At 41.4% G+C, this 52,046-nt stretch overlaps 1 protein-coding gene across 2 annotated transcripts; it reads left to right on the forward strand.

Annotated features, from left to right (window-relative positions):
- Nucleotides 1-452: 452 nt before the first annotated feature.
- On the forward strand, nt 453-27,646 carry TGS1 (trimethylguanosine synthase 1). Of its 2 annotated transcripts, none has more exons than XM_082752466.1 (13): nt 453-572; nt 1,306-1,370; nt 3,069-3,241; nt 4,893-5,760; nt 7,276-7,396; nt 8,366-8,452; nt 8,704-8,875; nt 10,378-10,729; nt 11,606-11,779; nt 12,816-12,959; nt 14,299-14,515; nt 15,545-15,623; nt 26,718-27,646. In XM_082752466.1, the coding sequence occupies exons 1-13, from the start codon at nt 472-474 to the stop codon at nt 26,832-26,834; spliced, it is 2,670 nt and encodes an 889-aa protein (XP_082608592.1). In that variant the 5' UTR covers nt 453-471; the 3' UTR covers nt 26,835-27,646. The 2 variants fall into 2 exon arrangements, with proteins under 2 accessions (XP_082608592.1, XP_082608593.1); XM_082752467.1 differs by lacking the exon at nt 453-572 and adding an exon at nt 741-843 and having other exon boundaries at nt 26,718-27,645.
- Nucleotides 27,647-52,046: the final 24,400 nt, after the last annotated feature.

Consider the following 52,046-nt stretch of genomic DNA (forward strand, 5'->3'; position numbering starts at 1 on the left):
AGTGTCTTGTTTCGAGATATACAGTCCATGTCTGGGGATTGTCCTTGCCTCCCCAATGCCTCCCCAATGCCTCCTTAATCAGTAATCGATAGGATTTGTTGTTGGACGGTGGTTGTCCTATTGCCACCTGTATGGTCAGTCCTGCATCCAGACATTGGAACAGGCTGCCCAGGGAAGTGGTGGAGTCACCATCCCTGGAAGTCTTTAAAAGACGTTTAGATGTAGAGCTTAGGGAAATGGTTTAGTGGGGACTGTTAGCATTAGGTCAGAGGTTGGACTCGATGATCTTGAGGTCTCTTCCAACCTAGAAATTCTGTGATTCTGTGTGATTCCCGCATTTCCTATCTGACACTTCTTAAAACTCCCAAGGCCATTTTGCGTTCCCATGAGGCCATACAGCCTGGTAACCCAGCATGCACTGATGCAAATGAAACAAGGCAGCACAGCAAACACCGGAGCAGATTGTGTTGAATGCAGCGAACATCAAAACCAAACACCTCGCAGGGGGGCTGCGAACAGGGCATGCATGTATACCGCTATAACTCTGCCACTGCCAGTAGACAGGCTACCAGGTAAGCCCACAAAACCACGATTTTATTATCTGGGAATTCATATTCCTGTAAGGAAGGGGGCGGCGGGCGCCCTCCCCCGGCTGCCGGGCCGGGCCCGGTGCTCGGGGCGGGCCGGCTGCTGGCGGCAGTTCCGGCGGAAGGCGGCGGCCGCGGGGCTGCGGCGTGGGCCGGGGATGGTGCAGGAGCCGCGGGGGGTGCTGGTGGCCGGGCTGCTGCTGCGGGCGGGGGCGGCGGGCGGCATCGTGTGCCTCTGCTCCCGAGCCTTCGTCGAGTGAGTGAGGGGTCGGGGTGTGTGTTTGGGGGGAGACCGAGCTGCTATAGCGGATATGGGGGGGGGGTAAAGGGAGGAGGGAGGGGAAAAAAGGGGGAGGGAGAGGAAAAAAAGGCGAGGAAAAAAGGAAAAAGGGAAAAGGAAGAAGGGAAGGGGGAGGAAAATAAAGGGGGGTGATGAATAAATAACAATTAAAAAGGAGAAAATAAAAAAAACAGCCGCGCGCGGCTGCGGGGAGCCCGCGCGGAGGCAGAGGGAGGGGACACGGGGAGGTGGCCGGGACCCACCGAAAATTACACTCTTCTGGCCCTAAAATGCCCTCAGGGGATTCTGCCTTCTAGCTGTGTTTTCTGAGCGTCTCTAGGCTCTGTTCGTCAGGCTTTAGGGAGGCCTTTTTCGTTTTTTTTCATCGCTTTATTTAATGGTGGCTAGCTGCATCAATGTTCCTCTTTATTTTTATAGGGATCGGAAGTTATATAAGCTGGGATTAAAGGGATTTTATGTCAAAGATGACAATGGCAGTACAGGTAAGGTAATACAATGCACAGCACGCTGTGTGCCCAGATATTATGTGAGTTCTGTGTGGCTATTTAGGGTACAGTAGGAGTGCGTAACCACTAGCCCATACTTTTGTGGCTATTTTTGGTATATTTTTCTGTACTTTTGTTACAAAGACAGTTGTGAGTACAAATGTGGCACATATGTAGCTTTCAAGTCACAACAGTCTTGATGTGGAACTTTTTGTCAAGCCAGACACGATGCTTATTTCTGCCTGCACAGATTTACCAGCGCACATAATCGCTGCCTGCTGCACAAAGTCCATTACCTCATGTGTCTGACTGCTCTCAATTCATAATTTCACCTTCCCCAACTAAAAATTAATTTTATAGCAGAATGTCTGTAGATCCTAGGTGGGCCAGCTGGCAGCAGTACAGTCCTCTGCCTCTTCCCTAGCCTAGGAGGTTAGCTGGTGCTGATGAATCTGTTGGGCCAGAATTAAGGGAAGAAGCAATGACCCTGATGTCTTGCCAGCCACACCATCAATATTTTTTGTAAATCTGATATGAAGGCAGTGATTCGATAGTTGATCAGATATTTTAGAGATCAATAGGTTCTGCAGTTCAACAGTACATCTTTCTAAAATCATATCATCTTTGTTGCTTCTGAAAGAACTGTAACAAAACTGGTGGTTTCTTGTATTTTAAGTTTGCTGTGATATATACCAAAACAACTACTGTAAAGAATTTTCTTTTTACAATACTGTAGTGGTGGGGTCTTTTGTGTTGCTTGCTGGGCATTGTTGCAGTTTGCTTCTCCAGTTAATGAAGTGGATGTGTGTGGTGGTTTGACCCTGCCTGATTTGCTTGCTTCCCTCCTGCTGCATGGGATAGGGGAGATAATATGAAGAGCACAGGCAAGAAAACTCATGGCTGGAAGTAAAAGTGGTTTAATAGGTATGGGAAACAGGTAAAAAGAAGGCAAGCTATGCAAAGGAAATTGCTTGTTACCTCTCATAAGCAAATGAGTGACCAGCCAGCCTCTGAGCAACAGCCACCTAGGTAGCCAAAACCCCTTCTTTCTTTTTCTACCCCAGGTTTTATTGCTGAGCATCACATTATAAGGTATGGATGATCCCTGTAGCCAGGCGGGTCAGCTGTCCCAGCTGTGTCCCCTACCAGTCTCTCTTGCTCACCCTCAGTCTAATGGATGGGGAGTGCAGAGTGGGGAAAAAGAGCCTTGATGCTGTGAAAGCACTGCTCAGCACTAGCCAAAACACTAGTGTGTTATCAACACTGTCTCAGCCACAATTCCAAAACACAGCACAGTCCAGGCTGCTGTGAAGGAGGTTAACTCCATCCCAGTCAGACACAGTTTTGGCTATTGAAGCTGGATTTTGGTTTCTACTGTTAGTCAAGCACTTCAGTTCTCCACTTGTTTTTGCTTCCTCTTTTTGCTAAAAAGTTTGGAATTCATGCAAGTGTTAATATCAGGTTAATGGGAAAAAAATGCTAATATATAAAACTTTACGTTTGTAGTAATATTACTGTTTTGATGAGCTAGAGCAAAAGATGAAAGATGCTGTATCTGTTAATAGCTTCTCATGTACTTAAGAGAAGAATTTTAAATGGCAGAGCTTAAGAGGTGATCCTGCTATTTTTTATAGGCCGTACTGATGCATGGAGGTGTCAATCAGATTATATTCACTTAATATAATTTGTTAATAGGGGAAGAACAAGCATCTGAGGAGGAAAACCGTTGTCCCAATGTGGCATTCAAGGTGGACAGTAATCATGCTCTGGACCTGGAAGAAATTGAACTAGACTCAGAGGCTGAGCTTATGAAGAGTATGGGATTGCCTCTTCACTTTGGCGGACAGTCAACTCACAGGGACTTTGTGGTAAATCTTTATGTGCTTTATTTGTTCTGTTTACTTTATCTTTCCAAATGTAGGGGCACATCTACTCTTCAATTATTTTTGAGACTGCGGTTCATGGAAATGTATCAGAGCTGGGGTTAAGCTGTTTTGCTCAGGTACCTCTAGCAACGTATACCATTGTGGTCTTGTAGTTTGTAAAACCCATTTGCCAGTTGGACTATATAGGGGTTGGCTGTGCTTTGTGCTTCTCTGTCTGTATTGCTTGCGCTGCTAGAGGGAGCTGTTTTAAAACAGCCATGGTAACACTGGTGCTCTGCTGCAGGACAGCATGTATATTCCAAACTGAACATGTGTGTTCACATTGTCTCCTTTAACCATTAAGCTTTAGATAGTAGTAGAAAAAGCTAGGTAAGTGCATTGCCCTAGTAGCTGATCAAGCCAGGCTGTTCCAAAGGACAGGAGTTAGGCTGGGGTACTCTGCTCCCTGTACAGAGCAGTTTGGCTCTAAAGGAAGGATAAAGTTTTGTGTGGGTGAGAATAAGGTAGTGGGATATTCACTGCAACTGCTTCATAGAAGACAGACCTCCCTGGAGTGAAAGCGCCTTTTTTGCAGAGCACTCTATTATTCTGACCTGATTAATTTGTTAATACACAAGTTTATTCTATTTACTATTTTAAATGGTGACATTTTAATAGACTGGCATCTGACTTCAAGCCCAAGGTATGCGTATGATTTGTGTTGCTATTTAGTAGTACTGCAAATAAGTCAAGTGAGAAAATAATACATGTTTTTACTAGATTACTACTAAGCATTGTGCTTTGCACCATGTGTATTAACATGACATTATGAGGGATGTGAACAAAATATTAATGCCAGTTCTCTGAACCTAACTCCTTTACGTTACACCTTATGCATGTGTCAGTGCAACAAAACCAGGGATGGCAACTGACAAGGCATTTGGGGTAATACCCATACGTTTGCAGGTTTTTGGCCATGTGAGTTGTATTGCTTCATCACCACCACCACCCTTGTACCTGCCAAGTTTAATTTGGCAGTTTATTCAGAAATTGGCAGCTTTATCTTGTAGAATGTTGTGTTGTTCATGGATTTTTTTATCTCGTGTGTAAGCACAGGAAGCCCCACTGAAGCAAGTGGAGTTGTATTTATTGAAACCTTAGTGTTTTCTTTCAGAAAAAGTTTTTTGTCTTGTGTTTCTATGCTCCCCCCCCCCCCCCCCCCCCCCAAGCAGTCCTTCATGTTACTGCGTTTTACTGTTGAGCTCAATCCAGTGACAACAGTTTTTGATTAACCTCCCTTCAGCATTTTATGGTGTTTCACATTGATGTATTTTTTTGTAAATCCCTGAGCAGCGAGTGACTTCTTTCCCAGCAATCCTGCTTCTGTCTGGAATTCTGACTTCTCTTGGTGCATCTTTTTACAGAAGCTCTCACTGCTGTTTGTCACAACTTTATCAGACGTGAGCTGGAGTTAAGCAGCTAGGTCCTATCAGACCCATATAATCCTAAGCCCATTTTATGGGGAAAAAGCTAACAGTGGGGTTGCAGTGAGAGGGAGGGTTACAACAGAAGCAGAAATGTACATGCAGGGAGGACAAGAAAAGACTGCCTAGATGTTTTGGACTTCTAAATAAGTTTATTCATTTTATTTTAGGCAACAGAAAAATACAGAAAGAGAAGTAACATGAAGATCATGAAAAAGAAAAAGAAGAAAAAGGAATTACAGCAAAAACAAAGGGATAAAATGGGGCAGGAATGCCAGGATCAAGCTAATGGGGATCATAAGCAGTCCATCTCTGATGACCCAGCCCCAGCTACAGAGCAAAGTGAGAAGAGCAAAACTGAAATTGTAAGTGAAGGGAACTGTGGAAGTTCAGAAACTCTTGTTAATGAAGCCTTACCCAATGAACTTAAAGAAAAATGGGAGAAATACTGGAGCGAGTACGGAGAGGGCCTTCTTTGGCACAGCTGGCTGGAGAAGCATGAAGAGGCCTCATCACTTGAGGTCTTAACAGCCTCTGAGCCTTGGAATAGTCCAGACACCAAGGAGGAGTGGGAGCAGCATTATAGTGAACTATACTGGTATTACTGGGAACAGTTTCAGTACTGGACAAGTCAAGGATGGACTACAGAGAGCTCACAAAATGACAGCATGGAAGTTCATGGGGTAGCGCAGGAGGCAGATCTGTCAGGAAAAAAGGACCTTGTTAGCCTGGAGGCTGAATGCAGCGAAGTGCTGAGCTTGGAGCTGTCTCCCTCTCACACCAGAGGTGAGGAAACACTCACTTCAAGTGCTGAGCCCCATAATGAGATAATCTCTGGGATCTGTAATTTAAATCTGAATTTGGAAGAAGTGGAGCAGAGCAGTGCACCTCCAGCAGTAACCCATGAAGACCCTGAAGAGCACGGTTCCTCTAACAGTGAAAGCCAGTGTCTTTGTGCTTCAAGCCAGAAAGAGCCTTGTGATGGAGGAACCAGGAAAAGGAGTGCATCTTGTGAAAATAAAAGTATTAACCAGTCAGGTAATACAAAATCTCCAACATTGATTCTACCAGTATATTTTTAAATGTTTATGTACAAAAATGTAAAAACCAAGGCCATGTCTTTATCAAGCTGTTTTAAAACATGGATTGAGTATATCATGGAAAGGTTGCACAATTCATTCCGTTTTATTTCCTCTGATTCTCTGGTACATCTCTCTCCTCTCTAGCCTGTGTATTGAATGCGTTCTTCATCCACAGTGATTTTAACACAACATATACTTCATAAATCTCCCAAATATACTACAGAAAGTGGTGAGAAAGCACTGTTGGTGCTTACTGATTTATTTATTTACTTTAGTATTGATGTTGAAGCAGTGTCATTCAGCTGATGTTTTTCTCACTGACAGTCTGAAAAAAATGAAATAAGCTCAGGTTGATGTTTTCATGAATCTGACAAATTTAAACACAGCTTGTATTTCCAAAAATGTGGTTTCACAGTTGTTTTTTTTGTGTGTGTTTTTTTTTTTTTGGTTTGGTTTGGTTTGTTTTGGTTTGTTTTTTTGGCAGGTTGTTGGTGGTGGTTTTTTTTTTGTAGCTTGTTTTCCCCTGCTGTCTAAAAATGCCATGCTTGAAAATAAACTCTTGTTCTGTGGTACAAGTGGACAGCCATCTGTTACTGTGGACCAGATGACTCCCAGAGGTCCTTTCCAGCATTAAGCTGTCAGTTAGGCAGTGAGCTGCAGTCATCGTTACAACCCCAAATTCATCTGTGCATAGCTAGTGCTGACAAGTGAAAGTGCCAGCTCATAGAGGGGTATAGTGAGAGGCAGTGTGTGTGCCTTATAATGCTGGAAGAGTTTCCATGAGGAATGTGCAAGATTGGGCTGCAGACTTTAGCCAACCAGTTCAGTGTGTAGAGAATGGAGATGGGCATCCTGTTTGCTGGCTTGATAAGCAGCAGTGTAACAGCTTTCCTGACTGATGTATGCTTTCCTCCACTGAAGAGAAGGGATGAAGTACGTGATCAGCATCTTGGGGCTTTAGTTTGATGGGGAAAACCTCTGAGTGTTGCTAGTGACCTTCTAAGGAAGGAAGAAGCAGGTCTGCTCCCATCTTCATCCTACAGTACAGTTGAATGGCAGAGATGAAAGAAAAATCTCCTTTCCAACAAGATGTGAGAGAAGGTGTTGGAATCCTCTCTTATTAAACCTGTGTGAATGTCTTCACACAGCTATTTAACTGTAAACTAAATTTAAGAGCAAGGAAGGAACTTTGTAATTTTTATCCTGGAATCCGTTTATTTTTCTTGGAGATTTGAGATATTTTGAAGTCGGTCCTGCTTAAGATTATTAACTCCGCAGTGTAACTAATACTGTAAGCTTGTGTTGGAAGGTGTCCCTCAAATGAAGATAGGTAAAGGTCTGGATGGTTTGGCATCTCTGCCTTATTTGTCACATTTGAATATGTAAAACAACTGTATCTGCAGATGTACTTTGGGGATGGGAAGATCTGGAATTGATTAGGCAAAAGGAAAATATGATCTCATCTGTTCAGGTTCACAGGGGTCGTGTAACTCGTGTAGTTCAAATGACAAAGAACAGTTGCTGCTTCCTGACAGAAATGAAGATGAAGAAGAAGAGCCTCCTGAAAACAGAGTTGCCAAAGTTAAGAGAAGGTAAGTCATGAAAATTAGACCATCTTTTTTTTTTTTTTTTTCAAATTGTGATTTATAGCGTCAATTTGTTTGATCGAGATGATGAGTTAAAATTTCAGTGCAAACCCACATAGTCTTCCATCACTGCCTACCACTTTACCTGGCAAGAAGCAGCAGATATTTCTTATTTTCCTTTGCTTTATGAAAAGAATATATGGCTTTGATGCTGACTTGTGTGCAGGGTGATAATACCTTGTGTCACTGAAGTATATAAGATTTTAAAATGGGATATGATGATTTATTTAGGTTTAGTTAGTGCAGAAGGTCTGAGGTTAAATATTTTGTATTGTTTAATTTAATTATGTGTTGCCAGTAAAGTGCTCAGTGCTGTGACAATCATAAAATAGCTAATCTCTGCCTTGTCACATTTTTTTTTCTTCCCTCTGTTGCAAATTTATAACCACAAAGATGATGGATGGCTCTTTCTTTCCTCTAGTAAGTTTACAAACTCAAAGATGAGGGGATGAATGGAATTATTATCTGCTAATGATGTTGCTTTTGTTATAACATTTTGCTGTTGCCATAAGATTAATAACGGATAATGTGATAGATAACATAATAAATCATGAAGGTAATTCGGAAATCAGCTGAACAAATGATTTGTGTTCTGCATAGGGCTTGGTATTAAACGTTTTGAGAAATTATTCAGAATAGCTGGAATATTATTACCCCTATAGAAGGACATAGTGTCCCTGGTTTGGATAAAAAGATCTTATGCATATAAATAGACTAGTATTATCTGCCCTTTTTGGTTTCAGCAGTGTGTGGGGAAAAATTACTGAAATTCACATTTAAATGGTCTCAGTATAGGAGTTCTAGTAGCATTTCTTTAAAATAATAGTGGGTTTAAAATAATTGTGGTGTGGTTTGTTTTTTGTTTTTTTTTTCCTACCAGAAATAAACTTTTGGGTCATCTGTGTTTTTTCCTAGCCATGAACTGGACGTGGATGAGAATCCAGTGGAAGATCCTGAGGAAACCTGTTCTATTTTGGGTTTCAAGTGTGGCACAGGACAAAAGTAATTGCTTATGAGGAGCTCGGGGTTTCTTCGCAGCAAGTCTACTCTGTTGAAATTATTTAATTAGACCATTCATCTCCATTCCAATTTTGTTAACCTTTTTGAAGATAAATGCAAAGTTAGTCTTTAGCGCTGTGAGCTTAAAACTGTAAGCTTTAGCAATAGAAATGCAAAGTTACAGAAATGAGTTAAAGAACAAGAAAAGCACTTTGAATTGGAAATATGCCAACTAAATCTTTTTCTTTTTTCAGATATGGTGGAATTCCAGATTTTACCCACCGAAGCGTGCAGTACTTGGAGAAAAAAGCAAAACTTAAGTCCAGATTTTTGGACATGCGTAAACCAAGGAAGAGTAAGAACACACACATCTTCTTTACAGAAGAACCTGAAACATCTTCCCAAAAAAATAAAACTCTGAAGAAGGTGAGCTGTTGCGTTATGGAAAAAAAAAATGCATAGAGTAGGTGACATTTTTTTAATTGCCAGTCTGATGCTCTTTCTTCTTTTTTTGTTCCCTCCTCTCCTCCTCATCTTGCTTCGGTGAAGAATAGTTAGGTTAGAGCAGATATGGAAAGGCATTAGTGGACTCTTGTCAGTCTGTTAAGAGGGATAGTGAAGTTACATGGAAGTCATTCTTAATGTCTGGGTGCATCATTCCTTCAGAGGAGTGCGTAGGTTTCTGTAGCTATTAAAAAGAAAAGGTATCTTTGGTCTTAAAGTGGATATGAGGGTATTTGTTGATGCTGTCATTTCAGTTATGAGAAAAAACAAAGACATTTGTATAATATGGATTTGCATAAAATACATTAATATATTAATATTAGTTGTTGCTTCTTTCATGTAAAAAGATCTACACAGGACTTAATGTGTTGATTGCCCAAACAAGGGGTTTGATGGAACATCAGAAACAGGATTGTTCATTTCATAGAATTTCAGCTACTGTTGGTTAGTCCTGACTCCTGCTCTCTTATGTTTTTTAGTGATACCAACATTCTTGCTTAGACATCTGTCTGCATATATTTCCACCTATGACTTCATGCCTTAAAGTAGTCAAGTCTCTTTGAAATGTTACCTCAGATTGTAAATGTTGCTTTGCATTCTTGTGGGATGCTTGGTGTTCCCTAATACCCTATTGTACAACGTTGTTTTCTGCTGGTGACAGTGTATATTGTCTTACACTCCAGTCCCATTGCTGTAATTGTGCATCAAAAGCTTTGTCACTGTGGTCTTGCACCTGAAGCCAGTACAGTTTGAGGAGCATTTTGATTACGTGAAGGTAAAAAACTAGAAATTTCCTCAGACTTTCTGGTAAAGAACTGCCCTACGCCTAGTGCCACCCAGAGCAAATAAGTTTAAAATTGAGCATCTGCATATCCTGTTGAAGAGTTTGAACTGACGTCTGTACGTCGGTCAGGATGTAATGCTGAGTTACCTACTGTGCAGTAGATCTGATGCATGCACCATCTGGTACATCTTGGAGGTGAGGCAACTGATGTGTGAAGGTCATTTTACATGTTTATGCTAACCTGAAAGGCAAAACACAGCTTCTTGGAATGCAGATCAGAGAAAAAAAAACAGTTAATTAAAATGTAGTAGTCTTGGTCACCTGTTTTCTGGGAAATCTGATTATTTCTATTTCAGATATTATTTGAGAATGATTTGCTGTTGATTTTGTGGAGTTTTTCTCTTTTACATCAATCTGGTGTCTGGCTCCCAAAGACAGCTTGTTGTGAAAAAGTTGTGCAAAGGGAGCAGAGCTAAAAACTTGAATGTTTTTGGTTTACTTGTTAGTAGATATTTTACTTTGTTTCAAAATGGCAGATTGTATCCATGGTAGGTGATTTTGAACTGTAATGCTTTTAAACTGCCCTATTTGCACCTGGTTACCAGCGCATCTCACAGTCTGTGGTATCTGACAATTCCAGGTGGAAGAGTTCCTGAAGCAGGTTAACACACCTGTTGAGCAAGCCGCGTCCCAGAAGGCCTCTCCTCAGGATAAAGTGGAAGGGTCGTCCACAAGCAGCGACTCGGAGGATCAGGACAGCGTTACCACCACACGGAGTGTGAGATTCAACATTCAAAACCCTGAACCCCTGCCTTCCAGCGTGGGTGGTGGTGAACCTGGCACAAGTAAGCCTGAAGAGGAAGCGAAGGTCACAACAGCAAACAGTGCAGATTGCCAGGGCACAAGGAAGACGGAGTGTGGCTCTGGAAGGGTGCTGGTCCCTCTGGACATACCAGATTATCTCCGGGAAGAAACAGAGGATGTGAGCCCAGGTATTCCTATTTCCTACAAACTGGACATGAATTGGCAATTTCTCTCCCAAATTACAGCATTGTGTGCTATTTATTTATGCTGTTTATTCAAAAAGACTTTCTCTCTCCAAGTGGTAATTTAGAGCTGTATCAGTGAAAGTAACTTGTTCCTGGAGCACTTAAATCCCATGTCTCACCTTTAATTTAGATAGTATTTCTTTATTTGAACACTTGTTGTTAATCTTACGTGTGGTCTAACAGGTCTCTTGCTCACACATCTTTTTCTCCTGTAAGGTAAGGGTGATTAATTTCAGGTAGAGGCATGGACTGTCCAAATTTGAGTTCGCAGATGCACATGGCTGAGCTTTAGGCAACATGCATTGCTGAAATATTTTTTCCTAGGAAAAATATCATTTATGGTGTGAACCTACTAATTTAACACTTGGAAAAAAATGAAATAGGATTATTCAGGTTTCTGCATAGAGTTTAATCCTTCCCACAGTTATGTTAGAGTTCTACTGCAAAGTTCTCATCTAGATTGGTTCTTATTCTTTTTTTTTTTTATATATGGACATTAAATTAATCTCTGATCCATTTGGTAGCTCACTATGTAGAGCTTCTTGCCATCAGTTGAAGATCATGTCTTCCCTGCTAAATTAAATAATGGGTGAAATCTTTTCATTTTAGGACTGTTACAGATACATTATAGATTACTTTATTCCTTTGTTATATAGGATGCCCTTTTTTGACTGAAACCACAAATCTGCATAATCCGGCAAACAGTAATAAAGGTCATTTAGTAGCGTTGAACATTCTATATCTTGACTCTTACCTATTTACCAGTTGCATTTCTAGCCTATGAGAACAGTAATTGTTAACTTTTGCAGTGTCTTCCAGTTGTAGATGAAAAAAATACTACAAAGAAGAAGGAGAAAAGAAGGAAGAGAAAGAATAAAATTGCGTTGGGATCTATACCTGCTGAGATTGCTGCAGATCCAGAGCTAGTCAAGTACTGGGCACAACGTTACAGGCTGTTCTCTCGGTTTGATGAGGGGATTAAACTAGACAGAGGTACGTTTAGTACAAAGTACACTGACTTGGTGGTATAAAATGTATCCAGACTGGTGACCTTCTCGCAGCTTATTACTAATTTTCTTGCTAAGTGGAGTATTACTGAGTGTGTGTTTGCAGCTCTGGACAAATTCCATCAGCTGCTGTGTGGACAAACAAAAAAACTGAAGGACTTCCTTAGAGCTTATAGTAGAGCTCCTAGCATGGGACACCCCTCTTTCTGATAGTCCTGATGCTTGCGGATGATCATACCCCAATAATACTTGATCAGGACTTTCTCAGAAACTGGATGACTTTATTTTGAGATGATCTTGGAGGTCGTTTCCAAGCTTAATGATTCTATCTATTGAATCTGTTCTATCGCTCTGTTCTGTATATTTTATGAAATAATTTTGTGAGAATTTGAAATGTGCTGATGAATGTAATTTTTTTCTGTTAAAATAAAAAGCTTTCAGCAGTTATTTTCAAGGTCACATTTTTCCATGTTTACATGGAAACCACTTCCAAATCATCAGTTCATAGGTAAATGAGGAATTAGGATTACTACTTTGTATGTTGTTTCTATAAGTCTTTAATTTCTAATGCTTTTCCATATAAACATGTAGATTATTTGGCAGACAAGACACTGCTGTAAAGAAAATAATAGTATGTAAGAGGATGTATTTCTGTTTTTACTTGTTGCAGAGCATAATTGTGAATATAATTGTGAATATATATATATGAATATATATAATATAATTATGAATATATAGTGTATAAAGTTTTTTGCAGCTGTGTTGGTGTACTTTTCTTTGACAGGCACCAAGTTCAACAGAGCATTCTCTGAGAATGAGGCATATCTATACACTCCAGTGAGACTTTGTTTGCTTAGCAGATCCCTGGGCTAACCAGAGTTTATCATCTTGAAAGCCTGTATTTCCTGGTTGAATGCATTAAGCTAGAATTGCTGGGATTAATGCTAAACCTTCAGCTGTTTGTTTTTAATTTAGGTGACCTTGAACTAAGTGGCAAAAATACACTTCTCTTCCCTTTGCAGAGGGCTGGTTTTCTGTCACTCCTGAGAAGATTGCTGAGCATATTGCAGTCCGTGTTGCTCAGGCGTTCAACTGTGATACAATAGTGGATGCATTCTGTGGGGTAGGAGGAAATGCTATCCAGTTTGCTTTGACCTCGAAAAGAGGTAAGTGTGTAGCACACTGTTTTGTTTCTTCAGTCGTTTTCCCTAAAAATCTGAGTATGGACTTTGTTCAATGATAAATTTTATTCAATGCTTCTGAAGCAACAGAATCTTTTTTGCTTCATCAGAATCATCATAAGAGCTTCCTAAGCTCTTCCTAAAAAGAACCTATAAAACCTATTTAATGCTTTAAGTCAAAGTTGGTTTTATTTTGTACTAGTCAAAGTTACCTTTACATGGCATAGGAACTAGTCTGTAGGATTTTCTGAAGACTGCTGATAAAGGTTAAGTACTGTTTGCAGTGCCAGCCTGCAGCAACACCGAATGGCTGCTGCTTTTCTCAACAGTTACATTAGGTCTATGTACTCAAAAAACATGCTACATGTGAACAGTATTTAAAATGCTGGAATGGGATCACCTGCAGGTTCAGCAGGACCAGATACAGAGAAGTGATGATAACTTGATACTGGTATTAGTTCCTGTTGCCAGGTAATGAAACTGCAGTGAATCATGAGAGCGCTTTCTGTAAAATATTGACTACTTAATCCTCCTCTACTCATCAAACACTTTGGTAAAATACCAGCTCAAATAACAGCTCTGACTAATTTCCGAGTGAGAAAAATGGTAGTTTGTACTGCATTAAATTTGCTAAGCTATGATGCATTCTATAAATATTTTCTAAATTTCACATAGTTCCTTGTATTTTTTAGCTAAATATGTATGATTTTCTACTGCCCTTTTATTATAACTTTTGTGCTTTATTGGATACTCAGTTTTCAGGGCAACACGATCAGCCACAAGATAAAAGTTTTATCTTTAACAGGAGAAAAATGAGTTTCCAATTGCCACTGTTTAAGCTGTTGGGCTTCTGCCAAGATGGAAGAGAGGAGGACTGCCTCCCGTAGGCAGACAGCTTTACCTGTCCTGTACTTGAGCTGAGGTGGGGGATTGTCATGGTAATAGATGTAAGACTCCCAAAACTAATGGCATGTAGTGGCTTCCCAGTTTTGAAACTGGGCTGAGCCTTAGCTGCGGTGTTTCTCTGCTTTGGTGCGAATGTGGCCATTCCTCCATTTGTGGAGCCTCTACAGCAAATAAGGATCTTCCTTTCCCTTTGAGATATTGAAGCTTCATGTCTATTACTGCCTACAAAATGAAGTTCTCTCTTAGCACACAAAACCAAATTACAGATGTGACTTGTATCTGGTGGCTGCATGTGAACATCTTCACTCTGAAGCTTCTACCTGGCAATTGGGTGGCATCCACATGGTGGTCAGATGGTTTGTGTGCTTCACAACTCATGTTACTTGTGTGTTTCCTTTCCTCTCTTGTTCATTTCCAGTGATCGCTATTGATATTGATCCAGAGAAACTCAGCCTTGCACGCAGCAATGCTGAGGTGTATGGTGTGGCCGAAAAGATTGAGTTTATGTGCGGAGACTTCATGGTGCTGGCTGCTGACCTGAAAGCTGATGTTGTGTTCCTCAGCCCTCCCTGGGGTGGGCCTGACTATGCCACCGCTGAAATCTTCGATATCCAAACAATGATCTGCCCAGATGGATATCCTTTCAAAGTTGTTTGTCCTCATGATTGTGATTTTCAGTCGTTTATGCTTTCTGTCTTTCTCCCCTTCCCTCTTTTGAGATGGGCTTTGCCATGTCCAATTTGCTGGTTGGAACTTATGTAAGCTTCAGTTAATGTCACAGGTATTTGTTTGTTTAATTCTCCTCCAGCCTCAGCTATATGAAATCAACTCCCTAAAATTAAATATTTTTATTATTCAAAAGAGTAATTCTCATATAGGGTTATTCTTAAAAGGAAGAAAAAGCTTTTAGAAAAATGTTCACATCTTCTAGCTTAAATATTCAACGTTTTTAATTTCTTTATAGGATTTTATTCCAAAAAATGGAGTTAATCAAGTAGGCAAGTGTAACATGTAGGCAGTAATTAGTCATATAAGTTATGATTGATCATGAATTCTTTTTTTGTAATGAAAACTGTCTTGTTTACAATGTAAACTAGCATCCAGTTGTGATATGGGAAAGCGCAGAGGAATACAAACAAAATATTAGCTCTTTTAATTAATGTATAAAATTTCATCAATGTATTCCTGTGGTAGGGAGCAATCATTCAGTTGGGAAGGCATTTGCGTAATAACTTCCTCAAATGTGATGTTTGTATTTTCCAAATAATCTCAGTTCTTTCTTCTTTTGCTAAATTATAGCCATACTTCTAAGGGTAAAGAGATCTTTGTTTGCATATGTGGGATGATTATGTAAAATGGATTAGAAAGTGGGTATCAAACAAAATGTACTGGCTCTAAACCACATTTCAATTTCTCAAATACTTATCTGCAGTCCAGCTAAATTTTCTAGGGAAATTAGTAAGTTTTTAGCTTTCTAGTGAAATAATGGTGAAACAGTTTCTGCATTTAGACAGTAGTAATTTCTGCATTTCAGAACAGTATTTAACCTACGCAGCCATTCCATTACTGCATAATAATGTAATTTGGGACATGTTTTCAGGGTGAATGAATATATAACAATTTATCCATCCCCATTCTTCTTTTTTTCCTTTACTGGCTTCTACATTTGAAATTTTCAGGCTCTCCAAGAAGATCACCAACAACATTGTATATTTTCTACCCCGCAATGCTGACATTAACCAGGTAGGTTACTGGATGATGGCTTGAAAAATACAAAAAGCTCATCTGGCTTAAATCCTAAATATTATAAGCAGAAATTTAAGATTTTTAAACCTGTTCAGGTGAATGTGTTGGTTTTTTTTTTAAGCTTTAACATTATATTAAGTGATTTATGTGTTTCCTGTACTTTTGGCGTATTTAGAAATTGAAGTAGTAGATTATTTCCATGTTTTTGAAACCGTTCCTTCATAGAGCAGCAGACTGGAAATACAGACAGTCCAAAGCCATTATATATGAGTGCCAAACAGATTCATATAAAAGAAAAAAAAAAAATAACCAGCTCTTACCATCTGATAAATTGCATGGCTTTTGGTTTATGTCGGAGTTGCAGGAAATCACTGTACAGCCTGATACCACTAGTGTCACTGTTGTCATTTTGGTTAGTATGTCAATGCATTCTCAAGCAAGAGACATATGAAGTGGGCCCATGTGAACCTAATGATGTTCAATAAGTCCAAGTGCAAGGTGCTGCACCTGGGTTGGGGCAATCCCAGACATGAGCACAGACTGGGAGAAGAACTCACTGAGAGCAGCCCTGCAGAGAAGGACTTGTGGGTTCTGGTGGATGAAAAGCTCGACACGAGCCAGCAGTGTGTGCCTGCAGCCCAGAAGGGACAACTGCGTCCTGGGCTGCACTTTCAGAGGAGTAGCCAGCAGGGAGAGGGAGGTGATTGTGCCCCTCTGCCCTGTCCTCGTGAGGCTCCACCTGGAGTGCTACATCCAGGTTTGGTGTCCCCAGCACCAGAAGGATGTGAGGCTATTAGAGGAAGGTCCAGAGGAAGGCCATGAAGGTGATCAAGGGCTGGAGCACCACTCTATGAAGAAAGGCTGAGAGAGCTGGGGGTGTTCAGCCTTGGAGAAGAGGAAGGCTCTAGGTAAACTTCATTGCAGCTTTTCAGTACTTAAAGGGGTCTTATAAAAAAAAAAAATAGAGAGGGACTTTTTTACTTGGGCAGATAGTGGTAGGACAGGGATGCCCATCCCTGGCGGTGTTCAAGGCCAGGATAGATGGGGCTTTGGGCAACCTGATTGGGTGGGTGGCATTCCTGCCAATGGCAGGAGGGTTGAAACTAGATTTTCTTTCAAGTCCCTTCCAACCCAAACCATTCAGTGATTCTGTGAATGTCAAACTCAGCCTCTTTACTGACTGATATTAAACATGCCAGTCAAATACTTTTTTTTTTTTTTTTTTTTTAAGTAATTAGATGACTGTAGCATTTCCCCTGGGTGTCTGATATAGTTTCCTCTGTATATTTTTTATGTTAATTATGTCGTGTAGATTTTAAGCTGAGAAGGGAGCAGTAAGATGTTCTTCTCATGTGCATCATAGCACAGAAATTCCCAGGATTACTTCCCGTTCTTTCAAAAGCAGTGTCTGACATAGAGCAGAAAAGATCTGCAGAGTACTCTAACAGACTAAAATTTACGTGGCCTAAGTATTAGCATGCTCTTTACCTGTGCTGTGTGCAGCACCATTTGTACAGTGGGTGATGATTTAATTGAATTTTATACTTCAGCCTGGTAAAATGTTGGTAGCTTATGAGTCTTTAAATGAGAACTTTAATTTTAAGGGGAGTTTCTCTCATTTCAAATTCTAACCATGGTGTTTTATCAAGTGGTTCTTCATTGTGGGAATGAAACACCTCACCAGGTTTCTACTCTACTCATGAGCACTTGTACTATATTTACAAGTGAGCAAAGACACCTACAACTCGTGACCTCACAAAAACATCAAAGAGTGCTATCCACAGCCCTGTGTCTGTTCTTGCTGAGCAGTTCAGCACCCGTATGTGGTTAGGTTAGGTGTTTTGTTGCCTCTACATCTTGGTACAGTTGGTTCTGAATGTTTTTGGCATACTCAGAATATTCCTTGACATACATCCAGGGGTTCAGCTTTTCACAAAGTGCTGAAGTGTAACTGCTGTCACTTGGAGTCATGGCTTTGTGGTCACAGCTTAGTTGTTAAAAGCAGGCTGAAGGCCTGGATTCAGCTCAGTTGTCCGGGCAATAGGGTATTCTCTGGTCCACAGCAGACTGCATGTAAAGGCCATGGGTTTGGCTGCCATCATCTCTGGCTGTATTTAAGAGTGATGCCACTAAAAATCTAGGACTGTGAATCTCTAAAGGAAGATTTATCATTGAAGTTCTTAGTAGTTAGTACAGACAGTTTTCTTCTCAGTTCACTTGTGATTTTGCCCACAGTACAGATCCATCTTTCTTTTCTCATGGATCAGATAGGGTGGCTTCTGCCCCAACAGCTACCTTGGCAAGGGTCTGTGAACACCCCTGCTAGTGTGCAGGGATGTAGCCTTGTGAATATGGTCCACGAACACTGGAGACCTGTAAAAGAATTAAGTAAATATTGAACATTTTTTTTGCAGGAGACTAACACCTGAAATCAGAATAACTTAGATAAAGCAATATTTGCTGAATAGATTACCCAATGCCTTAAATTTGAAACTTGTAAGGTTTAAGGTTCATTTCCGATTGCATTCCTCAGGCATGTCAGATTTGCCTCTTCTGTGTCCTTTAAAGTTCTCTCTTTGCATATACAGGCTCATACCTCAGACTTTCAGGTATCCCATGGCTCCCAGAACAGGCAGTCTGGTAGGCTTAGCATGGAAAGTGGCAGCTGTTAAAACTTCAGGACCTTCCTCTTGTCTCTCACTGACTGACCTGAATCTACAAGCAAGGTGTGCTTTACCCATTTAACTTGATTTAGAAGCTGATTTAATTGCCATTACAAACCTTCATGCAGATATTTATACTGTCTGTAATCCACGGTGTCAGTGCGTAGTGGCTTGTCTGACAGCAGCTCAAATGGAAATGGATGCCCATCAACTGCAATCAACCTTAGAGCAAAAATAGTTGAAACGTTAATTATCGTGGTGCAAATTTAGTGGAGAACACATGCTTCTTTTTAGAGTTAGATAGCTGACGTAGGACAGTGGTCTTGCTGTGAGCAAAACTGAGCTGTTTCTGAGGGCTCTGCGTTCATCGCCTTCGTGGTACACAACAACCATGTTCCGTATGGTTTTATTCAAAAATCATTGCTCACTCTGCCTGCAGGCACGGCCTTGTCTATGTCAAGATGATCTTGAGGAAAGAGATTTTTTCTTAGGCTGAATTCCCTTACAAGATTTGCTGAGTGTAGGTGGCAGAGGAAGAGCAAACTTCTGCACTTCTGCCTCAAGAGGGAGCAGCGAACCAGCGGGATGCACTTGGTGTGCTTACAAGAAATGTGAAGGATTTCCCTTAGTTGCATCAAATCTCCCGGTTCATAAACATGTACTTGCTACAAAAATCATAAAGCATAGATCCATTCTTCAGTTGAATCAATCTTTCAAAAACATTCTTTCTAGTTAGGGGAGTATTCAGGAGCCATGATGTGTGTGTGTGTGTGTAGATAAAAATAAGTTTGACCTACTAAGAATTCCTTCAAAGTAGGGAAGAATTAGAAATCACCTTTTCAAATAGGCTTGCCTATTTAAATCAAAATTATGCCATAGCAAAGTTAAGTGAAAATGTTTGATAAATACTTGGGCAGTTGAAAGCCATTTCTGCCTTCTGTGAGAAAAATTAATGGTACTGATTTAAGCTGATATTAATTGAAAATAAATAAAAAATAGAAAATATGCATACATTGGCAAAATTCTGATGAAAATAAATTTTCTGCCCTTGTTCTGCTGTTGATTAACATCAGAGAACCTGAAGTCAGGAAACATTCAGGCTTCCCAGCCATCCTTGTCCTCCTCAGCTGGTTCATTTCCACCAGATCAAGGGAAAGAAACGAGACACCTGCAGGAGATCATATATTTGGATCTTAAACCTTCAGCCAAATTTAATGAAGACTTCTATGAGTGATTTGAGAAGCAAGCTGGTTGAGACTGATTAAATACTGTCTATGAAGTGTTTATTAAGCTGTGCTCAGCCTAATTGTACAGTGTACTCACTTCAGGGACTAAGGCTTATCCCAAGTATCCTAATTTTTAGCACAGACTGTGTTTTGTACTGGTTAACACATGTGTGTCTTGATATTTGCAGTGAAGAAAGAGGAATCTGGGATTTGTTGTTGTGGGAGTTCCTTTGTAATGGTAGGATAGTTTCATTTCAGCTCATTGCAGAAAGCGTTCCTGTTATGTAGGACACCAAAACATGTTCTCCTGGGTGTTCACATACTAGTGCGGCGATTGTGTGGCCTGTTCTTCTAAGTGATGTGGGTGCTACTGTTGAGGTGTTTGTCCTTATATTGGTTGTCAGAATGGAGTGTGGCAGTACGATGGCTTCACCCAAAAAGTGGGTGAGATGCGTATGCTGATGATGTGTGAGACACTTTACCACATCAGCATCTCTATCAGCCTACACAAGCTTGAGAGATGGAGTACTGGTGAACTGCGGGTTCATTACTTACCCTGACCATGAATAGTTATCCACCCAGTTATTAATTGTTATGAACCTTGTAGCAGAGCAAGCAAATCAATTAGAATAATGTTGGCCTACTCTTAAGACAGAACACAAGTGATTTTGCTAAATGGAGGTGATTCTGAGAATGAAATTTCTAATTATTACTCAACTTGAGAGCTACCTTTTTGGGTCAGAAAAAATGTTTTTGTCTATCCAAGATCCAGTCTGCGGCAGAAGAAAGACACTGCAATTTGAGAAAGATTTGCCAATGTTCAGAAGCGTTTATTAATTATTTATTATTTATTTATCTATTATTTTTTTTTATCTATTATTATTTATTATGGGCAGATCAGATGAAGCTGCAATGTATACACATTGTCTCTAGGAGGGATCCGGCTCTGCTCAGCAGGTTACAGCCACAACACTGGGAAGCCGCATCGTGGACCTTATTAACATGCTATGCAGTTTTTGTACTGTCAGGATTCGTGCTGGTATGGAGTAGGAAAAAAAAAAAAAAAAAATAAAAAGCAAGGAAGTGTCAAGAATTTTTCAGAAGTGGGATAACTTAAAAAAACAGCCGCTCTTCAAAATTCGAGTCTATTTCACAATCAAATTTTAATACAGTTCCAGTTTCATAAACAGGAACTTACATTACTGAAAATAATGCATTTGCCTGTTAGACTTGCTGTTGAAGTCCTGCAATATTTCCCCATTTTCAGCCAGCAATTTTTTGACCTTAAAGTAGCGTAGCTTGACAGAGGAAGAGGAGGAGCAATGCTGCCTTTTTGGTAATATGTTTCGAAGGATAATCTTTCTTTTATTCACTTTTAAATATTATTTCTTCATCAAACCACATGCAAAGTTTTACACTTCATACAGTACTGGATTAAGTTCTTAACATAAACTTTACCATGAGCACAACCGTTAATTGCTGATTGCTGGCCACATTCACCGTAATTCTGTAAATACGGCAGATCAGACAAGATACTTGTGTTTGAAGTTAGAACAGCGTAAGAGGCAAAACATTGCCAGGTGGGTATTTCTTTTTTCTAAGAAATCTGCAGACAACTCACTGTTCAATATCTGCAGGAGGAGGTTTTCCCTGTCCTTAGAACTAAAGCATACCTCAAAGTTTTCAGTTTGTGCAAGGGAAAATCATGTTCTGTCTTTCAACTTTGGATAAATACTTTTTTTTCCAAACATTAGTCAAGGCTGTGGCAGTTCAAGCAGTGTTCTCCATGACCACATCACTCTGATGGATGTCTCTGCTCTCTGAACCTTGCTAAAAGGAGGGGACGATGCACGTTTAAGGACCATGGATCCACCGGAGAGGCATGGGACATACTTACGGCAGTCTCCCACATAATTCAGCTAGTTAACAGAAACTGTGTAAACTTGCATCATAATGTGAATTAGCAATCTCTCTTACTTAAGCTAGCAGGTGAAATAATTCTTTCTAGCCAGTTGTAACTCAGTCATTTGTGAGCTGACCAGCCAGCAATCTGCTTGTTTTTTTTAATTGGTGTATGACACAGCCCCTGCTAAGAAGATCTTAAAGACTGCATTTATTTGCTCTTTATATCTTGTTTTTAAAAACATAGGCAGGGTAAGAGGCAAGCAAAAGTTTATGTTTGGCATTATGTAGAGGTACTAATACATTTTTTCCATTTTTTCCTTTTTAATAAGCAGGTCACTGTTCAGACTCTGTTCTGTTTCTGTGTTGAAAATTTAATGTGTATCTTTACACATTAAAGCAGTGTAAAATGTTAAAAATTAGGTAGATGCCTGGATTTGGGATGTTTTGGTTTGGGAAGGGCATTATCTGTTTGATTTTTATTTTATTTTATGTTTGTCTATAATAGCTATACCTAATTTAATGAAATCATTTCACTGTTGCTGGAGCTTTTTCTGTCCTAAATGTTGGACTTGCAGTTCTGGCTTATGTTTCAAATGTTGCCTTTGTTACTCATCTAGTGTTTACAGTGATTCCCTGATCCTAGAATCAAGCAAAGTGCTCATGACTCTAGTGGCCACAAGGAGAATACACATCATGCAGATGCCTTTTTTTTTCCTGCTTTTGCTCCCATAATATGTGCATAGGACAGTGTGGAAGCATCTAGAGTTAAAAACAAACAAACAAAAAACCTCTTGTTCTGTCTGCAATCTAGTGCCTAGATGGTAAGATGTTTGCTGTGCTTCAGGTTTTGAAAGACCAGTTGTTACAAATGACTAATCAATGAAGAGTGTGTACAGATGGGTAAACCTTTCTTCTTATTTATTTAATTAAATAAGCCTGTTTATTATTTATTTATGTAAATAAATAAATCTGTTGCCATTCCACATACAGAAAACCATGCCAGAGACATCAGTTTAACAACAGAATATATGGTAACACCTCTGAGTTAAGAATTCTGTGGGAAGCTGACTAGTAAAACTAGCATTTGCCCCTTTCAATTCAGCTATGATTTAAGATCCGATTGGTAACTGGAGACCTGGCCAAATGTGACCTGCCAAGCATTGTCACTTTTATGTAGGAACAAATACAAAGATGAGCTAAGAAGGAACCAAGAGGTCAGAAGGTGATCTTAAAATAATTTGATGCATTTTTAAGATGCTTGGATGTTAGAGTAGTTGACACTTAAAAGACTGAAGGTTGATGTATTTTGTAGACTGATCATTTTTTAAGCAAATGTAATTTCTTACAATTCAGGTGTAACTTCTTATTCTCAAATGGATTGGAATTTTTTTCCTCTAGCCTTTAGGTTGTTTTTTTTTTTTTTTTTTCTTCATTTTACTAGTTGTGTAAAATGAAATGATTTATATTTTAAATGTGTGACTGGCTATTGAGGCAAAATGTTTATTTCTCATACCCCTGAAAACTTTTTTGTGGGGAAAAAAAGTGTTAGAGTGTACTTACCCAAAGTAGCTTTAATTCATGGCTAAAACAGGTAGGAAATTACTAAAGGAATTTTGATAATAAAACTGCGGGGACATTGGGAAACCCTTTGTGTACAGAAATACAGCTGAGTGCTACAAAGCCGTTTTGCCCCTTCAGCAAGTCCATTTCCCTTTTCATATTTCTCTTCTGATATCCCCCATTCTAAACTTAGAGCAAGCCAGTTGGCTCCCTTTTTTAATGCTTTGTGACTGTCTCAGTAGCTGTGGACTAATTCCACTAAGAGTCATCTCCAGCTGCTCACCTTCCCCAGGCGTGGGGAGCGTGGTTAGCAAGCAGAGCCAGGGTGGTGGGGAGACATGGGCATGGCGTTTTGGGGAGGGTGACCTCTGCAGCCTGGCGTGTGTTGGGATAGGATTAGGAGTACCATCCCTGTAGGCTGGTATCTACAAATGATCATTGATTCAACCTTTTCTTTTTTTTTTTTAAGGAAGCCTTTTTACATGCATCGCTGTAATTTAATTCAAAATTGTGATAGAGATACAGAGACAGAGATACACGTGTATATATATAGATATTTCTAAAAATAGATGAGCACCTTTGTTTTTTTCAAAGCACTGTTCCGTAATGTGCTATTATTTTTAGAAGGTGGGTACTCCACCAGTTCAATACACCTGGAGGGCTGCGTTCAGCTTTGGGGCCCCCAGCGCAAGAAGGATGTGAACCTACTGGGGCGAGTCCAGAGGAGGGCCACAAAAAATGATCAGAGGGCTGGAGCACCTCTCCTATGAAGATAGGCTGAGGGTGCTGGGGTTGTTCAGCCTGTGGAAGAGAAGACTCTGGGGAGACCTTATAGCTGCCTTTCTGTTCTTAAAGGGAGCTTATAAGAAAGATGGAGAGACTTTTTACAAGGGCACGTAGTGATAGGGCAAGGGGGAGTAGTTTTAAACTAAAAGAAAGGAGATTGAGATCAGATGTTAAGTGGACTTTCTTCCCTCAGAGGGCGGTGAGGCACTGGCACAGGTTGCCCAGAGGGCTTGTGGATGCCCCATCCCTGGAGGTGTTCAAGGCCAGGTGGGTTGGAACCAGGTGATCCTTAAGGTCCCTTCCAACCCAAACCATTCAATGATTCTATGATGATATTTTTTAGAAGCTTTTTGTGCATCAGTTTCTCCTTATTAAGCTGTCAGGCTTGACTGAGCCCTTCTGAGGAAAGCTTGCAGGCTGGCAGCTTGTACAGAACTAAATTTGCAGCCTCCAGCAATTTGCAAACAAGCGTGGTGGTGGTGTATTTTTGTTTTTCTCCTCTGAATGCTGGCAGTTCCATCCGAGTGGGCAGTGCCTCCTTGCTGGGCTCCTTTTGCTGCCCTGGACCTTCCACCAACGTGAGAAGCTGAAACATTCACGGTGCACCCGTGAGTTTTGAGGAGTACAGCCATGGATTTCTGCAGTCCCGATGTTTGTGTTCTGACTTCCTCCCTGCAGCGTTAATGCTCACATGATTGTTAGATTTTGTCACCTTTGGATTTTCAGATGTTTTTTAGGAGTCGTTTGAAATTAGTTCTCCTGGATTTAATGCTTCGAGATTGAAAGCTAGACATTGCATGCGTGCTCTCAGGTGTCCTTCAGTAAATGCCACCCTTCAGCAGAGGAGTGACATTTACTTGTGTTACTGAAAAAGTATTTTGCTTTATTTGGTCTGCTAAAAGAAATATTTGGTAAAGATTTCTGTTTAATATGAATGTGCTAGCCATATATGGTTAGTTATACATATTGTGCCCTGAAATCAGGAGCGTGTAATCTCAAGAAAGTAATTTCAGTATTGTTATCCTAAATTGACTAATCCAGTCAGTATTTTAGAGGATTTAAGCAGCTATAGCTACAAAAGGCAAAGTCACTAATGCTTCTTGAGAGAGTCATCCCATCTTTTGTTTGTAATAAAAATAAGAGGACAAAATTAACGTCTTCATAGGAAAAAAAAAAAAAAAAAAAGGATTGTCCTGCAATGTTAACTGCTTTTAGACTTTTAAGTAAGTAAAGATAAGTCATAAAATTAACATTCCTGATCACTTGCCAATTTCAGATTCTTGTGCTATTTTTAAACCAGCCTGCTTCTGCTTTTTTACTTAAGTGGCAGGTTCCTCTTTGACAAGAACGTGGAAATTTTTTTTTTCCTATCACCGTTAAATTGAAGGATGAAGAAACTTCTCACACTGTTGTTTTTATTTGCAGATACAAAAAAAAAAAAAAAGGAAAAAAGAAAAGTAAATGCCTGTTTTAGATAAGTGTGGTGATTTTCTGGGCAAGTCAATAAAGGTTCAAGGTATAATTTAGATTAATCTGTTATTTCCTCCTGATAGCAGGCTGTTTTTTTACTTGCAGTAAAATAGAGGAAGTTCGGCATGTTTATATTTAAACCCGTGCTACAGAGTGAAGTCTCAGAGGAGTTTAGAAGTGTTAATAACGCAAACCAAACTTCAAGTTTTAGCTGGCAGTGCCACGGGCTTCTTGGTTTAAAGATCAGTTAAAATCTACTGCAGGCATGCAGACCTTTTCTTTTATTATTATTATTTTGTTGTTGGCATAGAAAGTTTTCCAGAACAGGGAACTATAGGGATGGTTTTCCTGTAGCAGGCAGGAAAAGGGCTGCAGGGAGCCGAACCTGCGGCAGCTCCAGTCCTGGGGGGACACGCCGCAGCAGCCATGGGCTGGCCTGATGAAGGAGGAGAAGAAAAAAAGAAGAGAAAAACAAGCCAAAGCTGAGTTGTGGTGTTCTCCTTCTGTCTGTGTCTGTGCAGCCTGCGGTGAGGAGGAATCCGTTGTCTGCAGGGCTGCCATCTGCCAAAGTGGTGCTGCTGGGCGCTGTGGATGCGAACGGAGGAGGACGGAGCATTGCCTGCTCCAGTCCAAAATACGAAGTCTGCTGCAATGTTTCCTTTGCAGTTACCTTCTGTAATCATTAAGCATTAGGGGCACCCACCAGGCTCAGGCAGCAGAGCGTGAACGTGACGTTCTCGCCTGGGTGACTGTAAACAGGAGCGGAGCGCTGCGCTGCCTGCCCTGGGACTGCTTTTCCCCAGGGCTCTACCTCTACCTGCAGCATTCCTCAGCTGTTATTCAGCTGCCTTACCAGCAGCACTGTCTGGGACTCTCATGCATGCAGCATTAGCGGTTTTTAGGTTGTAACAGGAACAGGAAAAAAAAAAAAAAGTAACTGTTTTTTGCAGCCTCCTCAGCTTGTTTTTTCTTGGGGTGGAAGGGGTTAATTTTGTTGTGATGCGTTTTATTCCCCCACTCTTATACCCACTCTTCAGTGCAACCTTAGTGCTTCCTAATTTCAGCTTTTGTTTTTACTCTGCCCCCAAAACTTGCGATTTTGACAACTTCAAGGCACAGTTTGCAGCTTGCTTTTGCCCCCACTGTTACATGCAAGCAGCAGGGCTGCTCCAGTGCAAGGTACCCTGCGAAAAAGGGTGCAATATCTCTTATCCCAGCACAGTATGTGAAACAATGATTACTTATCAGTAGTTCTCCTATTTTCATGGCTTGGGGGTAGAGGGGAATTTTGGCTCACGAGAAAGCCGCACTCACTTCTGTGAAGAAAAGGAGACAGAAAGCGGACCAGAGGCATGAGTCAAGGAATATTGTTGCCCGTGTTGCCAGAGCAAAGATGTTTTATGGGATGTGAATAAAAGTTTGGGGGTTCTGCCACTTTTCCTGTGCATCGATTGATCTGCTTTTTGCTCTTTGTTTTTCAGATTGCTTCTTTGGCGGGGCCAGGAGGGAAAGTTGAAATAGAACAAAATTTTCTCAATAACAAACTGAAGACGATAACAGCTTATTTTGGTGATCTAATAAGGCGTGACCTCACCTGAATTCAGCGTGGATTCTACCAAACCCAACCTCCTCGTTTACTTCTTTGCATAAGCTTTTGTACAGCTGACTTGTTCAAAATGACTTGAGCCATTTTCTGCTTTAATTTCTATTCACAAAAAAATGTTTTGTTTAATGCTACTGTCAATAAATGTTTTATAACAATTTGACAAATTTCTAAGAATAGAGTAGCTGTGGATGTAGAAAAAATCTTTATAAATGCATTCTTTATAAATAAGTCCAAACAGCTGAAGAGGAGTTGACGACTGCTTTACAACTCTGGTGTGTGCCTCCTTCAGTGTTTGCTCTGTTTTGGGCACTCAAATAGTTTGAAAGACATGGTGTGTCAAGAAATAATATCTGTGCTTAAGAAACAAAAGCATCTGTACATAACGTGGAACCAGGTGGTCAGATAAACCACCTTGTACAGCTCTGAGCTGACTTCTCTGGCTCCCTGTGCACTTGGAAACCCTTTCAGGTTTCCTTTGTGGCACGCGGCTCCACATGTTTGCTATAGCGAGTACTGCAGTATGTTGCAGCGTGGGGAGAGAACGGGGTGTGTTTGTGGCTGGCAGCAGGGCTGTACCCTCCTCTTTGCTATTTGTTCCTTTTTTCCCCTTTGTTACGGATATTTAGGAGAAGCATTCTGACTGGAGGTTTGTCCCAGTAGCTTAGCTAAGGACCACACAGGTTTGTATCCCCCCCCCCCTTTTGAGACCTTTTGGATACCTGGTCCTTGTGCCAAAGTCAGGGAGTGGCAGGGGGAGCCCAGCCTTCCGACTCTAGGTTTGGGTGGAGAGCAGTTACTTTTTTACCAAGCAGAAGAGGAGTCAGGAAAGAAGAGGTGTCTGTAGGGCATGGCCATAGTATTCTCACTGAAATATGCTTACAGTAAGTAAGAGATTAATTCTGATAACTGCTTTTGGGGTAGGAGTGTAGGAACACAGCTTTGAAGATATTAAGTGCTGATTCTCCTCTACCTGGAGTGCAGCAGATCATTATGTTGGAGGCAGCAAAGACTAAGCATTAAACCATGGATTTGCATTGATGAACAAAGCTCTGTAGAGTAACTGCATAGAATAATCAACTGAGAGGAATTTTTTTTCTTCCTCCCTTGTAAGGAAGGAAATCTATCTTTTTGAATCAGGAGCCTAACGTGTTAGTATCTATGGGTTGTTAAAAAATACACATGCAACCTGACTCTGCATGTTTCAACTGCAGTAAAACAGCACCTAGGACATCACTCTTCCTAGCTTTACTGTCCATGCAATGCTAGACAGTTGCTAAATGTTAGGTGTTTCATCCATGCTTCACATGAGGTATATATGATCTTTTGATTTTTTTGTTGTTTGCATCACTGCATTTTGCCTCTGTGCTGTAGAAAGGAAGTGCTGCAATAGTGCTGGCCTCTGTGTCAGTATTTAAAGGGAGATGGAAAGGAGAAAAGTTGTCTCTGCAATAAATCTTACAGAATGGCAAGGAGTGCGGCAGGGGCAAATAAATGTAAAGATGTTATTAAACATCCACTACAAGCTAAATAAAAAAATAATCACGAGGCCAAACAAAAAATAACTTATACTGTTACAGTTTTCTGTACACTAAAATTTGACTATATTGGGCTTACAGCTGCTTACAGAAAAGCTGTCATCTTATTCTTTGATTATCTTTCCCTGCCTAAGTTAAGGAGTAGCTTTTGAAGCATTTGGGGATCTCACAAATGCCATTCACTTTGCCTTCGAAGAAATGGTCCAATTTCGTTCAGTGTCCAGTCTTCAAAATGAGGAAGCTGAAACATGACATAAGGCTTACACCATTTACTGTTCTAATGTTTGCTTCCAATATGAACTTCGTGGTGAACAGGAAAGTTCTATCAAAGGTTTCTGCTGAGCTTTGCAAGCACGTTAAAAATCGAAAATGGAAGAATATCCAAAATGGAAGAATATCCTTATTTATGCATGTTTCTATGTAACCAACAAGTGCAAAAGAGCTTTTCTTCTTTTTTTCTTCTTTTGTAAATATAAATTGAAGTCAGAACGAACACTGCTTGGTTTTAGTAAATGGTTGGTGTCAGCATCACACTCAGACAGAGCAGGTGAAGTTTACCAGGGCTGTGAATCAGTCGGTTAAACCTAATTGACTGAACCTAATTAAAACTTAAACCTAAAATACATCTAAAATAGTTTTTACTACAGTATTGTCAGTAATTTCAACCAACAAACTCCATGGAAGACAGCTTTGGTCATCATGTGAGTTTCTGTAAAACGTGGTTCTGTTTTATGTGCTGGAAAAAGGTTAATGTGGCTGAGACACAGTTAAATTTCCAGGCATCTCCACCCCAGAGTTTTAATACCCTGTTCAGAGTCCTGTAATATTTTGCATAGAATATGCAAGAAATTAGTGTTAGGCTACCAGGAAGCTATGTTGCCACTGTGAAATAAGTACTCCTAGAAGCTTGGTCTTTTGCTGATTTTAATCTGTAGAATAAGCTACAAGAAAAAATGCAAAATTTCTTTTGGAAGTCAACAGCTATTCATACTAAATACCACGGATGCATACTTACACTTTCTGCCATACTCCTGAGCTCCTGATCTTTTAGGTTTATCTTAATTAAATCAAATACTAAGCCCAGCCCATCAGTTTATTTGTTTCTGTTGGCGTGGAGAGATGGAAAATGCAGCCACGGCAAGAACGCTGCAAGGTGCAGTGCAATTGCAAATTTAGTAGGATCAGAGCAGGGTAAGGGTGAGGCTGAACAACCGTCCCTTCATGGTGGGAAACTCAGCATCGCTGCCCTTCTCTGAAGGCCGCCTTGTTAATGTTATGGTAAAAAGTCACTGTGCCATGAAGTTTTAACATACAGGTTTTAGAAAACCTTCCCCAAGTCTAGTTTCTGAAATAACACCTGGCTCTGTATGTGCAGCTCGGGGCTTACACAAACAAATTCGTGCTACACCACAGCGACCGTGGTAACATCTAGAAGAGGGAAACCTCATAAATAGCGCAGGGAAAAAATTACTTGCAGTACCTCATTGAGCAAGGCGGTAGAAAATTGTCTCATTTTCACTTGGTTTGTTCTCTGCTTCCGTGTGCTTCATGCTCACCATTTTCTTTAACTCTGCTTCCCCCCAAAACCCAAATCTCCCCACCCCATCTACCAAGGAGGGCAGTTGTGACCCATCATGTGAATGAATTGACCGTTCCTTTTTAGCACAGGTATCTAAGTATTCCAGTCCCTGGAATGTCTTGGTGGGGTTCAGGTTGCTTTAAAATTGATTTTCAGTAGTAAGGAAGTTTCAGTTTGCTGTACAAAACCAGAACAAATCTATTTGGGCAAGTGTATTCAAGTGAGGAAAGCCTTCAGTGTGTTGTTTCACCAGTTTTGTGACTAAAATGTTGGGGGAGGGTTGCAGCAGAGGAATAAATGCTGCAAAACCAGGCTTGAAAACAATGCAGACACTTTCCTCTTCCAGCTGTCCAAAGGGGAAGCTGCCAAGTGCCCCAGCCCACTGGGTCAGGGAGGGGTGTTACTGATTTGCATTGTAACTTGGGGGCCTGCTGAAGGGCTCACTGGCTGAGAAGAGGTTAAAGGAAGGGCTGAAAACAGGTGGGCAGGTTGAGCGTGGCGAGGCTGGAGATGTGCACAGGCTGCGAACGTCCTCGCTGCAACCATGCGGGGAGAAGACGGGAGGAAAGGCTGAGCCTGCAAACAAGGCCTGTCCAACGCAGGGCCTGGTTTCCATCCCTAGTCAGTGTAGTCTTTATGCTTAAAGCAAGGTGTTCAGCTCCATTGTGTCCCTTGAAGGTGCTGGTGGCATCTCTTGTGCCTGGGTGATGTGAGCAGGGCTGGTGCCCAAGACAGAGGCGTTGCAGCAGCTGGGCTCTGTGTGAGGGTTTCCCTGCGCAGGGGACTTCCCCAGCCAGGTGCAGTGCAATGCACCCCCACAACCACCAGAAGGGTATTGCCATTTACTCATCCTTTTCCCTACATGTCTCCACAGAAAGAGTCAAAGATCAGTGCCTTTTCAGCAAGCGTCCCACTAGGAATGCCTCTGGGTGTCCAGGAGCCTGGGGTTGCCACCAGCTGCTCATGCGCCCTCCTTCAAGCCTCATGCAAATAAATGCCTTTTCTGAGATCTTCCTTTCGGCACGTCTCTGAGGCCTTGGTCTATCACCCTCCTTGTTCCAAAACCAGGCAGAGTTTCGAAGCACTTCCCAGCAGCGCAGGCTTCATCGAAAACCTGCTGAAGCCAAGCCTCGCTCCGGGTTTTGTGGTTCACAGCCTGCCGAGGAGAAAAAGTGCTGTTGGAGGCAGTCTGGGTCTGATGACAGCACAGTCCTTCCTGTCTCTGTATGGCTCAAGTCGTTCTCTTCCTTCTCAAAACTGCTCTGCGACCTTCTTGTGAAACTGCTGTGGTTTGTTAGAGCAGCGTGATGGCTTGGCCAGAGCCTGCACACGGCGTGAATGTGAGAAAGGAGGCGCACAGGGTGCTTCGGTCGTACCGGGAATAACAAAACGCCTTTCGCTGGTCTTTTATCCTAAAAATGTGCCTGAAGAATGTGTTCACAGAGAGGATATTTCTCTGCACGGTTACTGCAAATTGATGCAGTTTGAATAAATACATTTATCATATCACAGCACCACTATCGGGAGCTCAGGGGGCTCTTCACAGTGTCATACACAGCGATGGTAACAGTGGCAGGAGCCTTTGTGAAAGGCGGTATTGTGATCTGACAGCAAAACAGGTCCTAAGGTACTCATTAAATTGTTCCAGGCACGGGGACAGCCTATGATTATGTCAAACGGGAGCAGATTGTACGCTCTGCTCTGCTGGTGTACATGAACTTAGTCTGAAAGCCAGCCTAGGGAAGGTAAGCACCCACAGCCTTGCCCTACAGCCCTGCAGGCCCAGCCAGTGGTCCCAGAGGGATGCTCAGGGGGGACCAGAGGTGACACTCAGGTGCTGGTGCCCTCCAGGAGATGCAGGTTGCACATGAGTTTATCTTTTTTTTCTTTTTTTCTTTTTTTTTTTTTTTTTTTTTAATGTTTGGGTGCTCCCAGCAGACAAAAACTCAGATCCGTGCTTCTAGAAACCAGCTGTCCCCAGGTGGAAGATGGAGTTCCTCAGGAAGAGGCCGTGTGGCCAAACTGGGGCTCCAGTTGTGGGTGAGACCTCGCTGGGGGAAGTGTTTTATTGATGGGTTTTGACACCGAGAACCCCCATCTCTCAACAACAGTGAATCTCGTGGAGCTTTTTCACCCAGTAGAGAAATTACTTTTCAGTCTTTATTAACACTTTCAAAAATTGCTCCATGCAAGTGTTCCTGGTGGCTCAGGAGCAAGCTGAGAGCAAACAGTGCAGAAAGCAGGGCGAAATGCAGGTCCGCAGGAGCTGTGCTCAGGCTGCAGAGCTGAATGCCACAGTTCCTGGATTGTAGTTGCTGCAAGAGAAACTCTTTGTGTCCAGTTTTGCTTCTTGCTGCCAAGTTTTGCGACTTTACTGGCAGTCTTTTGGTTTTTGCTGCAGCTTGTAAAGAGCTTTGTCTGGGAAAAAAAAAAAAAAAAAGTTTTCATTTAAAAATAGATCTGTAACCCTTGCAGGTGAAAAAAAAAAAAAGAAAGGACAGAAAAACCAAGACCTGGATGCATTATAATAGTTCAGAAAGCAGATAAAAATGTCTAAAATATAACTATTTTGCTGCTTGTCTCTGCTGCCACTTGGATTTATCAGCTTTATTTAAAGAGCTTTGGGCATGTATTACAACTAAATTAAAGAAAGAAACAGTCTGACCTCTTGTACATTTATTTTCTCTGTTAATAAGAACAATCATCTAATCCAAAATTAGTTTGTATAAAAATTCAAAGAGGAGAAATCATTTAATCTATTTGTAAGTAGAAATCCAGTTCACAAATGGTGCAGTGGCTACAGCATCAAGGTCTGCCAAGAAGAAATCCAATTTGGCTGATTTGACAACATCAACACTGTCCAGTTAGCTAAAAAAAAAAAAAAATTAAAAAAAAAAAAAAAGAGCTATGCCAGCACAGGAGGTTTAGGGCTCAGAAAACCCTAGAAGATTCATGATCTCAACTGAGCCCAGCTTAGGAACCAGTGACAAGCAGCTGTTTGATAGCTATGAACCATAACAGAAATGAACCTGATTTTTTGGTTCATTTCAGCAGACTGTGTGGACAGATATGGTTGGTGGTGGGGATTAGGGACAGGGGAAAAATGCCTGGAAAGGAAATTCCAAGGAGTGACAGACTGCAGCTTGGCAGCGAGAAAGGACCCAGCTTGCACGAGGAACAAGAAGAGCCATCATCCATAGATCACGAGTATTAGGTATCTGGCCTTGCAGAAAGTCTAAAGAGATAAGCGAAAAGCAGAAAGTCATGCCCAGCCTCATGCTGGTGTTTGATGGGGTGACAGGTAGTAGCCTTGGAGGACTTCATGGATCTGCTGATAGTAAAGGAACTGCAGCCTTGCACAGCAAGACCGTGGTAGGCAAAGCTGAGGTGATGTCCGTGGCAACTCAGAATAATTTAGATAAAGCAATATTAAGAATTCCTGCTACAGTCCAGGTTGCATCAAGCCAATGCTGTCAGTTCCTTTCTGCTCTTCTTCTACAGTATGAGCTTTATAATGCCTTTTGGTCAACACAGGGAAGGTTATTTTCATTTACAGCAGAAGAGCAACCAGATGACCTTGGTGTCAAGTCATGTTTGTGACTCCATGCCAAGCGGTGAAGTTAGGATCATGACCAGCAGTATCATTTTCCACAACTTCTCAGAGGTCATGAGTACAATAGCTGATCTATGCTGGCCACAGCAGGACTCTGAAGCACAGCAGTGCAACAGAAAAACAGCATTTTAGAGAAAAATACCACAGATGCTTCAGATGGTCAGCCCGGGAGCCAGCTATTGTGAGATGGGGGTAAAGAATAGCTGGGCAATGTGACCTGAATGGGCAGGGTGGTGATGCCAGGTACCCTCTTCACAGCATCTGTAATGCTTCAAGTGCCAAATGGGTCTCTGAAAAAAGATGGGACAAAGAGGCTGTGCAACTGGCAGTTGGCTCCCATCTATCCAGGCTAGCACCTGCACTCCCCTTTCCTGGTTAGTTTTTCATTAAAAACAGATCAAAATGTGTCAGTGGCCTGAAGTGGTGACATGTAGCTGCTGAGGTATGGTAACTGTTAGTTTTCTGGTCATAAGAGAAAATAGGAATGCTGCAATTTGTTGTTTGTACTATAAATTGTGTTTGCTATAAACTATCATGGGTTAACACAAAAAGCTGTGAGTAAACAATTTATGTAGGAGCAGACAGTAAAAGTTTTGAAGTTTTTGGTTATAAGTCATGACTTCTTGCTGATCCCTCATTATTCAAGTTAAATATTTAGTTGGTACCATGGATGGAGAGAGTCCCAGATCCCTTCCTTGGAGCCAAGGAGAAATTCCTAATTTTCTTTCTGTCATGTAGCTTTCCAACCAGGGCGACCCAGACTCCAGTCCCAAAATCAGCATCCAGCCCTGCAGGGGAGGTTACTGCAGCTATATCTACATCGGCAAGCCATTCAGCACCATAGGAAGGGAGATACAGAAGTAAACAGTCGGTGCTCCCATGCAGCACATGTTGCTGGGATTTTGTCTCAGCCTAGCTCTGATCTGGTCCCGTGGGCTGAGTGCACATCAGTGGTTGAAAGGACGTCTGGTTAGGGTTCACCTGGCAGGAGTCCAGCTTGCACACTCAAAGACTATGCTGCAATGTGAGTCACAATAAGAGCTGAACCATTAAATTAATTTATTTTTTTTAAAAAAAAAAGGTGTTCTTGATCCAAATTGAGCCACTGATTTAGAGATACCCAGGGAGAACAGGTACACAAGGGATCGAACCCTAGCTCAGCACCCTGATACTCTCCAGCTGGAAGAACAGAAGGACCAACCTGAGCCAGAAAAAAAAAAAAAAAAAAAAAGAAGAAGAAGAAAAAAAAAAAAAGAAAAAAAATAGAAAAAGGAAAAAAAAAAGCACTGCTAGACGTCTGTGATTCCTCCTATCATTATTATTTCTACACGTGTCTGTCTCTACAGACAGCAACTGAACACTCCTACTTTGCATGCCAGCAGAAGCTCGTTTTGCTTTCACTTAAAATTCATTTCAGTTTGCGTTGAGTGATGTCAGGCTGGCTGGCAGCCTGCAGTATTTCAGCCTCTGGGGAGCAGCAGTCCCAGGTGGGGAACCGCTTTCACAGGACCCACCACCACCTGCAGGCGAGATCTCTGTGGATCAGGCACACGGGGCTGTTCCTGCACTGAGCCTTTAGGGCTGGTAATTGCCATTCTTTCCCTTCCATTGCATTGTCTATGGAATAAAACTATATGTCACCTCAATATGTGAGAGCCACAGACATGCATTGTCCTTACAGGTGCTAGATGATAGATTAATTTAATAATAAATATTATTCTGTTAATTATATATTTACTGTGGGCTTTCTTAAAATATCATCTGCTGCCATGTAAACACAAGAGCTATCTATATAGGTTATCTTACACCTCACCTCCACCTCCTTCCCATCTGTCCAGACCTTGTGAGCCACCAGCTCCATGGCTGCTGGCCACCCTCATGCCTGTGGGTGCTCGGGACAACACATCTCCGGAGCTGTGATACTGAAACAGAGCTGCTGGGTGTAACTCAGAAAAGAAATTATGCAACTCAGCCAAAGAAATTAATGAAGTGGTAGCAAGTAGGGCAAGATTGTTTTGAAACAGGAATGAATTATGATAGTATATTAAGCTGATTATGCATCCGGGTTGAGATGTACAGAATGGGTGGGCTATGCTATAGCTGGGAGAAGCCAGGCGCACAGCCAGCCATGCACAATGTGTGTGTTTGTGTGGCTGGTGGCAATGAAACCCGTCGCCCTCTGCGGAGAGTACTGTAAATGTGAGCAGGGCCTGCCAGATGGCAGACATCCGGAGAGACACAAGGAGAGAGCAAAGCGTAACCGCATTGTGCATGGAAGTGAGCGGGCTGAGCCTGTCCACAGATGGGAATCTGCAAATCTCAGTCCTAGTGCAAGCTCACGGGAAAACGCTGACAAAGTCAGAACCAAATTCCCAAGCCTCCTCTGTGTAGCTGAAAAAGCAGGACGAGGGTTCAGACTGGTCTCATCTACGGTTGCACAAATCTAGAGGAAACTGCAAGCCTAGGTGTGGCTGAGCTGCTGGTGGTGTAGGGCATACAGAAGGGATGTAGGAAGATGAAACTGAGTTCACCCTGGTCCTGATGCTCATTAGCTCTGGAGCTAATTAGACACTGGATCACCCTGTACATGATATTGGATTGAAAGCCCAAAATTGTAAAGTGTGAGGAGTGCAAATATGCTCCTACTTCTCTCTTCCTTTGGTTGCCACTTTCCATGGGCAGCCATAGGGACAAGGTGTCCTAGAGCTGCTGAATGCCAACGTGGGCTGGGGAGAGAGCATTTCTGTGTAGCTCTTTTCTTAGCTACATTATGCTAGTGTAAACAAAAATTATTCTAGGATTGAATTCCATGAAGTAAAGAAAGATTTTTTTTTCCTTCCTGCATCCAGTCTGTATTTCACTCTTTCTTGTTTCTTTGCAAAACTTTTTGTCTTTCAAGGCAGGCTGAAGAAACAGACAGCAACACGAGACTCATACCCATGTCCGTCTCCCTTGCCTCATCTGCTTTGATTCAGGACTCAGGTGGGCAAGGATGAGCTGCTGCTCTCTGGGGAGCAGGTGCTCACCGAACCCTTGTGGCTCAAAGGTCCCTGTGTAACATACATGGGACACATGTAATACACGGGGCTGAGCTTCTCATTTCTGGTGTTTTCAAGTTTTATTCTCACCCAATATGAGCACAAATAAGAGAAGTTTGAGATCCCTGGATGATCATTTCCAGGATACATTAAGGGAGAGGCTGGCAATAGGGTATTGCCACCTGACACAGCTGGAGCACACCAGCCCATACCCCTTGGAAATGAGGCAGAAAAAAAGCCTCTTCCTCTTACCTGTTGACTCCCCTCCTCCTCCTCAGCTCCTAGTGAAAAAAAGGAAGCTCAGAACAGCTGATTTGATTTATACCCAAAGACAAAGCTGTTTGGACAAACGGGTGTGTGTTTTGGAAGCCAGCTACTGATACAGCTTTTGAGTTTCACCTTACCCCAGTAATAAGAAGACCTCAGAAAAGCACCGTGATTTGGGTGTTGGTCTGTGGCAGATGTTAAGATCTGTGCAGGAGCTCCTTAGACCTTATCTGGTGTGTGTGTTTGTCAGGGGTCTGGACTGGGAAAAGGGCACTCTGTAAGGATATGAGCTCCTCCACTCTGCTGTGGTACAAGGGGTTGTTAGTGACTTGTCAGTTCATGTTTTCAATTACTGTTATTACTATTATTTTAAAACTGTGGGTGTTTCTAAAATTGCTTTATATCAGATAATAAGTATGCTCATTCTTTAGTTACAGTAATTAGCATTCAGAGTTTGATTCTGCCACCTCAATTGCTCCAAGAGCTGGGGCTGGTTACCACATACACAAAGCTCTTAGCTCTTTTCTATAAATAGATTATATTATATATCCTAGTTTTAACTCCTGATGTCCCAGAGACTATCCTTCCTACCCCTCTCTTTTCTGTGACTCATTCCTGTCATTCCTTCACAGTTTCTCTCCCACCAAATGATATGTCTTGGGAAGGAATGCCTTTTTTTTCTTTCTTTCTTTTTTTTTTTTTTAATAACTGAAATAAAAATGTGATTCCTAAGCAATTCCCATGTCCTCTCATGTTGCTGTGGAGCACATTTTCTCTCACTGGCTCTGATGAACAGCCTCCGTATCAGCCTCTCATGGGCCACCGTGGCATTTCCTACCACTTGCGCATGCCTTCTGTTGCCCCAGGAGGGGACATTGCAGATAATTGCCAGGCTACCACGTGGAGCGGCCTGAAAATGCAGCGAGTGACCATCTAGCTGAAAACAAGCTGGTAGGATGTGGTTAGAGCAGATAAAAAAAATCTTGCATTTAAAAACTGCCTTAAGAAATATCTGAGTCTGTACTAAAAAGAAGCGATGCATGAGAGCAAGTCAATACCAACAAAGAGAGGGGAGGATTCAATAGCGTGGCACTGCGGGATGTAACTGCAGCTTAAGGTATGCTATTAAAGGAGAAAAAAAAAATGTTTTTCCTGAAAAGCTTAGGGTATTTCACTGGAGAAAGCTGAAAACAGACATTCTGAAGGAAAAACAAACCAAAGAATTAAAAAAAAAAAAATCCCAAACCAGCAGATACCCTGAAAGATGGTCCACAAGGACATACATTAAAGAGAGGAAAAGAGACAGGGTTGTCTAACAGGAGTGAATGAAGTAATTTTTTAAAGCCTTGTTAGGAGAGTGCTTAGGTATTTTATGGTCCATCTCCTGGATGGGAAACAATTTTCGCATACTGAATCAAAATCTGATTTTTTAATGACGGGGAGATACATACAGTCCAGAAAGCATGCTACAGTCAGCTTTAGTTAGTTAGGTCAACTCACTGGGCTACACGTGCACATCGTTCAGAAGCTAAAGCCTGTTCACCTTGCTGCCCAGTGTTTTGCTGCTCTTCTGTTGATAGATCCCAGCTGGGTTTCTTGCTGTACAAAAGCAACAGGATTGCTGGCAGATATTCATCACGACAAGTCATCTGGCTTGTAGCTCACTTCACACCTTGGGTTTGCCATCACCCGACTCACTTAAACTTGCAGGCACATTATAAAGCTCGTATTTTTCTCACAGCTGGTATGGCATTGTCTATCCATGCAATAGCTCCAATTGCTCGATAGCAAACACATTCTCCATCTAACAGCTAGTTTGGGGAGAGATGAAATGGCTGTATTGGAGCATTTGCACACAGGGCATCTTGCTGTGAAGAGGTACACGGTTCTACTACAGGTACAGAAAGGGCCAAACTGACTTTTTGTTAAACATGCCAAGGTTAGAAACACACTGGTCTTATTTTTAAGGAAAAAAATATACACGTGCTCCCATGTCTAGAACGTATATTTGATTTCTAGCAGGTCTATGTGTAGCGAGTGCCTCCACTGACAATGAGGGATGTCTCACAGATCTAAATTACCTCTGTCTACCTACTGCACCCAGCCAGCACACCGTCTGTCCTGTGGCAGCCAGCGGTACTGGCAGAGCACACAGCCAAGCAATAAAGGCAGCAGCTCAAATCTCTGCTCCTGGCTTGGCTGCTGCCAGGGCCTGCCTGGTAGTCGTGCCAAACTTGGACACATCCTCTTGTATTTTACATACTCAGGACACCTGTCTCAGTGTGCCAGAAATGCCGCAGATGCCATCTCAGTCTTCCAAGGATGGCTTCATCCTAGATAAATCCCTCACCTTCAGGAGAATGGTGCCAGCCCACTATATACTGTTGAGGGAGATTGCAGCTCATTAAGATGCAATGAGTAACGTGTTTGAAAAGGTAATTAAAATGTTTTTCAACCATTCTTGTACACTCTTTTAAAGCAGTATAAAGCTTGATCACGTCTGTGATTATACTTTGACCTGATGAAAGCTGTGAATGGAAACATGTACAGTAGGTAATATTTACCCTGGCAGTGAACCAGTAGGCAGTGTCTACTGCTTTCATTGCTCTGTGGAATAAAAGTTTTGAATTTTGCACTGTACTGAACCATTTATTGTCTTGAAATTGGCAGCAGTAACACCCAGCTGGATGCCTGTGTGTTTTGTGTTTGTGGACAGGCTGATCCATGGGAAACAATCTAACAGACAAATCAACTTCTTTATGAATTAAACAAAATCTTTATTTGGGTATGAGGCATTTGAGCCTGAGGGAGCTATTATTTTGGAAAAGGCCCATAAAAGGGCTTTTTAAAACATGGGCCTTGTGAGTTTTACGTAGGATATTCTCATACAGCCATTAGTTATGCCTTACTCTGCAGAACCCAGTGGATTTCTGTCTAAATGGCGTTGGGGTCCAAAGCACTGAGCTAAAAGGCAAATCAGAGCTGGGTGTCTGGCCAAGCTATTGAGCTGTTCAAGTTGTTCTTCTGCCTCCCACCTTCTTGCAGCCTTTTCCCTAGGACAGGAATGACCATTTCCTATCTGTTTCCCAATTGTATAACACTTAAGAATTCCGTATAACCAAAGCAGAGGAGGAAAAAATTTACCCAGAAACAGCTGAACACTCAGTACCAAAAATAAGCATTAGCATGTCAAGATAATTCTGTGTGCTTAGAGTCAGCCCTATCAAATCTCACAATCTCATGAATGTCATGGGATCTGATGTTTTCTTAATTCTCCAGCTGATGATAATCAAGGAACCACATAATAATCTTGACTTCCTTAACAAACTTAAAAAAAAAAAATAAAAATCTCTTATAAATTTCTAGCTTTGTGGTTGCTGAGAAAACATGATGCAAGAAAGTCCTAAGTCCTGAAGGTAAATAAAATCATCCCACAGTCATTCCAACCCTTTATTCACTCCTCCTAAGTTAATATGCCTAATGGTTCTTTCTCTTATACATGACCAGACAAAAAATTGTTTCATGGTGAAATATTCTGTAACAGTCTCTGCTCTCATCCTCGGTCAGCCACCTTCCTGTTTTGTTTTTTTTTTTTTGTTCATTTGCAGGTCCAAAGGTGTGTGCTGATAATTGGCCTACAGCAAAGTGCATTGGATATTCTCACAATTTACACATGCCTTGTTCTCTCTGTGCCTTCAATAATAGTCTCCTGTGTTCTTTTTCTTCTTTAAACTCCGAGTGATCAGGCTGTTACACCGGTACTAAATGGAAACAGGCCCCATGCTCACAGACCTCCTGCAGGATTTTGGGGAGGTCAATGTAGTAGTTCCTCATCCATTTCTGTATGAAATTAAAGTAATCATATTTACTTTTCTGGCCTGTTTGGGACTGCGGACTATTTTGGACAGAGTTTGCTTCTTAGCACAGTACATACATGGCCCTACACAGCCAATCTTTATTACTGCTCTCTGTTTACTTTTTATGGCCCTGAGAGCAGGAACTGGGGTTCAGTTTTTCCCCTCTCCCTGGCTACTATGGGCTTCCCCTCTCCCATGGTCCAGAAGAGAAGTGGCAAAAGGAGAAAGCAGGTGTGAAGTGTCCCTACATCTGTGCATGGGCCACACGCTAGTGATCTGCAACCTGGCTACTGCGAGGTGGGAGCTTGCAGGGGCTCCCATACAGTGCAGGCCGGGCAACACTTTGCAATAGTTAACACCAGTGTGATAATGCTGGCATTCACTATTGTGAATTGTGGGTGGCATGACTAATCATTTATGGACAGTTCTTTATTAAAAAATAAAATAAAAAATATATATCAGGATAATAAATTGAGTTTATAATCCACATCAAAGAATACAATCTGGGCAGGATTTTTCCCAGTGATCTGGATGATGCAGTTTGCTGCCTTTTAATACAGCTTTCTGAGGTAGACAGACCTTTTTTTTTTTTTTCACATGATATTTTTCTGGATAAGCATTCAAAGCACAGCCAGATGCCTTACTCTTTCTGTGTATCCGTATGGCTTTAAGATGTCTGCCATTAACCACGTTTCAGAGTTTGAATGCTTGATATTTTCAGGAAGAAATGTGAAAAAGAAAGAAAAACATAATAGTTTCCGATCATCAAATATTTTGGGTGAGTCATTCGCCTGCATAGCTAGATAAATGCAACAGGACATCCTGTAACCGTTGTGCAGTTTCTTTAACTTCTGTGTAGTGCTTTTTTTTTTTTTTTTTTTTTTTTTTTTTTTTTCCTACGACATAAATAGAGAAGTAGGGAAGAAAATGGCAGTGGAGTCCTCTCCAGGCAGTTATACTCTCCTCTGCACTTGGATCCTCTCCCACATCTGATGGGGAACTCCTGGGGCAACTACCCACCTAGGTACTGAGGTACAAATTTGGGTTGTGTTCTCCTCCTGGCAAGGAACAGGGAATTCAAGGGCAAAGCCTCCTGAGGGAGGTTAGAGAAGCTGATGTTATTTCTCTGAGCCTTTTGTCTCCTGAAGAAGCTTCAGGAATTACCAACATCAGAGGGATGAGCTTTCACTGGAACTTTCCAGGAAATGAACTGAAGGGTCTGTGCCAGCAGCAGTTCTCTCTCTCACCTGCTGTTCAGAGACTAACCTCCCCCCAGCCATTTGTTTAGCTCTTGCATGGCAGTAGAAGAATTTCTAGGAGATTTCTGGTCTTTCTTTTAGATACTGATAACAGGATGCAGCTGACCAGAATACCAGTAAGAATGGAATAACTGAAGTCAAATTCTGCTCCCAGCAAAAGAAAACAATAAGTCATAAAACATAATAATTCTGGTTATGCAGTCAGTATATTTAAGAGTAACAGAGAAAGAAGGAAAAGCTAAAACATTGGCAGGAAAAAAAAAATATTTTCCCCATTCCATTCTATCTGCAAGTACAAACAGAGCTTTGAACTTCAATCTATCAAATGTCAATCTGTTCATACCCAGAGGCCTTGGAAAATATATCTGATACCAAGTAGATAAACATCTAGTCAGTAATCTTGGAGTGAGCCTGAGACAGTTTGTGTTTATGTGTTTGTATATATATATGCAATCACCAGAAACTAAACAAAACTAAACAGATAGCTTTATGACTACAAATCAAGTGTAAGGGAATTAGTGGAGAGATCACAAATGAATAAAGCCTAACTTTCAGTAATAATTCCTGCGAGAATTTTGGAGGAATGACTTCACACCTGAAATAACTGGGATCTTCTGAAATTCATCTTCCTCCTTGAAATCCTCTTCCAAGACTTAGCCCTCCTGTGACATTTATCAGCTTATTACTTTTTACTTTATTAGCTGATGAATCTGAAATGGTCGTGTATAGAGGATTGTATTGCCACTTATTATATATTGTCTTTATTTAGTATCAGGAAATGCCTTTCCGTGTTCACGGAGTACGTGGCACAGTGATATCTAGTTGTGACCAAGATAAGCCCTGCAAGTAATGACCAGGAATCAACTCTGTCAATAAGTCTTGCATCTCATGATCTGATGGTGAGATGATAGAAAGTCAGCATCTAACTAATACTAATACTCAACATCTAACTGATTTAATATATATTAAATTCTGGCACTCTTCTTCCTCTGTCTCCCATACATACACAACCTAAGAAGGCAGAACAAGATGTGACTTTTTCTTTGTTTTCATTTTCTGTTTACATCAACATTTTCTCCAGGGTGAGGAGTTCCCTTTGGTTTACATACCTCGCACATGGACTTCTTCCACTCCCTCATTCTTTGAGCCTGTTCCTGATCTGGTCACAGGTACATTGGCAGCAGGCATTTTGTTCTTTATATTGGCAAACTTTTTTTTTTCCACTTTTCAATCGCTGGTTCTCCTTTCCTCTCACAGTGCCATCTATTTCACAACCATTTTTTGTCAACAAAATACCTCCCACTCACTATTTGCTTTCCACCTCTGGATTCTTGCCCTGAGTGTAGACTGAGAAGTCAATAGAGTTGGCACTGTCTTTGGATTTACATGTGTATATGTTTATTTATCCGCAAAAAGCCCCAGCTCCAAACCTCAAAGCCTTATTACAGTAAGTCGTGCTGATGTGGGTGAAAAAGCTTTAACCTTTTAATTCCAGGAACTACTTGAAATGCTATTTTCTAGTCTCGACTAAAAGGTAAAGGTTAGTTAGTATACATTTCTTCATGGCCCTCAGCAGTCCTTGAGCTCTCCTTTCATCTGGCTCTGGGTTCTGCAGCCCCCATTGTTCTACAGTACTATTGTAGAGCCTTTTCTTTTTATCTCCTTTAATTGGGATAGCTTTCCTGAATAACTTGTTTTTCCCTGCTTTTCTTCAAACATTACCTGAAGCTTACCTTCCTCTCCTAATTGTTCTTACACAATTGTTCTCTAAAACCTTTGATTTAGTTGGCTTAGTAAAATATGCTATGAAAAATGTCACAGGAAAGAAAGTGTTGCTTTGTTCCAGATGGTATTTTTATTTCTGTAATGGCTGGGAACTCTCTTCAGTTTACTTACTAAGCTGCTTTCAAGGCTTGTTGTTGGTGATGGCGGTATCATTTTTCTGTCGTGTTCTCATCACTTAGTCTGGTGTAGTCACTGCAATCCTTTACTTCTCTGTGGTCATCACAGTGTATTTAATAAACCAGTTTAGGGTTTTACTTGTTTTCTTTATCTTTGAGGACTGAAGCAGTTAAGACAGTTTGCAAAAAAAAAAAAAAAAAAAAAAAAATCGATGCCTTTCCTGTATAAATAAACAAATAGTGAAGCTGGAGGGGGAAGAGTTTGTGTTATGCTGCTGCTAGTTTTTACCTCTACCATACTTTTTTTTTCTGTAAAGCCTGTTTCATTGGAACCCACATACTGGCTAATATCAGGAAGCATAATACTCACAAAGAATATGCAGAAGCACACACAGAATTGCATTCAGAAGTTGCATGCTGTTTTTGTACGAAAGTGCATAATTCTAAGCCAGCATACCCATATTTAACCTATTCCAGTCTAGCAGAAAAGCACCACCACCAGAGAATTGGTATGCCATTCATCACAGTCCCCTTCCTTAAACTCACTATATCCTCCTGGTTCTCATCGCTGTTCACAGGCTAAGCAGGAGAACAACAAAGAAACTAAGGAAGCTGCCCTTTCATGGATAGGCTTCGTCCTGGTGTCCCGGGGATGGACAGCCTCAGTGAGGCAGGCCAGAGCTATGGTGCCCACAGAGGTGATGTGGTGTCACCTCCCAGCAGCAGCGGCCTGTGCCTGCCCCGGCTTGTGGTTGTGGGCTCTGTATATGCTGCGGGACTCCTCAGCACAGCAGTTTGATCCTGGCTGATGCGTTCAGCCTCAGAAACCTCCAGACAGCTGCTGGCAGGAGGAGGTGAACATTGTGGCCGTCCTGTGCAGGTGCTTCCTGGCTGCCTTGGAGCTGAAGCCAGGTCCAACATCCCTCTCATATAAACAGCCTGCTCTGCGTAGTCTTCCGTTCAGCAGCACAGCCAGCTGATTGGCAGCCATCAGACTGTCCAAGAGACATTTCTGTGCCTCATGAACATCTGCCTGTGCCTTTTGTTTTCTTCATGTCCTGCCGAAGTACAGTGTCATAGGTACACTCTCTCTCACGAGTGCGAGATTCAGGAAAGAGGTCCTGGGAACCTGGCTAAAGCTATCTGTATCAGAAACTTTCCCCCTAGTAGGGCTACAGTTTTGCCCCCAGATCTCATGACATTCACATGCTGCCCATCTGAGGATCCACAAATTCTTGGGAAGCCAGCAGGCTCCTGGAGCATACCATCAAAGTGGTCTTGCAGCAGGGCCTGGAAGTGGCTGCTCAGCAGAGAAGTCCTCTACACCACTGAGAGCATCTTTCCTCTGGCTGTCTCATTCAGCCTGACAGTTTATTTGGGCAGTAGGGACACGTTCATGGAGATTTTTGGTGCTTCTCTTCTCAAAGAAGTAGCCCCCATTGTTTCCTGTTTACCGTCATTCATATTCTCCACTGCATAGATGAGGAGGACAAAAGTAAATGGGCTACGTAGTCGTTGAAGATTTTACCTGCCAACAACATTTCTAAGTGCTATCATTTAATATTTTGATCATTTTAACTAGTATTTATTCTGAGCTAACTCATTCAGGAAGCACCAGATTGCTAAGTCTCACATTCTTACAATTACATTCTTCTGCATTCTTACAATTAGCACATAGCCTTAGCTTTGCCTTGTGTGCCATAATAGCAAGTTAATAACATTGTTGGCAGTCCAAGCCAGACTCTTGCCAAAACTGCTATCTATAACTCACTTTTTAAGAAACAATCTAATACTGAACACATCTACCATGCAGTCATCAACTATTTGCTACTTTGAGGTTTAAATGACATTCAGCCTTTAAATGGAGCACAGAAATTTTGCTGTAGCAGGAAATGTTAAACCTATGCCATTAAAAGTTTTTTTTTTTTTTTTTTTTTTTTTTTTTTTTTTTTTTGTACACTTTCCCATAGTGGCATAATTGAATGAGAACAAATTTGTCTTAACAACTTTGTTACATTTTTTTTTTTCAATCTGGATTTCGATTTTCATGTTATGATACTAAAATGGACATCAAGAACTGTGTTTCTAAATCCAGCTTTTAAATATTAAGCATTGAAATAACTGCACATTGTGCTGTCCTGCGCAAACACTGGATACTGCATCTGGATGCAGTCTGGATGGGTGGGCTTAACCTTGTACACAGCAAGCTGGCTGTGACTGTCTCAGCAGTTTTCTTATTGTTCAATAGGTTTCTTCCAACTGCTACCTGCTCTGCAGGTAATGCTGTATGAGAGCTAAAGGAACTTCTTCCTGTTTAAAGGCAACTGAGTACTGGGAGAGCAGGTTGAAAAATTGTGAGGAGGGAAGAGTGCACGTGAATCAAAAGTATGGTCTCACTTTGGGGCAAGTGTAACTGAAGGAAGCCCAGGTAGGGCAGGAGGGTGGGTGAGTTAAAGTTATTTGAGAAAGCCTTAAGAAAACAGAGATTAGTAGACCAAAAGGAATTGGACAGAAACATACAATAATTTGTATTAGACTCCAACTCAAATCAGGGCTAACTAAGATCAAGTTGCTGCGGGCCCTGTCTAGTTGTTTTGAGTTTTTACAAGGACAGAGATACTACAGTCTCTCTGCACTTGTTCTGGCTTTAACCACTCTCAAGATGAAAGTATTTTTCCCCAGATTCAGCTGGAATTTTTATTGCCGTAATTTGGCCATTGCCTTTTGTCATTTTGCTTCGCACCTCCAAGAATCTGGCACATTCTTCCCTATAACACATCTTCACATAGTTGAAAGCTATAATTAGACCTCCACCAAGTCATCTCTTCTCCATTATGAACACAGGTCTCAGCTTCTCTTCATATGTCAAGCAGTCCAGTTCCCTAATCATCTTCACGGCACTCTGCTGAACCTGCTCCAATTTGCAAATTGATCCCTGGTGAGGAAGAGGTGAAAGATAATAGGGTCGGAGAAAAGCTGCGAGACAAAAGAGGATATGGAGGAAAACCTGCAAAAAGTAGAGCTCACAGCAATTAGAACAATGTATGCAAAAGAAAGTGGAGGATGGGAAGGTGAACAAAAAAAAAAAAAGCAAAAAAAAAAAAAAAGCAATTCCCACTGTGACCTATAGTAACTATGTTACTAGAGCATCTCAAGAATTTGGCCCCAAAATGTTTTTATCTTAGAGACCTGTTGTTCTACTGTTTCCCTTTAAAGGTTAGTGTTGACATGTATTTCTTTCAAAAGTGGCTTACTAAAAATCAAATTAATTTTTCAGTAGTGTGCATTAATTATGGACAGCATGAAATGGGAGGTTAATCACATAAGATAGTTACGTAAAAGTGAGTGATGTTGGCTTTTTTTTTTTTTTTTTGCATTAGACTTAATCTTTTACAAACAGATATGTAAGTAAGACAACTCTGAGACAAATGTGGGGGTGACAAATAGTGACGCCTTTTCCCTGATTCCTTGATTTTCTTCATTGCAGCAAGCATGACCATGAGCTTGCTATGCGACCACTTTCCCATTTGTTTTGAGGCATCCTGGTCTTCCAGAAGGTGCTCTCCAGCTTGGTGGCATAGGTGTCATTTGGAAGATTTTGCTTGAAATGCTTGTCAGGGTTGTAGCTCTCTCTAGTAGGAAGAGATTTCTTCTACTGCCTTGGGACTGCTGTGATCTGTTCCTCTGATCATGAGCTTGACAGATCAAGTAGCTGTTGCTCAATGACCCCATTGCCATACTTTAGCAGACATTGACTTGACACACTGGGGCACAAAGCTACTTTGGAGGCCTAGTAATGTCAGTCCTTGATAACACACTGTGTTCATGCAAAGATGATGGCAAAGCAGAGCGACATTTTGAGTAATGTCACTGAGCAATGGGACAACTACCACCTTGTGTATCATTAAGTCTAAAAAAGGCACATTTGCCTTTTATAGGAAAAACATTTCTGTAACTATCTACAAATCTAACCCAGTATATATTTTTAAGGATTGCCTTATGTTGTTTTGTCATTCAGGATATTACTTGGTTAAGTAGATATTCTACATTTTCAGCTGTATTTGCAAATTATGAAGCACCTACCTATCTCTGCTGGGTGAGCTTTTTTCACTTTTGTCATCTTTTTTTTTATGACTAATCAGCCTGCTTAATCACCTGGAAAAAAATGTTAACTTTTATCAAAACCTGTGACTTATACTGAAATAATAATGTTATTAATAAAAAGCATTAGACAGTTTGTAGAAAGAGCTAAAATATTATCAGCACTATATACTCTTAAGTCTAAATTCTGAACTGAAGAGAAAATCAGAAGTCGAACAGAGTAGAAACAGAGTAGTAGTAGAAGATACAGAGTCATTCTGTGTGGTCAGCTGTGTCCCACCTGAGCCTATTTAAGAGACTAAAAGAGAGGGAATTCAGCAGAACAATTTTGGAGAGGATATCCAAGGTGCTGGGAGTCCTTTACCAGGTACACAATGGTTCTGATATCATCCACTGTCCTTGTATCCCCCTAGTTAGTGGCCTTCCTGTTCCTGTGGGAGTAGGAGACTTTGAAAAGATGTACCATTCTCAGCATTCAACAGATATTCATGCTCCAAATATTATTTTTTAATCTACTTTCACCAGCATTATGTAGCAAAAATTATAAGGCAGGAAAAAGTGTCTGTACAGATGTTTATGTAGTAGATTCAAATTAGATTAGAATCCTATGTGTGTTACATATTTTGGTTAAAAACGTTAAAGATGGGTTCATTCCTTTTATCTCTGAGATTGCACAGTTCGCAAGCACCCTCACAACTGTACCTGAAGAAATGCTGGTACAAATAGCAAATTAGCTGTGCTAATTATTAGGCAATTTGCATGCTTAATGCAAAGTATGCATTTTTATGTGTTGAGGGTCTATACTGTGCAGGTCTGTTTCTTTTTGTGAGCAAACCTGACTTGCTTCTGAGTATGAGCTAATAAATTTAAACCTTTGTGTGCAAGAAGGCTGGCTTGGTGACAAGAGTGTGTGCACAGGTGTGGAACTGAATTGTTGTTGTAGTTTCTAGAACTAGGTTCCTAGTTGTAGGAATTAGTTGTAAACTGTTTTTTTTTTTTTTTTTTTTTTTTTATAGAAGCTTTTTTTTTTTTTTTTTTTTTTTTTTTTTTTTTTTTTACTTCATTATACTTCATACAAGTAAAAATTAATCCAGGCAATCAGACAACTCTTAACATGCATGCCACCTTCAAGACTAGCCTAACACCCCCACATCTCAGTCTTAAGTTGCTTTTGGCATTTTGAGTTGTATTTCTACTGCCACCCTTGCTTCTAAGGCAGTGGTTCAATACAAAATAAATCTAGTTTTAAAGACTTCTGTACCAAAAATTCAGTGACCCTCTAACACAATACACTGACCTGATATGTAGAGTAGAAAGGTCTGAAGTGTTAAATTTTTATCAACAGATTTTAATCTGGCTTTGCCATAGCACAAGTTCAGTGGCTCTCCCACAGCTAGACTCATCCCAAGGGTCTGTCCCAATGCCGTCTTACCTCCACACTGCTCATCCTATTTAAAGATAATGGTTCTAAGATACCACCGGCAAGCTTACAATCTTACATGCATCGGACATCTCTGATGCATCTGTGAACACTTACTGTAGTCAGGCTTCTTTGTCATAGATCTTATCCTAGATTGCTGCCTTGCAACAAATCTCTTCATCATTTTTTTTCCTTAACCCTTGCCTTTGCCTCAGCATTCACACAATGCAGCACTGTCACTGATTCAGAGCCAAGCTAAATCAAACTGTAAATCTATTCAGGACATAAAAGTAGCTGGTGTTCTTCAGAAACTGTCCATCCCAGTCCTGCCCCTTACATCATGCTGCAGCTGTTTGTGGGCAATACATACCAAGATACAGTTCACCATTTCCCACAGGTGATTCAGTGGAGACATCAGAGGGACTTGGAAAAGTAAAGAGCAAAAGACAAATCTCTGAAAAGTTCTGAGAGGTGAGTAGGAAATGAAGAACAATGGAAAGGAAAGGAGAGGTGAGATGGTGCTGACAGCTACTATCATAACAGTGATGTAACATATCCTGAACAGGTATATACATGTACTTTCAGAGAAAATAGAGGACTCTATGGCAAAGAAACTAAGGTTCCCATTTGTTACTGTTGAAGTCACTCCCCTTAAGGCAGAGAAGAAGTATGAACACAACAACCTATCCACATGGAAAAGGCAGACAAGGAGAGATAAAATATCCTTAGCAGCCAAAAGCAACGCCTATTCCCAAATGCTCCAAGAACTTTTTTTTTTCTTTCTTTCTTGATTTTCTTTTTTGTCTGGATTATTTTATTTGCATTTTTTAGTAATTCGTTGCAGCCCCAAGTGTTTTGCTGACAGATTGTCTAGTATCTGAAGAACGCTGCTCCCTAACTCTTGCATGCCCCTAAGCTGTGTGGCACCTCCACATTACTGCCTGGAGTGTTCCTCTGACCCTTGCACCACCATGCTTTGTGTCAAGTCAAATCGCATTTCATACACCTGAAAGCCTTCCAGGTCTGTGATCCCAGTGTGTCCCAGTGTTGCTGTCTTATCCCTAGCAGTCCCCTCACTTGGAAAGGGCCACTTTCCACATTACCAAGTGTTAAACCTTTGTATGAAAAAGGTCTCACCAGTGGAGAAACTTTCCTTTGCTACCCTCCACCCTACTGCAAGTCCACAGTAATTTCTGGCTCAAAGGCTGTAGATCATGCCTTACATCCTTCAGAAATGTATATGCTTTCCCTCAACCCAGGAAGTCTCCTTTCCCCCAAATCTAATCTCCATGTAGGTGGTTTTCCATCCCTTACTGACTCCAATGCACAGTCTTTCATGGGTTAGGAGCAACCTATCCAAAGAATCTGCACATGAAAGCTACCAGCAACTGAACTGATCTAGACAGGGCAGAAGTTGCTGGTCTTAGGCCTTCCAACAGCCTTTGGAAAGGTTATCAACATGTCTAGCTAAGGAAAAAACAAGGATTGCTTTGGTTCTCTTACTAAACCAATTCTAATGACTTGTGGCAGAAACCAGAACAAGTACATGGCACGCATGTTAGCCAGGAGACTGGACATCATCACAACCACCTGCAAGAAAGATGTGGCTGTGATGATGAGAAAGAACAGACTCTGTCCTGGACTAAATAAAGTACCCTAGGACATTCAAAGAGTGGGGCCAGGTGACAAACACAGCTGCTGTTGAGATCACAAGTGCTGCCATAGACTCAAGAGGAGGTCAGTAATAGCTATAAGGAACATCAGTAATTCCTCCTCCCTCAGAAGGTCTTTCTACCTCAGACTTAGCTTTTCTGCCCCCTTCATATCCTCTCCTCAACACCTCCACACCAGATAAACAGCTACTCAAGGCTTGGCAGCTGCTAAGGAACTACTCCCAAAAAAGCAGGCATTGCCTGCTGCAGACAGTGTATGAGATTCTTGCTACAACTCGATCCTGGACAAGAACTCGGGCAGTGCCCCTCTTCCACACCTGCAGTTCAAATGATGTCTGGAAATAGCTGCCACATCCAGTTTTGTTCAAGATCTGGTTTTCTTTTGCACTTGTTTTTTGGTGACTTCCTGTGCTCTTGATTTGTTTCCAGCTGAGAGCTTTATCTGGGGGCTTTTCATAGCAGGGCTGGATGGCATCAGAGATATTAAGGGCTGAAATCTCAAACATTTCAAAGCCCGTGGCAAAGAGCTGCAGTGGATGGGACAGCACAGCTGGGATTTCAAAGACAGCGGGGCCTGGCTCCAAGAATGGGATACAAAGGGCTTCAGGGGGAATCAGCAACTGGGAACAGGAAAGTCAGAGAAAAGCTGATTTACTGCTCATGTCCAACACATGCATGATGTCAAGTTACAGCAAACAGCTGTCAACCACTCAGCAGAAAAACAATTAGTCAGGTTGTCCCTGACAGTGTGACCCTCCCCGTTTTCACAGGAAAGGAACAAGCTGCAGCTGGAGGAGGGACTGGTGGTACTTCCACATGTTACACCCTTACCCTGCCACCATCTGCTCTAATAGCTCTCTTTTGAGTTTCGGTGAAGGAAGCAGCATGCAGGCTGGAGCCTGGCTTGGAAAGGCAGTTCAGGAACCGTCCAGCTTCCTCTTAGACACGTGCAGAGCCACTC

This window comes from Aythya marila (genome assembly GCF_965140915.1).
Source record: "Aythya marila genome assembly, chromosome: 2".
In the NCBI taxonomy this organism is placed as follows: Eukaryota; Metazoa; Chordata; class Aves; order Anseriformes; family Anatidae; genus Aythya; species Aythya marila.

What these genes read in the sequence shown, in the direction of transcription:
- TGS1 (XM_082752466.1), top strand. Translation starts at nt 472, where the DNA reads ATGCAGCGAACATCAAAACCAAACACCTCGCAGGGGGGCTGCGAACAG. An exon ending in AAAATAAAACTCTGAAGAAG is followed by an intron (nt 8,876 to 10,377) that starts GTGAGCTGTTGC and finishes TGACAATTCCAG; the next exon opens with GTGGAAGAGTTCCTGAAGCA. An exon ending in ACAATGATCTGCCCAGATGG is followed by an intron (nt 14,516 to 15,544) that starts ATATCCTTTCAA and finishes ACTGGCTTCTAC; the next exon opens with ATTTGAAATTTTCAGGCTCT.